Below are 72,089 nucleotides of genomic sequence, written 5' to 3'. Positions count from 1 at the left end.
CAATTTGTGCAGAGGCAATTCGACGTGGGAAACAAGTCAAAGTGGTTGAACCTGAGACTGAACCACTTCTTGAAACGAAAGAAGCAGAAGACAACCTCAGTGAACCAGAAAGGATGGCAAACCGAACCATTCGTCAACTAATCGCTGCTCCTAATGAGCAAACACTATTATACATCAACTATTCAACCGGAGAAACCCCGTTCGAGTTGAAGTCAGACCTAATTCACCTTTGCCCACTTTTTGAGGCTTAAAGAACGAAAATCCACACACTCACTTGAGGGAATTCCACATGGTCTGCTCAAGCATGAAACCTCAGGGAGTAACCGAAGATAAAATCAAACTTCAGGCCTTTCCTTTTTCTTTAGTTGATACAGCAAGAGAATGATTATTTTACTTACCCCCCGATTCTATTACAACGTGGGATGACTTATCTCGTGTATTTCTTGACAGATTCTTTCCAGCATCGCGAGCAGCTGAACTTAGTAGAGACATAGTGGGAATTCGCCAATTGGAGAGTGAGTCGCTCTATGACTATTGGGAGCGGTACAAAAAACTGTGTGCAAGTTGTCCTCAACACGGTTTGATCGAACAATCACTTCTTTAGTATTTCTACGAGGGTTTGCTCCCTATAGAAATGAAGATGATTGATGCTGCTAGTGGAGGGGCGCTTGTCAATATGACTCCTCAAAGGGCAAGAGAACTGATATCCACTATGGCGGTAAATTCTCAACAGTATCAGCCAAATTCGGAACTCAAAACACGGGTTAATGGGGTAAACGTTTCATCCTTAGAAGATAAATTGGATAAGCTTACTAACATTGTTCAATCCTTGCTTTCAGAAAAGAAGAATCTAACCCAATTGTGTGGAATTTGTACTACGTCTGAACATCCGACGGATTTGTGCCCAATTCTTAACGACAATTCAACGGCACATGTTGATGCTGTCGGAGGTTTTCTGGGACCTCCACAAAGACGCTATGATCCTTTCTCCAACACTTACAATCCCGGGTGGTGTAACACCCCCAAACCGTCACCGGAACAAGTTTACGAGGCATTACCGGACATATCACACAATTTACACATAATTTAAAAATAAGCAACCAATATATTAAAGTAAATCATAATTCATATAAAATTTTACTAATTGATTTCATTCATTCATTTTTACTTTATAAAAAATTCGGCAGCATTTCAGCTTATTTTTACATTAAACCCCCTGCAAAATTTCAAATATAACCAACCCAATTCCAGTATTTCAACCAAGGCATTTATATATTCAAATATACCAAAATACCATTAATCAAAGTGCACCCAAAATGAACATAACACATAATGTTTCCATTCTAAACTAAACATTTCCAACTCAAGCCATATCACATAGCTTGATCAAACCCCAAAATTCATAACAAAAAAAATTTAACTATACATGCCATATTTACATTATTTACATAAGGTCCAAAGGTACCGAAAATTGCTTGGATAGTGTGATAGCAAATCTCCGACCCAGTCCAAAATCGAGCTAGCTTCCGAAGTCTATAGAACATAAGAAAATAAATGAAGTAAGCATTAAGCTTAGTAAGCCGTATAATATAGAATTAAACTTGCCAATTTAACATTTAAGCATTTTAAACCATTAAATTCAACTCATTTGTCCACAAAGTCTATTAACATCACCATCCACGAGTTAGTCATATAGCTAAATCTATCATGTCGTCCATATAATTCATATATTCATAAAACAAATAATTCATGTAAATCATATAGCATTTATATCAATTCCATCCTAATCGTGTAACATGTAATTCATCCAAATAATTATATAACTTATTCATATGATCAGTAACAGTAATTATGCCCGTTGAACCTATTAGAACATCGAGGGATACACGGGTGATACACTATAAGTGTATTTATCAAAAATTCGTCAATTCATTGTCATTTTCGCTCTTTCGAGCCATGATCGGTAAGCTCATTACGAGCTGATAAACGGTAAGCTCTATCGAGCTGAAACGGTAAGCTCCGTAGAGCTGAAACGGTAAGCTCATACAAGCTGTGGTGAGTCCGCAACAAATGCAGGAGCTCGACCAAACGGTAACCCTAGTGACAAGTCACTCGTATCCGACGATTTTCTAAAGTTCAAACGGGCTCAGTATTATCCAATTTCATCAATTAAAAAATGAAAAAATCAATAGCTCAATTTCTCAATTCATATGCGTATTTATATATTTAATATAATTAAATACATACATTTAAATACTCAAAATTTAATATTCAATGCCTATTATTATACCAAATCTATATAACGTATCTAGTATTTGTAACATTTCATTTGCATTCATGTAAACAGTAATATAATAGCATATCGGTAATTTAAAATTCAAGTGGATCATTCATTCAGCTTACATACATTCATTTTTGGACAATTACAAATATTTAATAATTCAATTCTAGCTACACGAACTTACCTCGTATTTGCTCGAATACTTTCATCTACCCGTCTAACTTTTGTTTCCCCCGATCAAGTTCCGGTATTTGTTTATCTTGATCTATATAAATTCAAATTTAACTCATTTATTCACCAAATCAATCAATTCAATCCATATAAATATATTTTGGCATTTTTACAAAATAGCCTTCATATTTTCATTTATTTCACATTTCTAATATAATATTTCTATTTTTTTATTAAATCCCTAAAGCTCATTTTTGTCAAAATTTACTTTATAAAACTTGTATATGTTTCAACTCCCATCAATAATCTAGTATAATACTTCAAAATATACCAAGATTCAACAATGGCACATTTCAAAATCATCAAAATTTTCAGAAATTAAGGTACGGGCTAGCTAGAATACAAAACAACGATCTCAAAAACGTAAAAATCATCAAAAACCGAGCAAAGAACATACCTTAATCAACAACCAAAAGTGCTGAACCCTACTTTGCTCATAAGCTTTCTTTTCCTTTGTTATTTCGGCAGTATAGAAGAATGGATCATTAATTTTTCATGTTTTGTTTTATTATAAAAAAAACTTATTAACATAATGACTATATTAACCTTAATAGTTAAAAATTACAAAACACCTAATGGCGGTCTATTTTTGACCATGCAATATTCTAATGATTAAATTACCACATAAGGACTCTATATAATAAAAGTCATAACAAATAGGTACCTTTACATATAACATTCTAATTTTTGCATTTGACGCGATTAAATCATTTTAATTAAATTAAGTATTTAAACGGTAAAATTTCTTAATAAAATTTTTATATTATAATTTCATCATGCTGTAAAACTTATTAAAATAGTAAAATAAATATTTTGATTCGGTTAAGTGGTCTCGAAACCACTGTTCCGAATAGACTCAGAAACTGGCTGTTACAGGTGGAATGATCATCCTAACTTGAATTACGGAGCTAATCCCCCATATAACCCGTCATACCAACCGAGACCTCTGCAACCACCACAACAACAACCCAAGCCGAGCACACCTTTAGAAGCTGTTGTGGAAAGACTTTGTCGTCGATACTGCAAAATATCAACAGAGAACAGACGCATCAATACAAGAGTTAACTAATCAAGTTAGTAAACTCTCGATGGCAGTTAATCGTTTGGAATCTCAAGGCAAATTACCTTCCCAGACAGAGCCAAATCTTCGGCAGAATGCAAGTACAATAACTCTTCGTAGCGAAAAAGTTCTGGAAACAGTTCTAGACAAAAGTTATGGGCAAGAAAAGGAACGGGAAAGTAGATCTCTGATCCAAAAGCCAGAGCGGAATTAAAAATTCAGAAACCAGTCGTGATGCCACCTCCTTTTCTAGGGAGGCTCGCAAAGGGTAAGAAAGAAAATGAGGAAAATGAAATCCTCGAAACATTCAGGAAGGTAGAGGTAAATATCCCTTTGCTTGACTCTATCAAACAAATCCCTCGTTATGCAAAATTCTTCAAGGAATTGTGTACTAGCAAGAGGAGGTTAATACATAACGAAATAGTAAATGTAGGAGAAAATGTCTCCGCAGTACTACAAAAAAAAGTTTCGCCCAAATACAAGGACCAAAGTATGTTTGCTATTTCCTGTGAGATAAGTATTGTAGGCATTAAGAAAGCCATGTGTGATTTAGGGGCTTCCATTAATGTTATGCCTTATTCTAATTATAAGTTGATTAACGCGGGTCCATTAAAAGAGACAGAAGTAATAATCTAGTTGGCGGATAGGTCAGTCGTCTATCCCAAAGGGTTGCTTGAAGACGTCCTTGTTAAAGTTAACGAATTAGTTTTCCCTGCAGATTTCTACATTATTAATATGGAGGACGATAACTCAACTAATTCATCTGACATTTTGCTTTGAAGGCCTTTCTTAAGTACCGCAAGCGCAAAAGTTGACATTCGAAGCGGAACACTGACAATGGAGTTTGATGGCGAAATCGTGAAATTCAATGTCTACGAAGCTATGGGTCATCCTAACTCACTATTAAATATTTCTAGTATTGATAGTATAGATTGTTTAACTCAATCTTATTTCGAATATCATGACTATGATGAGTTGGAAACTATCCTTTACAGAAGCATTGACATGTATATTTTAAATCATCTCGAGGAATTAGCAATTATAGAAGAACTGTTGCGAGAAATTGTCAAACACTTAGAGATGCAACCATCGTTGACGAACCGAGGTAACCAATTTGAACTATTACCTTCCCAAACTAAAATGTTATCATCAGTTTTGCAGCCACCAACCTTGGAGCTTAAAACATTACCGGACCACCTTAAGTACGTCTTTTTGGGAGAGAAAGACACCTTACCGGTGATAGTGTCAAACAAACTAACCAAAGACGAGGAGAAAAGTCTAGTTCGAGTTCTGAGAGATTATAAAGAAGCTATTGGTTGGATGATAGCCGATATAAAAGGGCTAAGTCCATCCACTTGTATGCACAGAATTTCTATCGAAGATAACACGAAACCAAATAGAGATGCTCAAAGTCGCCTTAATCCACCCATGATGGAGGTAGTAAAGAAGGAGATCCAGAAATTGTTAGATGCTGGAATGATATACCCAATTTTTGACAGTGATTGGGTTAGCCTGATTCAAGTCGTGCCCAAGAAAATTGGCGTGACAGTGGTGAAAAACTCGTCAGGAGAGCTGATCCCTACCCGAGTCCAGAATAGATGGAGGGTTTACATCGATTACAGGAAGTTGAATTTAGCTACCCAAAAAGACCATTTTCCACTTCCCTTCATCGATTAAATGCTCGAGCGATTAGCTGGTAAGACCCGAAAAGACCATTTTTCACTTCCCTTCATCAATTAAATACTCAGGATTTTTCCAAATTCCAGGGGCTCCTGAGGATCAAGACAAAACAACTTTCACATGCCCCTTTGGAACGTTCGCGTATAGACGAATACCGTTTGGACTCTGTAATGCTCCGGCCACTTTTCAAATATGCATGGTGAGCATATTCTCTGATTATGTCGATAAAATCATTGAAGTTTTCATGGATGACTTCATGATGTACGGTAACTCTTTTAACGAATGTCTCGATAATCTTGCTAAGATATTACAAAGATGCCTAGAATTCAATCTTGTTTTAAATTATGAAAAATGCCACTTTATGGTTGACAAAGGATTAATTTTAGGTCATATAGTTTCCTCGGAAGGAATTAAGGTCGATAAGGCAAAAACAGATATTATTAACTCATTACCTTACCCCACATCTGTGAGGGAAGTTCGTTCGTTTCTTGGCCATGCAGGATTTTACAGACGATTCATGAAAGACTTCTCAAAAATCGCACAACAGCTTTGCAGTCTATAACAAAAATATAAAGAATTTGAATTTGACCAGACTTGTAAAGACGCATTTGACATGCTGAAGCAAAAATTGGTCTCCGCTCCTATAGTGCAACCACCAAATTGGAACTTCTCGTTCGAAATCATGTGTGATGCAAGTGACCGAAGTGTGGGAGCTGTTCTTGGCCAAAGAGTAGGGAAAGAGCCTCATGTTATCTACTATGCTTCGAAGACTTTGGATGCTGCCCAAAGCAATTACACAACCATTGAGAAAGAATTATTAGCTGTTGTATTTGCTTTAGACAAATTTAGATCTTACCTGTTGAGAACTAAAGTGATTATCATGCAGCTTTAAAATATTTAATAGGGAAGAAGGAGACAAAACCTTGACTGGTTAGGTGGATTCTGCTCCTACAAGAGTTCGATTTTGAAATCCGGGATAAAAAGAGATGCGAAAACTTAGTAGTTGACCATCTGAGTCGATTATCGATTTCGGTAGATGACACACCATTGAAAGATAACTTTTCAGATGAAAACCTGTTTTCAGCAAATGCGATTCATCCTTGGTACGCAGACATAGTAAATTATATCGTTATAGGTACTGTTCCTTCGGAATTACCAAGGTCTAAAAAAGATAAGATAAAGAAAGATGCTCGGTATTACATTTGGGACGATCCTTACCTTTGGAAGCATTGCTCCGATCAGGTAATTCAACGGTGTGTAGCAGAAACAGAGGTACAGTCTATCTTAACTTTTTGTCATTCTTATGCATGTGGGGGACACTTTGGACCAAAACGCACTGCACATAAAATTCTCGAATGTGGACTATTTTGGCCAAACATATTTTGTGATGCATTTTTATTCTGCAAAACCTGTGAAAGGTGCCAAAAATTTGGCAACCTTAGACGTCTAAATGAGATGCCCCTTACCCCTATTCATATTTGCGAAATTTTCGATGTGTGGGACATTTATTTTATGGGTCCTTTCATTTCTTCTTTCGATAATTTAAGTGGATAGAAGCGAAGGCCACTCACAATGACAATGCTAATACCGTAGTTGACTTTCTTAAAAGTTTTATTTTTTCCAGGTATGGCACTCCACGAGCATTAATCAGTGACAGAGAAACTCATTTTTGCAATAAGCTCGTAAGTGCACTTATGGAGAAATATGGAGTGACTCAACGAATTGCCACTGCTTACCATCCACAAACAAACAGGCAAGCTGAAGTGTCGAATCGAGAAATCAAGTTCATTCTGGAAAATACTATTAAACCTAACAGAAAGGATTGGAGTTTGAGACTAAATGACGCACTTTGGGCTTACAGGACAGCTTACAAGGGACCAATAGGTATGTCACCTTACCGACTAGTTTTCGGTAAACTGTGCCATCTCCCGGTCGAATTAGAGCACAAAGCATTTTGGACAGTTAAGCAGTGTAATATGAAGATGGAGTCTGCAGAAAGGTCTCAGAAGTTGGACATCCAGGAACTCAAGGAAATTAGAAACGATGCATATGAAAATGCTCGAGTTTATAAAGAAAAGACGAAGGCGTTTCATAACAAGCTAATCACTAGGAAGCAGTTTTCAATAGAACAAAAAGTTCTCCTATATGACTCCACCTTAAAAATTTTCGCTGGTAAGCTTCGATCCAAATGGATAGGTCCATTCATTATAACTAATTTATTCTCGAATGGTGCAGTGGAAATTCAAAGCGAAGAATCCCAGAAGTGCTTTAAGGTGAATGGTCAAAGACTGAAACCCTTTTACGAGAATTTTCAAACGCACACAGTTGAGGAGATTATTCTCGAGGAGCCCAGAACTTGAATAATAGGTCGTCGAGTTAATGACGTTAAACAAAGCGTTGTTGGGAGGCAACCCAAATTTTTTCTTTTATGCAAATAAAATTTTTGGAAAGTAAAACGGAAAGTGAAAATGCATGTCGAGGATCGGTTCTATCTAAGGAAAAACTTGGTACTTAAGAATGTCCATTGTGACTCACCTCTCTTTCCTGGGAACTTACCTGGTGCATTTATCACGATTATTTTACTAAATCTCATAATCTTTTTTTTTAATAATTTAAGCATAGCATTAGATAAGCTATAAATTCGAGAAATAAAAATTACACATTTTTTTTTATTTTTTTTTATTTTTCTTCCTTCTATTTTATTTTATTTTGCAGACAGACCTTGTCAGCCCACAAAATTTCTTCAATTTCAACCAAGGACCCACCATTTAACACCGTGGACACACTTACGAGGCCACCCTCCATGACGTTGAATTACATGGGGAGTTTCTTTTTCTATCTTTTTCCTACTTATCTTTACTTTTTATTCTTTAAATTACATTGGGACAATGTAAAATAAGTAGGAGGGAGGGAAACATAAATTGGTTCAAATTTGCTTATCCGTTATCATTTTTTTTGCATGTTTCTCGTGGAAGGTAAATAATTTCCTTGGTAAATTGGGATGGTCCACTTATGGTTTGACATACTTAGCTATTTAGATCTTTATGTATTAAATTTTCAATAGCCTTGACTTAAAGCAAAAAAAAAAGGAATAATAATACTCCTCTGATATGAACATTAAGAGTGAAATTTGGGGTTGTACACTGGACCGAGTAACCGGAATATGGTGCTTAGGTTGTCATCACATCTCACGTAAAAAGGTTCATGTGGCTATCCAATTTCTTTGCACTCACTCCGCTAACAAGCTATCACGAGTAGGGCGAAATAACCTGCTTAGTGACATCCGAATCGAGTAACCGGAACATGGTGCTTGGATTGTCATCATGTCTCGCGTCAAAAAATTCGAAAATGTCCTAAGTACAAAAATAATAATATGAGGGGTAAGTCCTTATTTCTTAGGCTAGGTTATTTGAGATGATAATATGTAAGGACTAAATTCTTAAATTGTGCAAACCATGGGGGGTCAAGTCCTATTATGGAGGAAATTTTTTCTTTTGCAGATACATACAAAATGCTCGAGGACTAGCATGAACTAAGTAGGGGATTTGATTAAATGCTAAAAATACATATTTTATGTAATTTAATTGGTCAATTTATGAGAATGCACCACTGATTTTTCCATTTTATATTGAATTTTATACAGGGGTGTAATTTGGGGTCAAAAGACAAAAAGGAGAAGCAATTGGGCTAGATTGAAGAAAGGAGCAAAGAAGGCGGGCCAAAGCAGAATTTTTCCAAGATGTAATTAGCTGAAATTTTATGTTGACTTAGTGGGAGATTATGTAGGGATTTTTATATCATGGAATATTTTATTTCATTGATTTTCTATGGCTAGTGGCTCTTAATTTAGCAAAGCCACTAGTATAAATAGGGGGCTACTTTGTTCATTTAATCATCAAGTCTTTCATCAAGTTTTCAATCAAGCTTTCATCTTTTGAATTCAATCTTTTCTTTCCTTTTTGCAAATTTATTTGCTGACATTGATTCCTTATATTTTTCCATTTATTAGTTTCCAGCTTTAGAAATACTGCACCCAAACCTTGCGTCACCCACATCCATCCACTTACATTTCTTTTTCATTTTTCCAACTCTCTCCAAATATGCCCAACTCCAATGTGCCCCAAACCTTAGTTAACTAAACCCCTTTCAACTTTAGGTCGGTGTTAACCCCGTTAAAGACCCGTGAGTTACGAACCCGAGCAATTTAACTCCTGATTTTCAGTATTTATTATTTCTTCGGATTAAGAGTATGACTTCGTCAACTCACAAAGTCAAATCAACACTAAGTCAAAAAAGGCGTTGTTCGAATGAGTGTGGTTAGACGTACAGTTGGAACTCTGAAAGGATCGATTGTCTAATCGGTTTTCCATGAACACATTGTCGTGCCAAGTGGGGATTGCTGTTTGGTTCCGTCAAGGGAAGTAGTAACCGGATTTAAATGTCCCACGCGGTTGAGGGCATTGGTTCGAGCTAGGCTCTTCTAGAACGCAAAGCTGCTGGAGTTCTAAATCACGAACGTTTCGTAGGTTGTTCGATCGGTAAGGGTTAGTTATTGGACATTCCATAACTAATTTACACAAGGAAGAGTTGGTGTCCGAGGCGTCCTTGGTAGCTATAACTAGCTTATTGGAAAAGAGGAGTTCATCTAATTTCGAGGATCAGTTCAAAGACGGAAAAACCCGTGCCTGAAGCTAAGCTAAGTTTAATTAATTTTTCTTCAGATTTATTTAACTGTTTTTATTATTTTATTTTCAGCTTTTACTTTTTACGCATTTTATTTATTTATTTTAGGTTTCAAATTTCATCCCCCGAACTTCTTGGGCACGACAACTGCCCCGACATAAATCTGGTCAAGAGAGGAACAATTTGCAGTAAACCCAGTCTCTGAGGGATCGACCCTACTCTCTATACTACTTAAATTTGCAAATTAGGCGTAGGATTATATTGGTGGAATTGACGACCATCAGTAATTAAATCGGTCGATACATTCAGTTCAATTAGCATTTCATTAAAAATTAAAAAGAAATGGTTCAACTATTTTTTTTAGTTCAATAAATTTATACTGATTCAAGAATCAATCAACTTAATCTCTTGTTCTAAATCGATAATTTAACCAAATTTCAAAAACCAAATTTGGTACTTTTTACTTCTGAATTGCATTGTGTATACATTGATCAACAAGTATTTAACGTGACATGAAGAAGCGGATCTTTTGGGGTCTAGGGGACCTTGGTCCCCAAAAATTTTGATTTTTTTTTATTTTTCTCTTAAAATTTTTAAAAACTTTAATTAGGTCCCTAAATTTTTTAAAAAATTTCATTTTTCCTTAACTTTTTAAAAAATTTTAATTAGGCCCTCAAAATTTTTAAAAATTCTTATTATACCTTTTAATTTTTAAAGAATTTAATTAAGCTCTCTTAAAATTTTTGAAAATTTTATTAATCTCACAAAATTTTAATTAGACCCCAATTTTTTTAAAAAATCTCATTAAACTCCTACAAATTTTAAAAATTTTACTAAGCCCCCAAAACTTAATCCCAAGATTTGCCACTCATGAAATGTCAAGAAAATTAACAGATTTGAACCTAGAAATATATACTTTGCAAGCAAAAAAACAAAAAAAAAATAGCAAAGGTTTTTACCTGTTTTGGCCAAATCAACTAAATTTTATTATGGTGGTGAATTGTAAAATGAAGATATAGTACAATTATCAAATTACACCAACACGTTAAGAAATGGTAATAGAACGTTGAGAAAGTTTTACTTAAATATTATCTCGGTTTAAATAGGATTAGTCTCGACTGTAAAATGAATGAGGGCACCATGTCTGCACAAAAAAATTTAGCATATTTGTATAAATATTACATTAAAATTCAAGGATAAAACTTGACATTAACCCAATTCAAATTTATTTATCACATGTCTAAAAACTGGTTTCGTAAAGGTATTAATAAAAAATTGAAAATAATAAATAAAACCCCACTATTATTATAATAAAAATAAAAATAAAAAAACAAAAATCTTGAATGGAAAAATCCGCCAACCCAAATTCATGCATCTGATTTCCCTATATAAACCCACTTCCCATTTGCCAAACAAAGATTCAGACTCCTAACTTCTCACATTTCTTCTCTTTTTTTCTTTAACTCATTCTTTTTTTTTCCCTTAAACAAAACAAAACCAACCCCAAATCCCTCAATCACTTACTCAAGATTTAACAGGTTTCGTTATGGAGATGCATCCGAGTAGCAACGAGACCGATTTAGCAATGTTGGACTCAATTCGGCGACATTTACTCGGCGAGTCATCAGACTTCCGACTCGATGCTTCCGTTGAGTGCACCACTACCACGGCTCCCCCCGTGTTTTGCAGAAGCTCAAGCTTCAACCGCTTGTACCCATGTTTGACTGAAACCTGGGGTGACCTCCCTCTTAAAGAAAACGATTCTGAAGATATGCTCGTTTTTGAGTTCCTCCGAGATGCTTTAACCGTAGGCTGGGCGCCCTCCGAAAACTCTTCTATCAAATTTCCGCCGATTAAACCGGAGCCGCAGGAGATTTTAGTTGAGGCTCCAGCTGCGAACACGGTTGTTCCCGCGGTGGTTCCGACCAAAGCGAGGCATTACAGAGGAGTTAGGCAAAGGCCGTGGGGGAAGTTCGCAGCTGAGATAAGGGACCCGGCTAAAAACGGGGCTCGGGTTTGGTTAGGTACTTTTGAAACAGCTGAGGATGCGGCTTTGGCTTATGATAAAGCAGCTTATAGGATGCGCGGGTCCAAGGCTTTGTTGAATTTCCCATTGAGGGTGAATTCCGGGAAACCTGACCCAGTGAGGGTAACGTCAAAGAGAGCATCACCCGAGCCCTCCAATTCTTCATCATCCGGCTCAGAGCAGGGGTCACCGAAAAGGAGGAGAAAGGTGGCTCCCTCAGCTCCGGTTGTGGGTGAAGCCTGGTTAGATATGAGTTCAGCAGCTGCAGTTAAGTATGAAATTGGATCATGTACTAATAGCAATCAACTATTAATCAGCTAATGGATTAATGTAAGAAGCAGGGAAAATGAGGGTCTGAAATATTTGTAAACTTGTGTTGGCTTTGTGCATACAAAGAAATTGTTATTATTTCATAGTTGTTTCGCTAAATGAGAAAATTTTATTCTTTAATAAAAAATGATGTAAGCAATATGGTTGAAAATGGACATTCCAATGCAAAAAGAAACTGTAAAAACCTAGTTTTGATGTAGGAAGAAGCATACAATCAAAATGTAGATGTAGGCGTTGGTACCTCGGCCATTTGAAGATGACAAATCCAGACCAGCTTGGCGTTCGGCCTATAATAAAAGGTTAGCTGCTCTTCTTTCTAACATCTGTTTATTTTGCCAATATTCTAGAACATATATGGCGTCAAGCTGAAGGAACAAGGACGCACGTCCACGAACGTTGCGCAGTTAGAAAAGGACAGTTGACTTTTGGGCAAAGATGGAATAGCATTATCCTCTATCCAAACACTAATTGCTTTTTTGACCTTATACATTCAAACTGTTTGACTTTTCAAACTTTTCTTTCGACTTCTAACCACCTGGATTCTTTGTTCATAATGAGAAAAATGTTTTCACATTGAGTTTCGAAAGGAGATATGTTTGAGAGTCTAGGTGGGAATTTGATTGGTTGTTGTTTTCTATTGATTTTCTACAACTACAAAATTCATTTGGATTTCATGAAAACAGCTTATGGGAAAGGAATACTCCTACATGGGATTTAATTTAGATGAAATTGGATCAAAGCTAAAATAAAGATTTAATGTTGAAGCATTTGTTTAATCCTAAAAAGCTTTCTTCCTTGCATCCAAAGGAACGAGACATAAATCCACTGCAACTACGTTAAGTAGTAATTCCAAATATCATAATTTGATGGGTGGAACTGTGTTTGGAATGTCTATTTGAGTCATAGGTAATTATTATTAATTACTAATTATGCAGATAATTACATTCAAATTTAATTTTTAAAAATTATTTTTATACACATTATAAAGATTATATTATAAAGCATTAACACCCTAAGAAAAGGCGTTTGAGTTATATTCAGTTACTCTTAAATAAAAAAGAAGTTATCTCTTTTGTAATCTTTAATCTTTTATTAATAGTTTCATTCGGTAATCTTTCTTTCATCCCTCCATCCTGTAATTGTATCAGAGTACAAAATTAGATTTGTTTAAGAGAAATTAAATATAACTTGAATGCCTTTTTTTTAAGTTCTTACTCTTCCTTTTACAGTAGAGATTCATAGCTTAAATTGATTTTATTTGAATTCCGTACAGTTTTTTGATAAGGATGACATTTTTTCTTTGGTTCAATATGACTGTCCAGAATTAATTCATATCCGAACCAGATTTACTTCTGATGTATAGCAAAGAAAAAGAATAATTTAAGGTTTAAAAAGATTTGGAAACGAAATTAAATATTTGAGGAGGAGAAATTAATAAAAGAAAATTAATTTTCTAAAATATTGCCATTTAGAGTCAATTACAGTCATCCAACTTTTCTAAAATTTCATTTTCAACACCAAAAATAAAGCTTTATTAATTTTTTTATTTTAATCACCACCGTTATTTTGTACTTGATTTTTTCACATAAAATTTAATTATTCAACTATGAAAATGAAACTTAATTTTTCTCCGTAACTCATGCTTTTACTAAAAAACTTACATTTCTCCCTCAAATTGAAAAAAATAAAACTCAATTCTAAAAGGAGACTAATAAAATGAATTAACTAGTTTCGTATAATAAGATATAATTATATTTTAAAAATAAAATATCAATTATAAAATTAAAATGTATAGAAATAACATTTTAAACTAAAATAAATGAATAACATGCTTGAAAAACCATAGGAAAATTAAATTTAAGAGAGCATAATTGAAATGCTCCAATTAGACTTAATTGGATAACACCTACCAAATACAATGATTACCTAAAAAATATCACACATATAACTTATAAACAATTACACCCAACTAAGTAAATTTCCAACACACTATTGAAGTTTAGTTGATGAACCAAATTCGATTATATTCTCAAATTATTACTTTTGATGTATACAAGGATGCAAACACTGGAGATAAAAATTTTGAATGACCAAACCATGCCAACGGTAGTGAAACCGACTTATACAACCACACGAGTCTCATACAAGCACAATTGTCCTAAAGTAAAGCACATCCACAATACGATTGTTTGCTATGTCAAGGTGACTGAATTTGAAAGAAATTGAGTACAACACTTGCCAATTAAATTGCACCTGCCACCTTCTTAGTAAGTGCAATGACATTGAAATTGAGTGACTCTGGATTTTTCTGGATCATTCCCTTGATCACTTTGGCTGCATCCTGTTGAAAAATAAAAGCATGCCAGTTAGGCCTATTCATAACACTGAAACACTCTTATAATACCAAAACACTTTGAGCAACTCAGATTATGCACAAACAAACACAAAAGATAGACACTGGCAAATTCACAGTGGAGGGAGTTTTGAGGTGAAATGTATAAGGTGAAATGTATAAGCTGAAGTTGAAGCTTCAAACTAAAACCTTATCTACCAATTGGAACTCCCTTTAGTCCAAAAGTGGAACGAGATAAAGATGAGCTAGCTTCTTGCACATTTAACTTTACTCAATGCACGACGGTCAAATACAAACATATAAGGGGAAAACAAACCCCAATGCAAACAGCAAACTACTTTCTTTTCTTAAAAATTCAATGTGCCGTAAAATTCTTTTGTGAAAATCTTAAGGGTAGATTTAAATTTTAATACCAACACGAACCTGCAACAAGGTACTTCGTGAGGATGCACCATGGGATATTGGTCCTGACTTCCTTCCATCAAGTTCATAAAGCTGCCCTACATTGATGAGACAAAAAATAATGATAAGATCAAGGCACCAAATACAACCACATTTAAGATATTCCAAAAGAAACTCTGATCAAGCAATAGAAATTGTCGTTTCTCTTTATATTTGGTTCTTTATATTAGAAATGAGAGGGGGGTATGTACCATCAACACATGTAAAGCAGATAAAGTGAGTATCCACATCGTCAGAAGCCTGTCAAAAAAGATAGTAAGATTGCCATATTGTACAGATTTGTATCTAGCCAAACTTCACAACTTGTAATTTTACACTGAATAAGTCAAGTATAAAAAGATATGACTTGTTATAAATTTACCTCTGTATCACCAGCTGTAGCTGCCACAGTGTGAGCAACTTCCATCTCTCCATCTTTCTCAAGAAATGCAGCACGCTGTAGATGCATAGAACAATTTGAATTCAGCAATCAGAAATCACAAAAACATGCAGGCAAAAGCAGATACACTGTGCATGCAGAGAGGCAGAGAGAAGTAGAACCTCCAATGGATCCATGGTTGCAGTAGATTTAAAAAACCTATCTAAAAAGGATACCTCTTCTGAAAAAGACAAGGCAAAAAATAGTTATTCCATGTATTCTACAAATAGACAAATAACTACCTAATACCCTTAAGTTCAGCAATCAAAGGAAGCATTGATGCTAAAACTGCAAACTTTGTACAAGATCACAATGAAATACAATTCCTCATTTTAAGAAGAAAAAAGTGATAAATCAAAAAGCCTACTCATAGATGATGGACAGATGATGTCTTGATTATCATCCAACAATGATTTCAGTAAGATGACAGCATGCAAGTGTAAAAATTATCAAACATCACTAAGCACGCTTGTGAGCATCTTAAAATGAGCATTGTAGATGGTGAACATTAGACCCAACTTACGTAGCTTGATTTCTGAAGTAATATTTCCAACACTGTGAAGAAGCCCAATCGTTCCACAAGCATTTCCCACAGTTTGTTTCATGAAATAAACCTCACTGCTAACATCCTACAGCCAAAAAAAAAGCAGAAAAAAATCTAATTGGATCATGCATAATTCTGAAACATGACAGAAATTTTATGTACAACATCTATTCTTTTATATTTAGAGAAGTCAAAAGAGGGAATGGAATTTTGAGCTTAAAATTTTGCATTCTTTTAAGAAAGCTTTTCTATTTCTCTTTTTGACTTCGGCTCCTTGACCATTGTACTTTTCAATGAGGTCCATCATCCAAGGGTGTAGTTAGTCTCACCCATCAAGTAATTTACAATTGCAAATACTATCCACACAAAATATAGAACCGTGTGATCAGCAAGAAGCATCTATTGTACTTGAGTGACCTTTTATACCAAGGGTTCATAATATCTAGCAATTGTAAGGAAGAACTACAAGTTCGCACAATTTAATTACAATTATTTTATGCTCCAAATATTTCTGAATTCCAACCCATCTTGACAACAATTTGATACAAAACACAAAGGCTTTACTTAGTAAAATGGAAAGAAAACTAGAAAGGTGAAAAATTAAAGGGGGAGAGAAGTAGAAAGAGAGAAAAATATATTTTTACTTTCCATTAGTGTACTTGGTAGGAAAGATAGAATTTTCTTTCATTCATTATTTGTAAAATTGAAAATGCAAAGAAATAAAATGAAAATTAAAAAAGAAAGTATAATGTTACAAATGTGAATGCTTAATTTACATCTCTCTCATCTTCTCTCCTCTTATTGTTCCAATTTGGTATAACTTATTTTTTATACATTATGATGAAAAACGGTATCTTTCCTATTTTCTTTCCTCGCATTTTTCTTTTCTACCAAGCACACTCAAAATTTATTTTCCTTCTACTTTTCCACTCTCTTCATTTCATCTTCCACTTATGCACTAAACTAAGAACACCCAAAGAGCTACAACAGGATATTAGATTATAAAAAAACAGCATTGTACTTACTCTTTTCTCATTATCTTGCTGCAATCTCTCTTCTTCAGTCTGAAAACATTGAACCGTAGAAACAGACAAAAACAACGTATTGTAATTAAGTGTAAATGTAAAACTGAACTTAGAAGAAATGGGCCGCCAACTAAAGCTGGAAAGAAACAATTAATTTCAGATAAAATCACCTGAGAAGTTATTGGATAAAGAAAAAGCACAGCAAGAACAGGCTGTGGAACCATTTCTAGGAGTTCATCATCCAAGCCATAAACATCGCAGCACTCTGCCTCACTCTCTGGAAGACCCAGACCCCAAAGAAACTGCAGAAATTCATATTATAATTTTCCAACGAATTTAAACAAAAATATAACTATCCGCACGGACTCATAACAATCCGATCCTTTAAAAGTTTTCTCTATAATTTAAAGAGACTACAAGAAACATAAATTAATTTTTTTTTTTAAAAAGAAAACTGAAACCCTAACTCTCTATTTGATTGCCGCAAATCTAGAAAGGAAAAATTCCATGAAGACCGCTTTTTAATGTTTTGTTTATCTTATTTCCCAATCATTTCCCGTAACCAAACATCACAGAAAAAAATGAAAAATGAAAAAGAACCTGGTTCATGACATCGGGGTTAGCTTCAAGAGGAAGCCATCTCTTAGCTGCAGGACTTTCGTCTGGAGTTGCCATTCTTTTAGTGGTTTTTAGCGGGCTTTTTTTTTTAATGTAATTCTTTTCTTTTAATTTAAGAAAGGGTTTGAGATTGGAGATGAGATCGAAGAGTCAGTGTAAGTTGAGTCGGTTTCTTTTCTTCTCTTTGCTTTATATATAGGTTTTGGGCTTTCCGGCTAACTCATTCATTGAAGTCACAATGAAAATTGTCTAATTATGAATTTCAGCCTTGACTTTTCAAAAACTGAGAAACAGTCCCCCTACTTTAATTTATCAGAATTTGTTCATTCTACCTCAGAAATGTTTGATAAATACATAAATTTATATTGTTGATTTTTGCTAAAGCCTTGAATGTAAATGGTTGAATTATTGATTTTTTTAGTTTACAAAATTAAATTGAAGTATAAATATAAGTATATGTTGGAACGATTATAAAATGCAAGATCAACTTATTTCAATACAAACACACTAAGAATTGAAATAATCTAGACTAGAATTGATTAACTAAACTAAAACCCACACATAACAATAGCATATGGTAAGACTTAAAGACCCGTAAATATAATTGCGCATCAAACTTGAGTACTCAAGATTCAAAACCTCCGCCTTTACTATCTATGCTAAAATCTCATTTACTCGAAATACCTCGAATGAAAAAGCTTTAAGCATGCTATCTGATTGTATCATCTTCTTGTAAAGCATTGTGATTAAATTTATAAAAAATTAAAGTAAGGGGATGTAATTCTGAATTAAACCCAATAAAAAACATAAAATTTGCTTTTACCTCGCACTGTAAAACTGAAGCACCGCTATATACGGTAATAGGAAGTGGCAAATACAAATACATAGAAAACAGTCCTCTTGTACTCGACTGGATGAAAACATAAAGGACTTGGTCTCTTTATTGCCCCATCTTCTAGCAACTCCAAACAGTAGTTGCTCACTTTTCTTTTCCTTTTCCCACTGAAATAATAAGCAAAATGAAAAAATAATAATGAAAAAACTCGACTTAAAATTCTGTTACTGCTGAAGAAATGATTATACAACATCGTTTTTTTCCTTGACAACGAACAAGGTTTCTGCAATGTGCCTTTTTCATAAGGTCACACCCTGTTAATCCATCGTTCAAGTCGAAGCTGCTTCAATGGGGGTCCGCGGGGTGGCTTGCTTTTCTGAGGACAACGCCATTTTCCCATTATCTCCATTGCCTTAGCCTCACACTGTTGCTCAACTTTTACTTTGGTTGTTTCAGCCAACACCTTTCTTTTCGTCACCCCATAATCCTTTTCACCACCTGTTGTTTTTCTTGAACCCTGTAAAACAATCTCTCCTGCTCCTCTCAGACAATTTTCATCATTTGCTCTTATAAACTTGTTCTTCTTTGTTGTGATGAAACCATTTTCTTTGTCATTGCTTCCATGTGTTGGTTTGACCTCACCAAAATCCTGTAATACTAACTTGACATGATAAATAGCGCCATAACTATATTCTACAATCTCACTCATAGGGTCTTAGAACCATTTGATATGTTTATTTAACAAAATTCAAGGGATCAGACTCGCCAAAGGAGAAAGAACTAAAAGTGAAAGTACCTTACTAGTGGACTTGTTTTCTTGCTCATCATGTCTGATGGGGCTATTACATTCCTCAAATCCATTTGAGAAAATCTTCTTACCAACAACCACCTCATCTCTACATCCTGTTTTTGTTGTTGTCTTGAAATTATCTCGTTTCTGTCTCTTGCTGTCTTCAACAACAAATTTATCCCGACTTGGTTCTGTGTTTTTAGAAAGACTGTCTTCAAATTCATCATTTGTATCCAATACAGGTGACTCACACACATAGTCCGGGAACCAATTTCCAATATCTAGAGGTTCTGACACAAGAAACACAAACAAATATTATCACATAACTTATTTCATATGTACTTTCTTTTCCTAAAATTTTTCTAGCAAGCCAAACAGCAATAACTTTCTGAAAATTGAAGAATACTAGAAGTTTATACTGACCAGAAGAGAAAGGGTGTGATTCATTCTTCCTTTCTACTAATGAACTACTGCATTTGATCACTTTAATTGAGCAAATCTTGTCAGAGGTATTTTGTTGAAATTTATCTGAATCCGCAAAATCATTGATGCATTCTTCATTGACAAGTTCATCTTCCCCACATTCGTTTTTACTAGAAACATCTCTTTTGAAACCATCATTGGTGTCCAACAAAGGAGACTCGTACACATAGCTTGAACACCATTTTCTGATATCAGGAGGCTCTGAAAGAACATGAACAATTTTCACTTCCTTTACATGTTTAAATTAAGCATTGTATTAATTCCGTTCCCTAAAATATTTTCATCCACAAAACACATTTTGCACTGTAAAATATCAAAAAGAAAAGTGACACTGAAACATACCAGAAAGGACTGAAAGGGAATGTAATGAATCCTGAACCCATAAAAAAGGGGGGGAGGGGGACTGTTAAATATGAGCAACTGTGAACTCTATACAAACTCAAATGTAAAATAAATATACTATTCAAGAAAATCCCAGTTGCCCAAATGCAGATGTAAAATTAAATGAAAAAAAAGTTACCTCCTTAGAGTTAAAGTTGTCATGTTCATCAGCTTTTCTAATTTCTGCAGCAGACCCATCAAAGTTTTCTTCATTTTCTCTATTAATTTTTCCTACACCCAAATCATATTTGTCGCTTTCCCTTTCTTCTGAAAAAAATCCTCCGAAATTCTCGCATGTATCCAAGACAAAAGATTCATACTTGTAAGAAGAAAACCAGTTCCTTATGTCAGGAGGTTCTGATCCAAAAGGGAAAAAAGAGTTATTTTTTATTTCTCGTTCTTTGAGTGAAACTAAAGCTTAAAATTTTCAAAATTGAAGCTTGAGGATAAGAAATACTAACCAGAAGGAGTGGAGCATGAGGAACCTGAAATCTAAGGTAACAAATAAATAATTAATGAATCAGAAAATTGAATTTCACAGCAAGAAAGAGAGAAATTTGTTGCTACAAGAACATTTTGCTATATTTTCTTATGAATCAAACAGCAAACTGGACAATTTTGAATGGTTGAAGATAACATTCATCCATACCTCAGAATTGAGATCCTCCATTGAAACTCGCTCTCCTTCTCTGTTTCTGGAGAAGAAGCAACACCTAAGTGAAGGGTCATCACTTTTTTCTGGGGATTATTAAAGGGTTTGCTTTTCTTTCTTTTTAGTATTTAAATTTCCCGGGATTTTGCTTGGCGCCTTTGCTTTTTCGTTTGTGCGCCTTTAAATATTTAATTTGTGTTGACGTGTCAGTATTTTTAAGATCTATGATAAACATAAATTTTAAAAAATAAAATATAAATTAATTTAAATAACTATAATTTTTTTCACATCCCAAATGGGTTTCCAAATTCATTCCAAATGTGTTTTGATAATTTTATATTTTAATTTTAATTAAATATCAATTTTAAATTATCAAAATAATTTAACCAGAAATTTTATGGGTCAATTTGGGTTGTGGGTAGACTAGTTGAGTATGAATATTTGTCCAAATTATCAATAATTTAACCAGAAATTTTAATGTACAAGACTAATTTGGAGCAATTTTTAGTATTAGAACTAAAATGAACTTTACATTATAGTATAGGAGCTCTTGATAGACTTTAACCAATATGTGCATTTATCTATTTTATGATTTAATAAATATTTTATTTATTTAATATAAGTATTTTTATTAAAATATATTAAATATGATTAAAATAATTTCAAATTGTAGTTAATATTTGTAAAATGATATTTTCTTATAATACCTTCTACTTATAACACCTCCCTAACCTTTAAATCAAAGAGAAAATCTACTTAAGCACACTTGAAACCACGTTTGCCTCATTGTTGGAATAGCAATGGAACCAACTAGACCTGTCCATGGGCCAGGCCGAGCCCGGAAAAAAATTTCGGCCCGACTCTTAGGCTCGGCCTACTGCCCAAATATGGGCCTAAAATTTTGCCCAGCCCACAGGAAAAATAATAAGCCCGCCCGACCCGCCCGATTTTTAATAAACACAAAAAATATTTTAAAATAAAAATAAAATATTTTTAAAGTATTTTAAAATTAAAATTAAAATTAAAATATATATTTATTATATTGGTAGGGCCTGCTCAAAGCCAAAAAGTTGAGCCGAGCCGGCCCATTTTTAAACGGACCTCGTTTTTTGCCCAAGCCCATATTTCGAGCCTACATTTTACCCGAACCTCCCATATTTCAAAGGTGGGCCGTCAAGTAGGGCCGCCCCGACCCATGAACAGTCTAGAACCAACTAAGCTAAGGCTCAATTGATCGTATAATATTAAAAATTATATCTATATGATTCCTAAAAGAATTACACTTAATAATGACATTATACATATTTTCTTGTCCGTGTACTATTTTATATCGTTGAATGAAACAAAATCATAAAACAAAATATTTTTATAAGTTAGAGAAGTTACCTCATTAATAATGTCAATTCGAGTTTATTATGTACATTAATAAATGTTTGATTTTCATGATTGGTCAAGAAATGCAAGCAAACTCAAGGTTTGAAGAAGATGAAATGAAAAGAAGCAAACGATAAAAAAGAGAAATAGGCTACTTATTTTATTGATAAACTCTAATATCTCCCAATATGAGGCAAGCTAGTATTTATTAAATGTTTAGTTAGAAGGTCCAAGATTTATCAAATACTAACAATAATACTCATTGATACTCTTGGTCTATTCCAATAGTGAATAAGAATTACAACATATTTTAACAACTACAACTAACACATTTGACATGTGTTGATAACTCTTATCTAATATGACTTACAATTTAGTATTTCACACTATATATCAACTTTAATATTCATCGGACTTACCAAGATATTCAAATGTTTTGAAGCCGGTTTTAATCTTCTTAAGTAGTCACTTGTGTGCCCTATAAACCTACATACGACATATACCTGCAAGAAATAAGCAATGTATATACCGTATGAACTACCAAGAATAAGAAATGGATGACCTATTATATTGTTGAACCCCAACTTATCTTCAAGTCTACAAAATGGCAATGTGGATAAAGGTTTGGCTTGGTCAAAATATTAGCAATTTGCTCACATGTTGGTACTTTAGAAACAACCAGGTTACTTGGTGCGACTTTCTCTCGGATAAATAATGTCTTCAACATGCTTAAACTTTGAATGCATGATAGGATTAGAAAATATTGAGACAAGACTTGAGTTTTCACACCATAGTATTGATTTTTCATCTAAAAAAACATTCAACTAACTTAAAAGTGACTAAATCCACATAATATCAGCACCAACATAGGTAATGCTTTGATATCCAGCCTCAATAATGGACCGAGCAACATGTCGCTTCTTTGAACACAAGTGAATTGGAATTCCCCCAAAGAAAATACAATAATCAGTTGTTGATTGCTTGTTATCAAGATTTGATCCCTATTTAGCATATGCAAATCTATAGTGGAAAGTTATTATGCTAGTTGGAATACTATGCCACAATAAATGGTACCCTTGAGGTACCCCAAAATACATTTCAATATTTTGAAATGAATATGAAAAGAACTTTGCATAAACTAGCAAATTCTATTTACAACAAATTCTATTTTAAGCCTTATAATCACAATGTATTGAAGTGCCCCTACTATACTCCGATATTATGTTACATTACAAACAAGACTTTCATTAGCAATAGTAAGATTACTATTCATAGGTGTTGGAAATGCATTTTCTCCATCCATCCCACATTTCTTTGAAAGGTCAAGTAGATACTTCTTTTGGTTAAAAAACAACACCATCATTGCTATATTGAATTTTGATGCCCAAGAAAAAAATGTAACTTGCCTAAATCTTTCATAGAGAAGCCAGGATGTAGTCAATTCCAACATCATTATCATCGATAATGATAATATCATCTATGTAAACAAGAAGAGAAATGTCTGATACCTTTGTAATTCGAACACATGGAGAAGAATTGGACTTTGTTAAGTTGAAACCAATAAAGACCAAATAATCTTTTAATTTTTCAAACCATGTACACTTCTTCATTAAGATCTATTGAAAACAAATTGGCGAGTTGCGCATCCTTAACTTGTCTCGACATTTGGTACAAATAGGATACGTTACTGGAAAATATATGTAACGAAAATCTCATGAATATTTAGGAAATCAAATTTTTAAAGTACAATTTAATAAAATCTTAAAATTAGATAAAGTCAATTTGAAGGTTTTAAAATAGTCTATCTTTGAATAATTTAGAATCATTTCATGGTTGATCAGAAGTGTCTAGGGTCAAGAATGAGCTACAGGGAACTCAAAATAGCCAAAACAATGCAGTGGGAACTAATTAGGAGCAAGTTACCTAAACCTCATGTTCCGATACCTTGTGCAATGTATTATTGCATAGGACTTATGTTTCGATACGTTGCCTTGGAACTGTAGCTTGTTAACTACTACCTTCAAAAGTTTTGATACATAAAGCATGAATTATGGAACCTGGACCCTTAGAACTAAATTACAACACAAATCACCTCAAAACCACTCCGAAACATCATCAAATCATACCCATGAGTTCCAAGACAATTTGAACCATTACCAAGACTTCCCTAACTCAATTTATAACTAAATAAATATGTTCAATTATTACAATGTTCCAAAAACTTAATTGAAGACTCTAAAGTGTCATAGACTTGCCAAAAAAATGTAGTGGGCACTAATTAGGGGCAAGGTACCTAAACCCTATGTTTTGATACCTTGGGTAAGGTATCGATGCATAGGTTATATGTTTCGATACTTTGCCTTGGAATTGTAGCTTTTTAGCTACTAACTTCAAAAGTTTTGATACATAAAGTATGAATTCTGGAATGTGGATCCCTAGGACTAAATTTACACCTCAAAACCACTCCTAAACATCATCAAATTATACCCATGAGTTCCAAGACAATTTGAACCATTATTAAGACTTCCCTAACTCAATTTATAACTAAATAAACATGTTCAATCATTATAATGTTCCAAAACTTAAATGAAGACTCTAAAGTGTCAAAATCAAGCTTACAAGCCTAAATCGAATAAAATTCAATCTATGTTCATGACATGCTATACGAGACAATAGTCAAAACACAAATACATACTATTCAAGCTTTAGTCAAGTGAATTTGATCTCCCGAAGCAATCACAACTTCACAAAGATCCACAATCAAGCTATGCGCAAAAAACAACGACGCACTAAGCATAAATGCTTAGTAAGTACATAATAAAGATTCTCAACTTACCTTGGATCATATGAGGGGTAATCCATTTTAAAAGTCTTTATACATTCATTATCGGTATACAACATGAACATAACTTTTAAGGATATAGTTCCAACACTCATTATATGCAATTTAAGAATCAACTTTCTTTTAAACAAAGTTAGTATATATGTTTCATTCTTTATTTTTCACAATTACATGTGGCTTAATGATTCAACATTAGTTTATATTCAAGGGAGACTGCAAATTAGTTCATTTTAACCTCTTGGATTCACTGCTTGACTCATGTTTAGTTCAATATTTTTAACACTTAAGTTTCCACACCTTTTAGATCATATAACCTTTAGTAAGACAAAATTTGTATACACGGGATGCCGATCAATCATCTCAAAACATTATTCTAGAAGTGCATCCATTAGAACACCCTAAAATTGGATCCATAATGCACATAAGTGCTACGCTTGAAGGCATATTCTAACCATTATCTTCTAACACATGTGCACTAACCAATCCCTATATCATACTAATTTTATCCTAATGACTTCACTAAGTTTACAAAGGCAAAGCTTACATTATGAGTCAATTCTAATTTATCACATCTATATACACATATACACAATTTCACATATAATATCACATGCAAGTATTCATTTGTGCACATATGGATACCATTGCCACTTAATACTTTTTAATGCAATATTGACATATCATATTTATATGTAAGAATTGATGAGAATTAATCACTTTTTAAATTCAAGATTCATGCTTCCATACTCTTATGTTCATTAAATGATTCTCAATACTAATCTCTATGCTTTAGCCCACGTTAGTTCATATATAATCACATATTATAAAACACACTTGTAAAGGCTCAATAAGCCCTTTGCCATTTCTTTGTTTCATTTTTCCATTACATTTAAGGTTTCATATCACATTTCATTATTCCATCCATTGTTATTACACTAGTCATTGCATTTTAATTCACTTTTCACACTTGCACACATTGTCATTTTAATGCCATAGCTTATTCATTTATCCACTTGTAAATTAATATCATTAAATTTGCCACTTATCATGGTTTAACTGATTTCTTCTCAACACGTATCATAGCTTATTAGAATCTTGATATTCACACTTTAGCCCAAGACCACAACATGTTCTTACTTTGTCGCTGCTTTTACTTCAATTAAAATAGTTTCACTTTGTTGTAATTATTAGTATTATTCACTAGTATAGCATTTAACCAATTAAATAACTAAGATTATCAGTATTTAGCCAAATAATGTAAGGATTGTTCTTTGAGTAATTTTATTACTTTGAATGAACAAAATTACCAAACTTCTATATTTTTACTAATCTAAGATTTCCTATTATTGCTCAGAGTACTATTTCTCTCTTATCTAGATGTTTATTCGTAAACACATAACATAAATAATATGAAAATCACGCTCATGTAGAAATCAAGCCAAACAACCTTGAATAATCATGATTAAGATGACAAAATGCACTTTCTTACCATTGTTCTTGACTTTCTCTCACTAGATCAAGTTTTCTCTCACTAGCTGATGAAAACCCTAGGTTAAAATAGATGGTTTAATGGAGGAATCAAGCTTGGATGAAGTTTTCCTACTTTTTTTGTGAAAAATTAAAGATTTGGCATGGATTGTGGAGGAAATGAAAGGGAGAACCTAAGAGAATAACTTCTTTTCTCTTCTTATGTTAGCCATACACGGGGGAAAATATGGGAGTTTCTCCCTTCTTTCTTTCATTTTAAAAGGTATAATTGTTAAAAATACCCTCAATGTTTATGAGTTTTGGGGTTTGAGCCCTAAACCTTTTTTTTTTGGATTGACATTTTTAACTTTACAATTTTTTAAAAATTGGCCCAATTTTAACGGTAAACGTGAGTTGATCGTAAATCAAACCACAGGTCAATAAAGTAGCATATGTGGCATGCCACATAAACACGAGGTCATAAAGATGTCATCTATAAAAACAAAATTATTTAACAAAATTCTTTACTCCTAAGAATAATGCTTAGAAAAAGACAACTACAGTGTGAAAACCCAATCATTTTCCATTAAAATTTAAGGCTTTAAACATCTCTCTTGAAATATTTATCCCACCATTCCCCCTTCAAACCCGAAGTAACTTTTTATATTCACTATTCAATTCATCTTCAACAATTGCTATTACTCTTAACTATAAATTATCAAAACTAATTCAGTTGCTCCTACTATTTAACAACCACCATAAAGAAACCCCCCGAAATTTGCATTTATATTTGTACAAATTAGGTCAAAAGTTAAATCTATCTATAAAAGGGGAAAATAGAAACGAACCAGTAAGGAACAGATTTACACTGAGAACAAAAGGTGATGGTAGGGGCAAAGCAAACAACAAACTAGAACTTGGAATAGTAATCGTACTCCATGCGGCTTGAGCTTCCACATAGGTGGTTTCATAAAAGACCATCTCGAGTAACCTCGTAACTTTCTCTTTTCTCGTCGTCGTATTCCTTAATTTATGTCAGATTATCAAAAAGACAATAAGCAGGAACACTAAAACGAAGATGTCAAACCCTAGAGAACCAGGAACCAATATTTCTTACCCAATAACTTTTATTCCTCTTTTTGAAATGTTTGTTGTGAGATCGACGATGAAGAGTGGGAGGGAAAGGAGTGGTGGCGGGGGTTGGGATGGTGAGGAGTGAGAGGGAAGGTGGAGATGGTAAGGGTTGGACACAACTGCGATAGTAGCTAGAGGGGATGTAACACCCCAAACCAGCCTAGACGTTGTGGCCAAATCTCGGAAGTCACATTAAAACTATTGAAAACATTTACTTGTTGAAAACAATTAGGTTTCAATTGTTTTTACGAAAACTCTAAATTTTAAATACCAAGTAATTTATTATTTGAAAAGCACTTATTAAAACTCAAGTATTTGAAAAGTATCATTATTATATCGAAATCTCGTCTTTAATCATAAAACTAAGAATTTGTAATATTTTAATTATTTCTTAAAAATAATTTTGGTAAAATATTTCATAGCGAACTTTGAAAATACTTAGAGAAATCACAAAGTTCGTTTAAAATCAAGTAAAAATCATAATTAATTCAAATAAACTCAATAATTCAAAATACTTGTAAATTCGTCAAGAATGCATGCATGGCAATTTAGAGTTATAAAGTAAAGGAACAACCCAATAAAAAGTTCAATAACCAAAGTCCAAAATAACATCCCAAATAATTTCTAATCCATGTATTAAAGTTCCATCTGAGAACCTCCTTTGAATGCCATATCCAAGCCCTAAGCCTGTGAATCACTTAAAAGGTTATGAAACTAAAGGGGTGAGCTTTTAAAGTCTAGTGTGAGCCTTATAACAAGTTAAATAACAATAAGTTAAAGAACAATAAGCACATAATTATCATACAACATAATAAATTTTATGCACATGATCATGGAAGTGCAATTTTTGTAAAACAATTATGCAAATTTTTATAAAATATCCTACCCATCACCGCTACACTCAAAAAAGAGTTCCCCAGAACTTGTCTGTCCAATCACTCCAATATATGTGGTCGAAGCCACCAATATTTGCAAACAAGTTGTCATGTAGGTTGTGGATAAACCACCAAATTCTTAAACAAGTTGCTATGTAGGTTGTGGATAAATCACCAATTTTGTAGACAAGCTGTCATATAGGTTGTGGATGAAGCCACCAATTCTTTCTCCTTACAAAGTCCCACCCTATGCATGTGTTATGGGCACAACGAACATATAAATATACATATTTTTCATTTCAAGACATCACTTGTCACATTGGGCATGTTGAAACATGCAAATCGAATTTCTCAATGTAATAGCCCGATTTTGACCCTAATCGGAACAGTAGTTTCAGGACCAATAAATCTGAGTTCGAAAAATATTTTAATATTATTTTCTGTGTTAATTATGTGTGAAATTATATGTGTGAAAGTTTCGTGAAATAATTTTATTGTTTGTGTGCTTAATTTGAGAAAATGGCTTAATCGCATAAAATAAAAATTTAGGGGTTAAATTTTTAAGTACTTAATTGTTGTTGTTTTTCTAAAATGAGGGATTTATAAGGCAATAATGCCAATATGCATATAGTGGGCGGCAAAGGACTAATATGTCCTTATTATATATGTTATTTATATTATTAAATAAAGGTTATTAAAGTAAAATAATAATTAATATAATTATATGATTAATATAACAAAAATAAGCCATATTCTCTCCATCTTTTTGATCGAAACTAGGAATGAAATAGAAAGGTTTTTAAGCTTTGATAATTTTGGCACTTGCAAGCTTGATTAAGGTATGGGTTTTGTTCGGTTTTTGATGATTTTTATATTTTTGAGATCGTTGATTCAAATGCTTCAAAACCCATGTCTTAATTTTGTGAATTGTTGATGATTTTGAAATGTGCCATTAATGAATGCTTGAGTTTTGTGATATTAGTTGATGAAATATGACATATATGTGTTAGATTAACATGTTTTGTCTTTAAATTTTTGGTGAATTTGAGTAAATAGGGCTAAATTGTGAAAATAAATTTTTGAGGGACTAAAATATGAAATAAAGAAAATATATGGATTTGTATGGGCTAGGGTGATATTCGGCCTAAGCATAGTATGTGTAAATTTTGTGTATTTTGTGTTTTATGCAATAAAGACTAAATTGCAAAAAGTGTAAACTGTCAGGGAAAAATGGTAATTTTCCCATTTATGTATTTTTGGACTAAATTGAATGATTTGATAAATAAAAGGGTTAAATTTGAATATGTTTAGATCAAGAACCAAAGAAAACGAAATTAGATCGGGGGAAGTCGAAAGTAATCGAGTAGTCAACTGTGTCTGTCAATATTCGAGGTAAGTCGATAAATTTGGTTAAATTCATTAGTATATAGTAGATAGGTGATAAATGGAATTATTGAATGTATTAATGGTCTTAGCCGATTATATTTGTTGAAATAGGTAAGTTATTTGAGTTCGATTTAATTAATAATTAATGTCTATAATCCCGTATGAACCCTAGAAATACATGGGATTTTCTGATAAGTGTTTTCGTGTAAAACCACGTCTGGGACGTTGGCATCGACTTGTGTTTTCGTGTAAGACCACGTCTGGGACGTTGGCATCGACTTGTGTTTTCGTGTAAGACCCTGTCCGAGACAGTGGCATCGATCTGTGATTACATGTAAGACCACGTCTGGAACGTTGGCGTTGTACGAACCTTTTGACTATTCGCGTATCCTATTTAATTTCGACCGGTTCAATGGGAAATGTTAGACGAAGACGGTTATGTAATTGAAATATATGTGCAGGTATGTATTAGTTAAAGAAATATATGGAAATAAGGTAAGTTATTTATTTGGAATTATATATCTTATGTGAATATAAGTTTTGAATTATTATGTTGGTATGTATAGATGTAATTCGGATTTTGGTTGATAATTATGTTGTTAAAGGTAAAAGTTTTATAAGCATTTTTACAATGACACAATCCGTTTTATAAATTATATATGTGATTAAAGTGTGGTTATGTAATATATAATATTCTTGTGTAATAAATTATGTGCCTTTAATCTTTACTAGTTAAAATATTTCTTATGCTGTTGACTTACTAAGCTTTAAATAGCTTACTGTGTGTGTTTGTATTTGTTTATCTTTGTCTTATATATTTTGAAGTCGTTATGAGCTCGGGGATCGTCAGTAAAGCCTATCACATTATTGACTAATTACGGTATTCTATAAGCTGAAATTTATTTTGGGACTATGGCATGTATAGACTAGATTAGAAGTTGTTTAATTCTACTGTGTATATATTAAAGCCATGCGAAAATGGATTAATTAGCTTGTTATGTTCGGTTTTGAGTGAATTATGGTTTAGGCATATTTTGATTATGGTTTAGTATTTTATGGATAGAATTATATATGTGAATGTTATGTGTGGTTTGTTTGGATTAGTAGTAAAGTTGATAGAATAAAGGAAGGTTTATATGGTCAAGTGTGTATTGATTTAGGATTATGGTTGGATATGAAATTGAAAATGGTATGTTTAATTATTGGGAGTTGGTTTTAAATGATAGTATGTGTATATGTTTGTTAGAATAATGAGATTTTCGATAATTATAAATTTGATATTTGTTTAATGGCTTATAATAACATGGTATGAATTGAATGATCTATATATATAAAATGGCTTAATTTTCTTGTCTATGTTTAGTTTTTGTTGAATCATGGCTTAAGTATATTTTAAAAATCATTTAATTCTAAATGGACAGTATTTATAAGGTAATATATATATATATATAGATGTATTCGGTGATGCCTTGTTTATGAGTTTCGGCAGTAAAACATATGGTGTAAGTATGCTTGATAAATGTATTATAACAAATAATGATAAGTTGATTATTATTAGATTAAATAATTGGCACATATGTATAAGTGATATATGTATTGGGTTATGATTAGTCTTGGTTGTGAGATAAGCTAAATATTGAGTATAAGTAATTATTATTATATTAAGTTGAATGTGGATGCATGGATTAGTTGCTTTAAGTGTGCATTATTAGTATAGTGTGAATATTTTTTATATGGTATATATGTTTGGTTTTGGTACATAGGTAAAAAGTTATGTTTAGTTTTAAAGTTTGTATTTAAAATAATTATAATGAAATAGTTAATTATATACATTCGACAATGGCATGAATAATTAATTATATGCATGTTGAACTTATTTTTTTAAAAGTGACCTTAGTTTGATTACCAATGAGTTAGAAATTATTAAGTCACTAATTAAAAATTTTGGTTGGTAATAGAAGGTTTATATCATATATATATATATTTACATGTATATTCGGCCCTTTAAGTAGTCATTAAATTCAGCTATTATATGTTTGTGTTTTAATTATATGAACTATTAAAGTTGTTAAATCATGACTTGGTTAAACAACATATTTGATTATATTACTTAAGTAAAATAGATTTAATCATATCATTATACAAATTTGTTAAGGAGCCAATTAATTCACAAGTGATGACCGAATAAGCTCATGTTAACCTTATATAATTTTGAAATAAGGTTGGTTAATCATGCCTAGGATATTTGAATTTGGTTGTGATTTTAAATGCTCATTAGTTACTTAGTTACTTGGCTCATGATGTATTGATAATAAAATAATTATTTTCAGCCATGTTATAAAAACAAACTTTTATATTTTGTTTTTATTTTATTTTGGTGTTAAAGAGTTGTAATGATTGTTTAAAATTCTAGTACGTTTTGAAATGACTTGTAACCCTAATCCGGCGACGTGTATGGGTTAAGGTGTTACACTCAATATATAATATCATGTAGGGCATGTTTAACATGCGTTTCACATATTGTTTCAAGATATCGAAATATCACAATTTATTTGTCATGAAAAATTAATTATGCCATAATATGGCATAACATGAGAATGAGAATAACATATTTTTCAAACAGTGATAATCATAACCACACAACATATCTTTGATAATCTAGTTGGTTTGGGTCATTTGATATAATACAAACCGACGGGTTTAAATCTTCCTTTTGGAATACTTCAAATATTTGCATAAAACACGATCCAAATAATAATATTTGTTTGAACATTAAAATTAATGTATATTTATTTTTAATTAGATTAGGCCTACACTTGATAGTAGATTTGATGTGAAACACCACTCTAAAGAATACCTGCACTCGGATCTTAACCAATGGAATACCGATATGTTATCAAAGTAACCTTACATTAAGAATCGCCTTTTTAAACATTTTATGATATTACTCACTTAAACTAAATCGTCCATTTCAAACTTTGTAAATACTTGTTCATAACGGTGATTTTGTTTCTGAAATTAGGATCTTTCCGAGAAGGTATTAATCAGCCTTTCATCAAAAGTAGAATATGATGTGTTAATACTTGAAGGAAAATACACTAAAATCCCTTATACACATTCGGCCTAAAGGAGAAAGTAGGGAAGAAATGGTGGTTTTCATTCCATTACCATACTTACTCTAACTCGATTGAATCAGAAGGATTGGTGGATCACCGGAATCTTGAGTCAGAAATGAAATTGAATCTAGAGAAACTGATCACTTGAAAAAGTGAGTCAAAAGTATATGATATCAAAATAATTTAAGAACAATTGAAAATAAATTAAAATATTAAGGTTTTGTTTACTATAGAGAGTGGTAGAGATCGAAAAATGGTGAAGAAAGGAGGAAGGATCACTAATTGCCAGTGGAGGCATGACGCGACGACGATTCAGTGAGAACCCGAAAAAGGAGGAAAAGGGAGAAGAGTGTTACGACACTTGAAAAAAGGAAGAGAGAAATAATAATGAATGTTGAGGAGTGAAGAGAAAAAGAATATTTTATCTATGGTGGTGTAAGGTGGTAGCCACAGTGGTGAATGGTGGTGCAAAGGCAGCGTTGGAGCAAACAAATAGGAGGAGCGATGGCAAAGGGGAGGTTTGGTGATGGTTCGGGTGGCAAAAAAATGGTGGAGGAGAGGAGGAAAATAGGGCAAAAGTGATGGTAGATGGCTAAAGCAAAAGAAAAATGGAGAGAAAATGGAGGAGCAAAGGAGAGGAACAACAATATGGAGAGGAAAAAAAAAGATGAAACACAAAAGGTGTATTACACCTTGTCTAGGTACATTGAATCGACAAACAAGGTAAGGGAGGAGGAAAAGGCATGTTGAGGGGACAAATGAGCAAAAAGGGGATTATGAGAGTGAAAAGGGGGCTTAATGAGGAAGGTTGACTCACACACAAGGAAAGAAATCTTCCCTTGCATGGTAACAAAGGTGGACGACAATGAAGGGTTTTCCCTCTCATTAATTTCTATTTGACAAATGTGCCAATGTCGTCTAAAAAAAATTCGGGTGTGACCACTCTCAGTTCATTAACCAAATTTCTACTAATCCGATTTTTGGGATGTGACAAGGAAAGGGAGAAAGAAGAGAAGAACAAATAAGATTGAAACAAAATGAAAAAAAAAAGAATTTTGTTAAACAAATTTGTTTTTATAGATGGCTCATCTATGACCTTGTGCTTATGTGGCATGCCACATAGGCTACTTCATTGACTTGCGCTTTGATTAACGGTCAACTCACATTTATCGTTAAAATTGAGTTAATTTCTAAAAAAATAGTAACATTAAAGGTGTTAATCTACAAAAAAAGGTTAAGGGCTCAAACCCAAAAACCCATAAACGTTGAGGGTATTTTCAACAATTATACCTTTTAAAAATCCCCAAGACTTGGTCAACCTGAAGGGTTAAAGTCTAGGGTTAAAATCCCATTAAAATTAAATGTGTGGTCCTTATTTAATCTCTTCCAATTAATCACATCCAATGACTCATATTCATCCAAAATATAAATGGTCTCATCAAAGTAATATTTCCAATATAAAATTTATGATAAATAACCAAAATGCCCTTTTATGAAAACTTACTTTGAGCCAAAATTTACCTATAATCACATTTTCTTTACAACAAATAAACATGATCAAACTCAAATCTCATAAATTACATTAAAACCATTAATGTAAGCCTGTGTTTGGAAAAATTACTCTTATACCCTTTTCTCGTAAAAGAAAATACAATTCAAATCTCTTTTGATTTAGTCCAAAAGTGATTTTTATCATGCTAGATAATCATTTTTGCCTCATATATTCTCAATTTGATCAATTTGCATTTTAGTCTTCTAGCTTTTCAAAATATCACAATTTGGTCTTCTTTGCATAATCTCACATTCAAATTTTTTATACATTGGTATCCATATCCAATATCAATTTAATTCCTTAATAATTCTCTTATCTAATTCATTTCCATATTTTCTTGGAAATTCATTGAATTTGATTACGCAATTGTATCATCAGGTCTTCTTTGCATATTCTCTTCTTTACGAAAATGGGCATAACTTGGGCTACATACATTGAAATCAAATGGTTCAAAAAGTGCCTTGAAGAGGACTCAAAGATCTATGATATAGGCACACAAATCACTCAAAATGGTGGTCAGAAGGTCATCAAAAGTCAATTTACACCTATGAAACCCAATAATTAATCTTGAACTTCTCATAGAGAACTGCAATGCTTTACAAAGGTGACCATATCTTGACCTATAGACCTATAAATCTGGTGATTCAAAAATCGTTTTGAAGAGAACTCAAAGTTTAATGGTTTAGGCACAAGAATCACCCAAAAAGCTAGTCGAAGCATCTCAAAAAGTCCAGTCAAAGTTAATCCTACAAAATCTTACAAGATTGGTTTTATTTTCTCATGTAACTTTAATATTTGCTTTTAACCGATTGGATCTTCTCCACTATTCTATAACTCACAGATCACATGATGTGTGGGAATTTAGGGTGATTTGACAAACAATGCAAGTTCAAGGGATAAAAGAGGTAAAAAAAATTAAATAGAAGGCTAAAATGACTTTTTTGTAAAATTAGAGGGCCAAATAAGTCAATATGCCTAATTATTTAGGTACCCACTTGTGAAAAAAATAAAAAAATAGGTACCAATTTGAGAAAAATGGTATAGCTTAGATATTAATTTGGGGCAAAATACCAAAAAAAGCCAATTTTTTTAAAATTTACCGAAATGGGCCCAGAATTTTATTATTTATCGAAATGGGCCCTTTTCCCCGAAATCGCGTCCACGTCGGTAGCGATGTTAGAAGTGCGATGCCGAAATCGGTGACTCGTCGGTAGCGCTTTGTTGACGTGGACACAAATCGCGCTTGAGGATGCGATTTGTTGCCATGTCGACAAAGCACCGACGTGGGCGCGATTTCGGCACGCACTCGACATCGCTACCGACGTGGACGCGATTTCGCCGTGTCTCCCACGTTAGGGTTTTTAAGGTTTTTGGAGAAAAAAAGTAAATAAATAAGGGATTAAGGTTAACGGTTTAGTAATTAAATTAATTAAAATTTATTCAAAATTGGATTACATTTCGTGTTTATGGGTTTTTAAGATAAAATTAAAGTAGGATATTTATCAGACGGATTTTTGAAGTCGCGCCCACGTGTACGCGCTTTTGCTATAGTAGGTCCTGGAAAAATAATTTCGACTTGACGTTTCTGAGCAAATAGTTTAAAAACGCTTCAAGCAGGATGTTTTGTGAGAAGAATTTGTGAAATCGCGCCCTCGTGGACGCGCTTTTACTGCAGTTGGTCTTGGAAGAAATAATTTTGAGTTGACATTTTTGAGCAAATAGTTTAAAAAACGCTCCAAGCATGATGCTTTATAAGAAGAATTTGTGAAGTCACGCCCACGTGGACGCGTTTTTGCTACAGTAGGTCCTGAAAAAATAATTTTGAGTTGACGTTTTTGAGCAAATAGTATAAAATAAAGCTGCAAGCAGAATGCTATTTGAGAAGAATTTGTGAAATCGTGCCCTCGTGGACGCGCTTTTGCTACAGTTGGTCCTAGAAAAATAATTTCAACTTGACGTTTCTGAGCAAATAGTATAAAATCGCTTCTAATAGGATGCTTTATGAGAAGAATTTGTGAAATCGCACCCATGTGGACGCGCTTTTGCTACAGTAACATGTTTGGGCTGAGGCTATTAATGAGGCAAAAAATGTTTTGAGATTGCATAAGTCACAGCAGAAACAATTTAGAGAGGCTAAGAAGGTTAGAGTTTCAAATATGAGTGAACGTATTAGTGCTGTTATTTACTACGATGTTGAGGTTTGTCACATCGAGAATGGTGTTGTTTTTTTGTCGGAGAATACGGTGCGACTGGTTTTTAACCAGAACATAGATTTGACAGAACTTCGTAAAAGAATTAAGCGTAAAATTTTCGGAACGACGCCAATGAAAGTTCTGTCTATTACGTATCGATTCTGTTCCTCTGTTGATCCGGTGACATATGACTCGTTCGACATAAAAGGTGCTCGTAGCTTGGAGGCAATGGTACAGACTTATCTTGCTAGTGGAGCCTCTTATATTGAGTTATATGTAGAATTTACATCGCCAAATAATGTACTTGCGACCGGTGTTCGAGATGTATACACGACCCCTGGTCGACATTCGGTTAGCGGGTTAGAAAACACGAAACAGCCTATGTTTGGTAGCAGTGTTGAATGCACATCCCCCGCAAGACATTCTGTCAGTGGATGGGACATGTACGTCGGTGGCTCGATGTTTGATGCTGGAAATACGTACTGGTGAACAACATCAAGTTCTAGTGGTTGGCAATCTACATCCAATTGGGAACGTTATGAAATGCCCAGAAGAAGGGATGATGTACTCCCTACGACGTCAACCGGGGATGGGACCTCATACGCTGCAGATGATTGTAGGCTAAAAGAGGACTCTGATGTGGATACACCTCGAGAGCCCGGGCCCAATGGTGCAAAAGTTGGCTTATTTTCTGAATCGGAGCCTATTCCAACAGAACCTGAAGATGCTGAAAGAAGTTCAGATGAAGAAGAAAATCTACGATACAGAGCATACTCACCTCCAACCCATATGCATAATGTCGATCTATTTGCAAATGATGCGTTAGAGTTTCCAGATCTACCACACCGGTTGTGTGATCGTACAGGTTCAGGGCTAGATTCGGGTGAATTTGAAGTTGGTAATCAGTTTACCAACAAGGATAGTTTTATTGGTGCTTTGAAACAACATAGCATCAAAAACGGTGTTAACTACCATGTCGTTAAATTCAAATCTGAAGTTTAAGGTGAAGTGTGCGGTGCAAGATGACACATGTTCATGGAAAATCTACACTTCGTTAAGGAAAAGGACAGGGTTGTGGGAGATTAAAAAGTACAAAGGTCCACATACATGTGCTGCAGGTACAATATTGACGGTATCTGAATAATACTTTTATTATGTAATGTTGCATTATTTAATGTACTCCGTTTATAGGTGTTTCACAAGATCATTCGAAGATGGATTCAGCTATGTTAGCTAGCTTGATACTGCCCACGGTAAAAGTAGATCCCAGGATTTCAGTGCCGGTGTTAATTGCCAATATCCGTAGCCAAATAGGGTACACGCCCTCTTACCGCAAGGCTTGGATAGCTAAGCAAAAGGCGTTGGAGAAGATGCATAGTGGGTGGGACGCCTCATATAATGAAATATGGCTGTGGTGTCAAGTGCTAGAGAGATACGTCCTAGGTGCCATCATAGACCTTGAAATGGAACATGCGTACTACAACGGCCGATTGCTACGTGGATGCCAAGTGTTCAAACGTCTGTTTTGGACCTTTAAGCAATGCCAAGATGCATTTCCGTACTGAAAGCCATTGGTACAAATTGACGGTACCTTTATGTTTGGTAGGTATACTCATCGGCTATTGCTTGCAGTGGCACAGGATGACGGTGGGAGAATTCTTCCAATTGCATTTGTAATAACACTGCGGGAGTCGTCTAATGACTGAGATTTATTTCTCTCTAAGTTAAGGAGGCATGTGTGCCCCCAACTTGATATTTGTGTTATTTTAGATCAGGGCGCCGGTATACTAGCTACAATTGATCGACAGGGAAGCTTATGGCAGTGCACACACCATCGATATTGCCTAAGACACATTGCTTCCAACTACTATAGACAATATCCATCTAAGAGCGAACGACGACAAGTGACCAACATTTGTATTTAATCTATATCTGTGTTATTTCGTTTCTTAATTTGAATTAGTTTTATTGGTAAAAGTGGTATGTAATATTCACTATAAATAAAGACCGTTTTTACGAGATGTTGGCAACTTTATGTTTAATTAACGGAGAAGGGGCGGACTACCTTGTAACATACATTTCGAACAGTGGGCACAAGCATACGACGGCGGCCTACGATATGGCCATATGACGTCAAACCTGGCTGAATGCATAAATTCTGTTCTTAAAAGAACGCGTCATCTACCGATAACATCGGTTGTGCGAGAGACATATTTTCGTTTGGCGGTGATATTTCCAAAGCGAGCAGCAATGTATGCAGGCCAGATGCAGGGAGGACATGTATGGTGCAGTAAGGTAGTTCAAGAAATTAACAAGGCCAAGGCGCGGGCAAACACCATACACACAGTATGTCACGATCGAGACAACTTATGGTTTCGGGTGACAGAGTTTGACAGACCGCACCAAGGTGTTGTTGGCGGGCAATATCGTGTACACTTACGAAATAGGACTTGCGACTGTGGGATGTTGATGCACTTCGTTATCCATGCGCTCATGTTATTGCAGCTTGTCAGAATTTCCGTTTGGATCCGATGAGTTATGTGGACGAAGTGTACAAATTAGAAAACATGTACAACGTCTAGTGACACGTTTTCCCACCGTCCCAGATGAACGTAAATGGCCGTCCGTATCTCTTGCTCTTTTTAATCTATTACCGGATAGAGAATTGCATCGTAAACCAAAGGGTCAACCTTGCTCGACTAGAATACGTAACAATATGGATATCCGAGAAATAGCCAGTCAACATAAGTTGTGCGGATGGTATAGAAATCCAGGCCATACAAGTCGATCATGCCCTAATCGCAATAGTTGAATGTAATTTTAAAAAAATTATATTTTTTCAATTATTAACTGATAATTGTATTAATTGTTAGTAAAATTATCAAATTATATCAAATTATTAATTGTTAGTACCAGTCAAAATATTTTTCCAAATCTAACATTATGTGAATATAAAATTATTAACTGATAATTGTATTAATGTTAGTACAATTATCAAATTATATTTAAGTTAAGGGTTAGGGTTTTAAGTTAAGAGTTTAGGGTTTTAAAGTTAAAGGTCTAGGGTTTTAAAGTTAAGGGTTTAGGGTTTTTAGGTTAAGGGTTAGGGTTTTAGGTTAAGGGTTTAAGATTTTTAATTTAAGGGTTAGGGTTTTTAAGTTAAGTGTTTAGGGTTTTTAAGTTAAGAGTTTAGGGTTTTTAAGTTAAGGTTTAGGGCTTTTAGGTTAAGGTTTAGGGTTTTAGGTTTAGGGTTTTTAAGTTAAGGGTTATGGTTTTTAAGTTAAGGGTTTAGGGTTTTAAAGTTATGTGTTTAGGGTTTTAAAGTTAAAGTTTAGGGTTTTTAGGTTAAGGGTTTAGGGTTTTTAATTTAAGGGTTAGGGATTTTAAGTTAAGGGTTTAGGGTTTTAAAGTTAAGGGTTTATGGTTTTAAAGTTAAGGGTTAGGGTTTTTAGGTTAAGGGTTAAGGTTTTTAGGTTAAGGGTTTAGTGTTTTTAATTTAAGGGTTAGGATTTTTAAGTTAATGGTTTAGGGTTTTTAAGTTAAGGGTTTAGGGTTTTAAATTTAAGTGTTAGGGTTTTTAGGTTAAGGGGTTAGGGGTTTTAAGTTAAGGGTTAAGGTTTTTAGGTTAAGGGTTTAAGGTTTGTCAATTAAATTATGCATTTAATTATAATTTATAAATTTATAAATTTTTAATAAGTTAGGGGTTTAGGATTTTTAAGTAATAACTTAAAAAAATTTCTATTTTATTACATCAAAAAATATCAAAATATTCAAAATATTTGTACAAATAAATTTAAATACAAAAATCAATGTACGTTCATGAGATTGATTGCCACATGGCGGCCATTCGTGATTCTGTATTTGGATTCCTCCTTTGTCCAGCTTCTGGCGGCGGTTGTGGTTCTTTCGGCAGGGATTCTGGTTCTTCCAGTAAGGCATCTGGTTGTCGGAATTAGGACGATGAGCCACATTCATAGAATTGTGAATGTAGAGGTGTTTGCATCACCAACGGCGACGGTGTTTGAAACTCATACGGCCCCTCTTGCGATCCCTTGTGCGTCGCTGGCCTATACATCGGCGGTCCACTCGGCGTAACAGGAAATGGAGCTGAACCGGGCCATTGGCTCCAACCTGCCATAAGACTCGAAAAAGGAAACATATAAGGGTTAGGATATATAAAAGGGCTAGGAAACACACCTGGCATCATTTGAAAAGGCGGTTGCGTGGGTATCATCGGTTGAACTGCTGGGTCGGGTGACTGCGTCGGTGCTCTCGTTGGGCCGGGTGAATGTCTGGGCGTCGTTGAAGGGCCAGCGTCGTCGTCCTGTCGTCTTGGATTTAAAGGACCGCGTCTTTCCCTTTGGACACGTAATTGCTGCTGCCTCTCCTCTGGCGATAGTAAATACGGCTTGCCATGGATCCTAAACTATGGCATGTATTCCGACACGCACGCTAACTCCAGAACGATGATCCGTTCCATACTAGGTATATAGTCATACCGATTTTCCCACATTTGGATGTACTCGGACCAAAATCTCGGCCAATCCGTATTCAATTGCCGAAGGTCAATTTCGTGGTGATATTCAAACACCTCAGGTTCCACGGGAATCGGTTGTCTACATCCAAATTGTCGTCACACCCTGTATGGTGTCCATTGAAACTATATGAACATGATAGAAATATTAGTTATATACATAATACTAAATACTAAATACTAAATACCAATCGACTAGTGAATGATGAAAATATCAATTTTATTTAATACTTACATATGCTTCCGACTGTTGGTCTAATAGAAGCCGTATATCTTCAAGAGAGGTAGGTAATCGAGCATGACTTGCCGGATGGTTCCATCTAATTAAATAAATTTTTAACTTACTTTTATTTTTAAAAATCTACATAATAATTGTAAAATCTAATATAAAATTTACCTCGTTATCAGTGGGAATGTATATGGGTGGTCCACTCGAGGACGTAGAAATGGAAAGCGAAACCGTGCCCATGACTGCAGTAAGGACAAGCAACCTCTAATTTTTTACTTTCCTTGGTCGCGTCGCCCCGCACATCTCCCTATATAACGTTGCCAAGACGGCAGACCCCAACTCAATTCACCAGCTGCTCTACAATCAACGAGTTTCAACAGCCATCTTAAATGTACACGGCTCCGTGACAAGTCAGGCATGAGATAACCTCAAATTAACTGAAGAATGTATGCCCGAGCATATCAGATTCTTTCTATTTCGGTTGAATCTTCATCCGGATCTGAGAATGTGTCTCGTAACCAGCCCATCTCGATCTTATCTCCCTCCATTTTCTCCGGAATAGGGCCCAAAAGCTCGTAGCACACCGCAAGCCAATCGCTAGATTGGGCAGACCCGGTGACTAGTTACCCGTCCACCGGCAATCCCAATTGCAGACTGACATCTTCCAAAGTGATAGTGCACTCTCCACATGGAAGATGGAATGTGTGCGTCTCGGGTCTCCACCTCTCGATCAACGTACTGATTAGTTTCGGGTCCACCTTGCATCCCCAGTCTATTGTCGCCACGTGCCAAAAACCCGCTGCCCCCAGGTAGTTCTCTACCAACGGTGATGGAGGAGCATGCATATTTCGGATATTGCATTCCAATATCCGATCTATAGACTTTTATAACAAATAATAAATTAATAATTATCTAAAAATGCATAAATAAAAAATTCTTAAATAATATTTAAAAATTAAATTTAACGCTTACCATTTTCATTTGTTCCACCGATATGTGATGCTTATCAAGACGAGTCAATTCTCCGGCCATTGCTGAAATCGTACAAATTTTTACAGTTTAAAATTTTTTTTTAAAAATAAAAAATTTTTAAAATTATTTAAAAATAGGGATTTAAGAGAAATTTAAGAGGAACTTGAGAGCAAATTGAAAATAAATATGGATTTGAAAGAAATTTTGAAGGAATTTGAGAGCAAATTGAGAGGAAATTTAGAAGAAATTGAGAGGAAATTTGAGATAGGATTAGTTTGTGAAAAAAAAATGGGTGGGGGTATTTATAGTTTTTTTTTTGACCGTTGGGGGAGGCAACAGTCAATTTTTTGACCGTTGTCTTGTTCATCTTGTGATGCAAATCATGACCCACGTCAGCGATTCTTGGCGTGGACACAAATCGCGTTCTCTGAAGCGCGATTTGTTGCCATGTCGACAAAACACCGACGTGGCGCGATTTGTCGGCACGCACTCGACATCGCTACCGACGTGGACGCGATTTCGGGGAAAAGGGTCCATTTTGGTAAATAATAAAATACCGGGCCCATTTCGGTAAATTTAAAAAAAATTAGGCTTTTTTTAGTAAATTGCCCACTAATTTGTGTGTTATTTGTTTTTTTTAAATAGACTTATTGATTTGACTAATGGTTTGATTAGGTGATTGAGAAAAGAAAAATAATTTAAATATCAGTTGTGACCAAAATAAAATTTAGATACCAAAATAAAAAATGATATAATTTAAATATCAATTTATAAATTAATCCAAAACAGATATAACATTTTCAAGATGTCTAACAATATATAATAAAATGTATTTACAAGAAACAATAGTTAAAGAAATCAAATTCAAAGCCGCTGTTTATTAAAAATTTCAAAGGAACTTATATCAACAATTGCAATTATAATTTAATTATTACGACAAATTCAATTCAAACTAATTAATCAGAAGAAATCTGAAGTAAAACCCAAACATGATTTAAATATAATTGGACCTAAACTTAAACACTTAAAATTTAAGGATAAATCTCAGAATTATATATGAATTATAGTTTAATGTGCAATTGTATACATGAATTTTGATTTGTACAATTTTATATATGAAATTTTTATTTGATCCAATTCTTGTATATTATTAACACAATTATTGATATCATATCATTTTATATTTATATATTGCATACATAAATAATTATATTTATCCAATATAAAAATAAATTCAAAATTAAAGTTTCAAATATAGATTTGAACCACAATTAGAGTTTTACATGTATAATTGCACCAAATTAAAGTTCATATATCCAATACCACATTAAATCAAAATTCATATATAATTTTAAGATTTATCCCTAAAACTCAATCTTTATCAAAAAATCCTAAAATTTAAACTTCAAAAATAAAAACTATACATGGTTTTCACCAAAGAAATGAAAATTCTATGGTAAATGGAAAGTTTTCTATACATGGAAAATCTATTATGGCAACCAATTTATTGAAAAATTCTGTATATGGAAATAAAAATGATGCCAGCTGGATAATACCATATTTCAAAATAAATATATTAAAAAAACATATTTGAGATGTTTTTATCTAATTTCGAACAAAAGCCACCAAAATTTTGATTTCCTTCCATAAAATTAAAAGTTTTGCCAGGTGTACACTAATTTAAGAGAAAATGTCTTAAATGCCCTTTCTTAGATTTTATTTTTCTTACAGTGAAAGTGAAATTTTTAACAAGGTTAAATATTTGTTACATGCTTTTACTTTTATTAATAATTTATTTAATATTTTAAAATTTATTTAATTTATTATAAATTTATTTAATTTTTAATTTAACATTAATTTAATTTAATTATTTAATTTATTTTAAAAAATATCAACTCTACTTATGAGATTAAAAAATTAATGGTAAAGTAAGATAGTTTATTTTTAAAAGAAAATTTTATATTTATTTACATGGGACGGACGATACTTTCTATAAAATCGGCCAACCCTAATTGTAAATTTTAAAAATCTAATGAGATTAAGTGGGATAAATCCTCTCTCTTTTTTCTTAAAGACGGCGATATTTCCTATAAAAATTGGCGAATCTACTTTTAAAGACATTAGATTTTTCTTTTGGAATTTCTCTCATCACTTGGCAAAAGTGAAACACTTTGCAATACATAGTTGCATGCAGTTTAACATTATTGCCTCGTGTTGTTCTTCACTGAACAAGTAGCTACACAAGTTTCGGCTTATAAGTGATAATCTTTCCAAACCCTAAATCAATTTTGCCTTCGAAGAGGTATATCACCTGAAATTTGAATCTTACAATTTTATTGCTTTTCTGTTTGATTTTAATTAACATTTATTTTGATTTTTTCTTTGTTTTTTTGATAAATTTCACTTGTCATTAAAGATGTTTGAAAGAAAATTACAGATCGTTCATTTAACCGATACAGATATCTGAAGAAACCGCGTATGAGTCAAGTTTTCTAGCAAGAAAAGGATCCATTTCAAAAAAAATAGAAGGTATATTCTTTCAAGCTTTTGCAATTAAATTAAGATTTATTATTACTTTGTTTAACTCAACAAGTTAAAAGGAAAATAATATTTATGACTAAATTTTTGGTCCCAAAAATTGTAGTGAAATGGAAGGATTTAGAACGGTCGGTGTTCCAATCCTAAAATTAACAACAGAACACTTATAATTTTCTTTAAAAGCTTGGTTTTTTTAATAATTTGATTTTTTGTAATAATTTTAAATCTTGAATTTTTCTTATGTTGGGCAATCTTAATTTTTCCCTCTATCTAATAAATCCTAAAACAAAACAAATAAAAAAAAATAATAATAACATAGTAATTTCATGTCAAACATAAATTTGGGTCTACAATTATATCATGATGTGTTTAATATTCTTAGATCTAATTATCATTTTCCAAAAAATGTAATGAAACAAAATCTTTTAGCTTAAGTTAATTAGATTGCTTTGATATAACTTCTTTTGGAAATAAAATGTGTCAAATAATTTTAAAATGTGATTAGTTGGTTTTCTTCCTAATTACCATAAAATGTATTGGTAAAAAATGAATTCAAACATTACATATATATAGGAGAAATCGTTATATTCTTTGATAATTTTTATACGATTAATATTTTAACCATCTGATTGTTGAATTTGTGAATATATATATATTTGTACTTGTCTAAAATTTTGAATTATTATATAGGTAAAATATGTGGTTGCTTGCATAAATCTGAAACCCTAAAATATAAAAATCAGAATAGAAGTATTCTTATATATGTAATAAAAAACTTAAAGCAGTAGAAAAAAATGGTTTTCACTTGCTGTAATATTGCAAATTGAGTGAAAATGGTAGCCGTTTTATACACTTATCATTTTGTTCATCTTTACTAGCCAAAGAGAAATGAGATTTGTTGATGGACCCTATAAATTTATCTCATCATTGTGAAAACAAAAATTGAAATGGAAACAAATCAAGCAATAATTCTAACATGAGACCTAGTTGAAATAATTTGATTCTTTGTTTGCATGGAAAATCTTATTGTTGCTAAATTTGAGTAAAGTTTTCTTCATTTTTTTTTCAGATTCAGAAGACAAGTAATCACTGCAAAGATCATGGCATATAATTTTAGGAACAGGAACTTATTAAATACCAGGGGTGCTTATTTGGGATCAAGTGGTTCGGATAGTGAAAGCCAAGATGATTCGGACCCTGATTTTTTGACACCCTCTAGGACTCCTAGGAGGTCAACCCAGAACAATACTGCAAGAGCTGGTGGTGCAAGTTCTATCAGGAATTTAAGTGGGAAGCGAGCAAGGGGCAATGGGGAAGAACATAGGCGAGGACTGAGAGAGAGACATAGGAGGAGGAGGAAGAGATTTTCCCAGGTGCCTCAAGCACAAATAAGCAGGAGAACAGTGTTGTCTTGGTTGATAGGGTCGGGTGTAATTGAAGAAAAGGAAGTAGTTTGGTATGTTGCTGCACAGTCAGGGAATATACTTGGAGAAGGCAAAGTGAATAGGGAAGGCATTTTATGTAGCTGTTGTTCTGGTCAGCTAACAGTGGAGGAATTTGAGGTTCATTCAGGGCGTAAAACCAGGAAGCCTTATCAACATATATACTTGGCAGGGTCTCAGGTTTCCTTGTTGGATTGCCAAATAGAAGCATGGGAAGATAAGGAAGAGGAAGAAAGGCGTACATTCAATAACATCCAGCCTGCATCCAATGTTGACAGAAATGATGATGCCTGTATGGTCTGTGCTGATGGTGGGGATTTGATTTGCTGCGAAAGATGTCCCTCAACATTTCATCCCAGGTGTATTTTCATGGAGGTAATTCAAAACAAACTCTTTTAATGGTCTCTCTCTAGATACATACGTATTGGTGTTTGGTTTTATGTTTTTTTTTTTGGAAATGGAAAATGCAGATTATTCCCCAAGGTGATTGGCTATGTCCATACTGTATCTGCAAATACTGTGGCAATGGCAATGGCCCTTTGATGCAGTGTAGCCAATGTGAAAAAAAATGTAAGTAGTACTTAATTTAACCCAAACTCTATGGAAGGATTTCAACCATTGCTCTTTGTTTACAGATCATTTCAGGTGTGGAGGAGAAACGTTGGATCTGATGAATCCTCCAGTTGCCTTCTGTGGAAGTAGTTGCAGAAAGGTACCCACCATCCCCCGTCATTTTCTCAAGTGATTAACATTGAAAGAAAAAAAATGATTGACTATGAAGTTGTACAATAGATATATGAAGGGTTACATAATTTGCTGGGATCACAAAATGAGCTCCACGATGGCCTTACTTGGACTCTGCTCCAACGCACAGATGAGCCATTCACTGGTTCCTATGGAGAAGAGGAGTACAAGAGAATACAGTGCAACTCCAAGATTGCTGTGGCGTGGCTGGTAATGAACGAGTGTTTCCTGTCTACCGTTGACCGCCATACAAGAGCCAATATCGTCCAAAGCATTGTGTACAATCGAGGGTAATCATTTGTTGCAACTCTTTAAACTAGTTCTCAACTTACCAACATAAATAAAATAGGATTAATAGTTTTAATCTTTCTCGTTTCCAGGTCCTACGTGACCCGAATTAACTACAGTGGATTTTATACTGCTATCCTAGAAAAGAATGATGAAATCATCAGTGTGGCATCAATAAGGTCTTTTTTATTTTATTTTATTTTTCTAAAAGTATTACTTGACCCCAATTCCCATATTAACTTCAACTGGTTTCCAGGGTGCATGGAAAAAGGTTGGCAGAGATGCCTTTCATTGGAACCCGTGGGGAATATAGGCGGCTAGGGATGGCTTACGTACTGGAAAACTGTATTGAATCGGTAATTAAAATCAAACTGTTTATTATTTTTTTACGTAATTATAAAATGAATGGAAAGGCCTGGTGACAATGGATGTTTTCAGACACTTTGCTCATTAAAAGTGGAGAAGCTGGTGATTCCATCGGTGAGTCAACTGACGGGCATGTGGATGGACAAGTATTTTTTCTCCAGGGTGCAAGAGGAGCGTTTGGTGAAGGAGCTCTCCCTCTACAACACCGTCATGTTCCCTAGCTCTGTAGTAAGGCTCCACAAGAACTTGGCAATGCTCCCTGATTTGAACTTATCTCCTCAAGAAAACGAGGGCCATTTCTAAGTGACTTGATGTGGCCTGCTTCAGTCTCAACTATACATGTGTTTTTTTTCTTATACAGACATTATATGTTATCCCTTATTTTTGAATTCCAGTATTTTGTATAAGGGTTGCAGTTTTCACATTATTTATGGTCTTACTCTTCTCAGATTTCTTGGCTCCATCTTTTTTGAAAAACAAAAATTTATTGTTTTATTATATTTACTTTCTGTTCAAACCACATGATCTGCACACCAACTTTTATTATAATTACTTCCATTGAATTTGACTAAGGGCTAGTTTGGATGGGCGGTGTGTTTACCTCCGGTGAGGTTAAAAACAGCGGTGGCGGTGAGATTAGTTACTGTAGCGGTGAGATTGGGTACTGTAGCGGTGAGATTAGAAACAATGGTGGAGTGTGTGTTTGGATTCAAACGCAGCTGTAGCGGTGAGGTGAGAATGAAAAATGACTATTAAGGACATCAGATTAGAATTGATATATAATAGAATGAAAAATCTGCAAGAACCATTGGTTCACGTTTATTGCTTAAAAATCTATCTACAATACAATTTCTTCATGTTTCTGTCAAATAAAATTAACAAATGCTAATTTTTTTTATCTATTTTAGAATGATTTGACAAAAACTATAAATTAAAATACTCAAATAAATTTTCTTCTAAAGTTGGAGGACTAAAAGGTTATTATGCGAAAAGAATAATAATAAAAGCGAAAAACGTGTAATTCACGAGAATTTGACTCGGAGCCACCGAGGGAGAAAAAAAGGAAGAAAAGCTCTTAAGAGGGTAGTTCCTTACGGAGATCCAAATGAGCCACATTATAGGAAGAATGCATTTGATGCGAGGAGAAGATGGTAGGGTAAAATGCACATTCTCTTAAGAAGGTTTTCTCTTCTTTTATGTTTTGGTTTTCATGTTGAGTTTCGTTTAGATCTTCCATTTCATTAATGTAAGTTGAAATGACCCTTATTTGCATCATATGTAATTTGTTAGATCCTCATGCTCTTGAGTTTGCCGCAAATCCAGTGGTTCTATGTTCTACCTTCACGCTCTTGAGTTTGCAGCAAATTTTTTGGGTTCATTTTTCTATTTCTCGGTATCTTTAGTTATATTTCGCATGTTCTATCTTTCTTGGAATTGGTAATTATATGTTTGCGATGAAATTGCGAGCACTTGTATCGATTGGGAAGGATGATGGAAGGCTATTTTGGTGCATTATAATGTCAAGCGCACTTTGAAAGCCTCTAATCTGCTGCTATTTGCTCCGGTGAAAATCAGTGATCGGTGTGGTTGAAAGCAACCTCATCTGACCGATACCCTCAACCAAACACAAATGCAGTGAGTTTGGCACCATCTTTTTCTTTCAAACGTGCCTCACTGCCTCACTGCCTCAATCCAAAGGAGCACTAAAACCTCTATCTATTTTCTTAATTCATTCCTTTTTTTTATGCCAGACTTCTTTAATTAGCTTGTGACCTTTTAAAAAACCCATAACGTCGATATTGGATTTTCCTACAAAAATTCAAAATACAACTCATATTTCACAAGCCTATCTCTCACTTTCAAAATCTTATCTACTACATAAGTTTACCCTAAATGGAAAGTGATGTTATCTAAGTAACACCAAAACAATTGAGAGCCCAAAGGATTCATGGTTTGAAGATATGCTTTACCTTCATCGAGAGCCTAACGGGTTCACGAAGCAGCCCAATTGTCTTGTTCCCAAATGTATGGGGGAGCTTTATTGTAAATAAAAGAGTCCTGCTCCCAAACGAATGTAGGAGGTTTATGAAAGATAATAAAGTGACCCTACTCTGAGACGCAGGAAAGAGGCTTACGAAAAGTAATAAAATGACCCTACTCTCAAATGCAGAAGGGAGGCTTATTGAAGGTAGTAAAGTGACTTTGCTCCTAGATGCATTGAGGGAAACTTACGAAAAATAATAAAGTGGCCTTGCTTCCAAACGCATGGGAGGAGGCTTACGGAAGGTAATAAAGTGACATTGCTCCTAGACACATGGGGAGGCTTAAGAAAGGTAATAAGTGGCTCTACTCCTAGACACATGGGTGAGACTTATGAAAAGTAACCACTGGTTGATCGTACTATCGTGGCTCTCACAACCCAAAATTACGTGGAGAGTAAGATCCTCCCATGTCAAATCACAACTGATAATGCACTTAATCGACATGTCTTTATTATTTATTTTAATTAGTTTTGGGCATGAATTTTATCTAATTTTTTACTTGATCGATCAAATTTCATGTGGGTACAATTATTGCACGAAAAATTTGACATAAAAACTCGAGTTCACGCACAAGACAAATATTTTAAGATTATTTTACTATTTATATTAAGACTTATTCTATTTTTAAGCTTGCCTCTTTTTATTTTAAGGTTTTATTAATTTAGGTTATTATTGTATAAATATATATAATAGGTTTTAGAAAAGGGGGCACATAACAGCCACCCCTCCCTTTAGGTTTTATTTTATATATATATAGTTTTAGGTTTCAAAAGAAACAAGGACGCATATGCGCATTCTACAGCCACCAAACTCGAAATTTCTTTTTATTTTTCTTTAATAAACTTTGTTTGGATTATTTTTATTTTACAATTGTTTAATTTTATGGATTAGTTTGGTCTAGCTTTAGGTTATTTTTTATCTGATTTTTAGGACCATGAAACTCGAAATTGTACCCCAAGGCTCGAAATCGTCATCTCATAAAGTTGTATTGACACCAAGTCAAAAATAATTCATCGATGCTTATAGTTGGAAGAACCCATACGATCGTCTGTCACATTCGGTTTACCAAAGAACACATTGGCGTGTCCAATTAAGTGGTTGATTGGATTTGTAAAGGGAAATAACAATTGGATTTAAACAACTCGCGTGGTTGAGGCTGTTGGTTCGAGTTGGACCCTTTGAGTTCTCAAGGTTATTCGAGAGTTAAATCGCGGACGTGTGTTTTGTGGTTCTTTGTTCTTTGTTGGGTAAAGGTTGGTTGTTGGGCATTCCCACAATTAATTTATACAGAAGGGTTGGTGGTCTGAGGCGTCCTCGACCACTATAATTGATCAGTTATCAAGGAGAAGACTTGTTATCAAGGATCGGTTTGAAATCAGACCAAAAATCGAGCCTGAAGCTAGAATATTATTTCATCAGTTTATTCAATCGAATTTTGTTTCTATCTATTTTTACATTGTGGGCACGATAATTGCCCGCCTGACAACCTAGTTAAATCGAAACGACAATTTTAGATATCCCAGTCTATGGAATCGACCTTACTCCCTACATTGCTATTTATTTACTGTTTAGGAGTAGGAATTTATTTTTGGTGGATTCGACACCCGTGAACAATCGTCGACCGAGTTTACTAGGTTCAGACTTACGTGATGAAAATCATGTTGAACCACTACCGTCGACCAAGTCTACTTTGTCCAGATTTATGTGATGAAAGTAGAGTTACAGATATAACATGTAAAATTATAGATATGACATAAGTGCATATGGTGGACGTAAGTATCTGTGGAATTCTGTCACATGTTCCCTTTGTCTAACAATATGCACTATATGAATATACACATATGCAAGGGGTATAACCACTTGTGGGAACCCCTCTCGGGTTCCTTTTCTCAAATATATAAATATATAGACTTGCAAGTACAAGAAAGTATAGATAAACATTGAGTGTTTACCATTTGTGTGGTGTACTGTTCAGGGATGTGAGAATAGAAACCTCGGGTGATAATCGCCCGTAAGGTGTAATTGTCTCATCAATCCAGGGAGAATCAAATATATATAAAAATATCCCATGAATTAGACATAAATATACCAAATCCATCAATAGGATCAACAGCAGAGATGATAACAAACCTCTCTTGCACGGATCTAATAGATATTCATAAAAAATAAAAGCAAAAAAAAGAAGAATTCTTCATCCTCAAAATCAAAGAACAACGCTGCATATACTCAAATGGGTTCATCCACATAACTTAAATGGATGGAGGGGATGGAAACTATATATGGGCTAAGAAAAATGTAGGGTCAACAACGAAAGGAGATACCACAAAACACAAAAAAAAATAAATTAGGGTTTCTAGAAGATTAGGAATGTTAGGAATAAAATAACAATCACGATAACAAACAATTCCTAGTTTCTTTTGAAACAAAAAACAACAAAGAGAGAGATTAGTTATAAATGTTTAGTTAATTTTTAGGTGATGCTCATTGGCCAATGGGTAAAATAATATATAGACCGAGTCAAAAGAAACTGGTTAAAGCCATGAAAATTGATTTTTTTTTGCTCAAAAGTTCTAGGGCTTGGCGGTGGAGGACTTGAGGCTGCCAAAATTTTGGGTTGGCAAATCCAAAAATCGATCCACTAAATGAATGGAACTTTTCAGAGATGATGATTTTTGAACAAATGTCCTCAAGTCATTTTGTCAAACAGGTGTATAGCCTAGTTGTGTGTTTGATCCACGGTAACTGCATCATTATTGATACATGGTATCAAGGAAGATGGAGAAAGAAGAGTGGGGGTGATGTCAAAGAAGACGGGTTCATCTATTCTAAGGCTGAGAGTTGGAAAAGTAGAAGATCTCGGGATGAATGCTTAATAATATTACGGTTTGGAGGGTTCAATTGGATCCAAATTGAGGTAGGGATATAACATTTACAAATCACAAATACAATATATCATTGTAAGGAAAAAAAAACACTAGAACTAAGAGAATAAACATTATGTAATTCAAGAAACAAAAAAAAAAATCCAAAATTGCAGCAACCAAGCATCTTATAATTGATTGCAAAATGCATTTATCAGCAATAGTCATTGCGCCAAATTTCAAGGCCATTGCCTACCAATTAAACGTAAGTTGACATTAAAAAATAACCCATGATAATCTTATCAGATAATTTTAGACTTCCTTTCCAAACAAGAGATATTTCTTCTGTTAGATGAATTCGAGCGGTATTCTTAAGGGTTCGCTTCATAATTTGCAACGATAGCCTTTCTCCAAAGGGAGTTTTTCTCATTGGAAAAATTCCACCACAATATACTTAAAGAGTAAAGAATTTTTAATGCTCAAGTTAGCAATGTCAAGTCCTTCAAATATTTTAACCGTGTGCCTTTTTCCAATTTACATTCGTTGTCTTCTTCTGACTATCACATCCACCCTAGATGAAGCTTTTCTTCATCATATAAATCTTATTAATCACAATTTTAGGCTTACCAAAGTGTGACATATAATAAATTGGTATGACCGAAAGGACGGAGTTGATGTGTAACACATTGATAAGTTATAAAAGTAACATATTTTTTTCCCATTCTTAATGCATTTTTGGATGATTAATTGCGTAAATTAGTGAATTTGATGCTTTTAAATTCATGTTTCTATACTTAGGAGAGCACCTGGGAGTGAAAGCAGCGAAAAACGAGCCAAAACCGGATAAATAGAGCTGTTTCCAGGTTCCACATGGCCTGAGCACTTCCACATGGGCTGGCCACACGCCTTTGTGCCAGCCCATGTCGATAACGCACCCTGCTTCCCAATTACTCGGAAAAACCCAATTTTTAGGCTTTCTAAGCATTCTAAAGTCTATAAATATCAATTAGAAGAGGACTTAAAAGGAGAGACAGAGAAGACTGAAGAAAAGACTCGAAGAACACCATCCGAGTCATCTCGGAAGCGGATCTCCTTCAAGATTGAAGATCTCCATTTAATTTCTTTAGAATTTTATCTGGGTTCTTTATGTCTTGTTATTATCTTAACTTTGAGATGTTTCTATTTAGTATGATGAACTAAATTCCCTAGATACCTAGGGAAGATGAAACCTATGATGAATCTTATTATTTGATTTTTGATTTACATGATAAATACTTGATTCTTGTTCTCAATTATGTATGCTTATTTCATGTTTTAGTAATCTAAGGATATTAATTCATGTTTAATGTGCTTATTTCAGTGGAGCAAAAGTCTCTTTTTAAGAGTAGATCTAGCATAATTGAGTGGAGTTGTATGCAATCCTAGAAATAGGACGACATAAATCTACCAGATTAGAATCAAATCTAATAGGGGAATGTAACACCCCAAATCCGGTCTAAACGTTATGACCGAATCTGGCGATGTCACATTGTAACACCCCTTACCCGTATTTGATGCCGGAATAGGGTACGAGGCATTACTAGAACACATACACTTATAAACATGTTAAACCGAGTTATAAAATTTCATTCAAATTTAAACTCTTCAAATTTTTAACATGCTTTTATAAATCTTCACGTTATAACTTCAAAATATTATATTTGTAACAAATAGGGCTTCTGAGACCCAATACATACTCATGCAATTCAATACTTTATTTCCATTTCATTTAATTCACGATTCTCATGTTCACGATTCAATTCAATTTCTCAATCCAATATACATTTCAATACCACAATAATTCATTTAATTCACATCATATCATTTGCAATTTCCATTTAATTCACGTACAATTCAATTTCATTAAGTTCAATACTAATACATATTTATCGTTTAACTTAACGTCCCCTTTTTGCATCGTTTTATACTTCAAGCATGAACCTAGTATTTCATTTCCTTTCCACTCCCGTTTCCTATGCATATCACACAAGATATAAACATTACACTCGAACATAGTCGCAAGCTAGTCTTTTTGAAGACTAACCATATGATAAACCATTTTAATTACCACCCTTTTATGATCACAAGCATATTTCCATCTAGACATTTACCATCTCAATGCATAATTTTATAAATTTAATGTGGCGTAATCCAGCCACAACTTGGCCAAAGTCTAAGCATACACACCAAACATGCTAGCCAAACAAACATATAGTATAAGCATTATAAGTATGGATAAGCACCACATTTATTTATGTATCAAACTTATCAACATGAGTTAATTCATAAACCATTTCTGACATTGCTACATACCAAATCATATACCAAGTATACCACATACACATACTATGAAACTTTATTTTCTCACATGAACTTTAACTATAACTAATAATGCACAATTATAAACATCATTTCTTTTCAATCGTTTATTGATTATAATCGAGCATATGGCCAATTATACACAAATAATTCATATGTTCTTCCAATTTTCCTCCTCCTCCTCTCCATTCCACATCCTTAATGTGTATAACACACTTAAACAACATTAACTACAATTTCACTATTCACTCACATGTATATTCAAAGCTGTCTATTCGAGTCAGAGTCACTAAATTATTTTTACCTGGAGCTACAGAACTCCAAATTAAGATCCGTAAATTTTTCCCGAAACTAGATTCACATATATTATTACCATAAAATTTTCAGAATTTTTGGTTTACCCAAATAGTACAGTTTATTATTTAAAGTTCCATTATTTCACTGCTCGACAGTTCTGACCTCTCTTCACTAAAAATTAATTATCTCATTGTACAGAATTCGAATATTGTTTCCGTTTGTTTCTATTGAAAATAGATTCATTGATTCTAAAAAAATAAACTTTATCCCATAATTATTTTTGTACAATTTTTGACAATTTTCCAAAGTCAGAACAGGGGATTCCGAACTCATTCTGACTCTGTCTAACTAAACTTCAAATATCTCAAAATATATAACTCTTTTCTTGCTCTGTTTATTTTATGTGAAAATAGACTCAGTCAGCTTCAATTTCATATATTATTCAGCCTTTAATTCAATCTCCACCATTTTTGGTGATTTTTCAAAGTCACACAACTTCTTTGTCTAAACTGCTTTTCTCGCTAAATGTACTCTTTCATAATTTCACTTTTTCACTTTCAATCACAATTCAATTCAAAATTCACTTTTCCATTTCTAAGTCGATATTCAATTCAATTCCACACCTATATTCATTATTCAATTACACTTAGTCAATTTCCGAATGAACACTTCAGAATAATAATAGATACTCGGTGGATTCAGCACATAGCAACCACCTTACTAATCAATGATGTTCGGTTCACATAGTAGCCTGCACATAGTACTACACATGTGACCATTACCATCTGATACACGTAGTAGCCTGCACATAGTACTACACACGTGATCGAAACTATCCGGTACGCATAGTAGCCTGCATATAGTACTACACATGCGACCTATCATTCCGATACACGTAGTACTACACACGTGACCATCACTTTCACTTTTATTTAGTGGCCTACACACAATCCGTGCCACACATGTGATCATTTCTGTCACTTCATTCGTATCCCTTTTTATTCCAAAGGTTCATTCGGGAATTTTTCACTTTTTCTCACTTTTCTTTTTATCGATCAATTTCAATTTCTCGTCTTTCTTGATTTATAACAATACATTTAACTTATATATCCTTCACACTATTCATTCCAGTCCAAAAATCATACTTTGGCAAAATTACGCTTTTGCCGTTAAAGTTTCACAAAATTATGATTTTGCCCCTAGGCTCGTAAAATAATTTTTATTCAATTTCCTTGCATTTTAGGCCTAGCTGAACCATTTTCATAACTATAGCAGTCCACAATACTCACTTATTCACACACTTGTGACATATTTTATAACTTTTACAAATTAATCCTTTTAGGCATTTTCATCGAAAATTACTTAGTACAAATCGTTTATCACACTCCAAACATTCATATTCTTCCATAAAACATCAAAATACATGCATATCATTCATGGGAAAAATTTTAAACACAAACCCTAGTTCAAAACAATGGTAAAAATAGGTAAATCTTGTTACGAGGATTTCAAAAACGTAAAAATCGTTAAAAACGGGGATAGAACGGGCTTACAATCAAGCTTGGAAGCTTGAAAAACCCTACCCATGGTTTCTCCATGCAATTTTCGGCCTAGGGGTTGAAGATGGATAAAAATTGGCTTTTAATTTTGTTTTTAATTCATTTTAATAACTAAATGACCAAAATGCCCTTAATGAAAAACTTTGGAAACATGCCTAACCATACCCATTTTTGTCAACCAACTTAACCAATGGTCTAATTACCATATAAAGACCTCCAATTTAAAATTTCATAACAATTGGACACCTCTAACATATAGAACTCAACTTTTGTACTTTTTACAATTTAGTATTGTTCGATAGGTGCGCTTGCCTTAGTCGTATTTTTAGTTAGTTTAGTGACCATCACACCCCAAAATTTTTGGTATAATATTTAACAGTGTTAGAAGATTGGAAACAACAAAATTTCGAAAAAAAATAGACATTGAGTTAGATAAAGAAGTTTTATGAAACGAAACTTGATACTAAAGATAGAAATCAGTGAAAAGTATTGTGGATACGAGAATATGGTGAAGACGATTAAATTGTAAATTTTAAAAAGTTTGAGGACTAAAATCAAATTTTACCAAAATAAGAAATGAGTTTATACTAGAATGAAATTTGAAAATGTTTTAAAAATGATTTGAAACTTATGGGTAACATATATTGATTTTTTGGATTGCTTTGAAATATTTTCGGACAAAATTTGAAGTCCCCTACACCTAGGTATCTTTACTTTGCAAGTCAATAGCTAAAATGATATAGTACTATGGCCAAGTATAGATGCATAAGGACCATGTGATGTTATATTACTAGGGCCAGGTACAAATACATAAGGACTATGTACCAATACATGATGCCCTGCATCCACAAAAGTGTGTTTTTAAACTCCAAAATTGATTCAAAAATTCATGGCCTCTTTCATGGGCACGACTTGAGCCAAGAAATATTAGAAAAATGTTTTTAAATCCTTTATGTGGTTGACATTTGTTTTATGGGATTTTTATGTAAAGTTTTTCAAATTTTTATTGTACATCTTATGATTGTTTTAGGCTTTTGAAGCTAATTTTATGCCTCAAATATCTTCAAACACTCCTTAGATGATTCAAAATTATTTCAACATGTTCCTCACTCCATTTATATGTTGTATAGAAATCTTTGCTAAAACATTTTTTAAAGACATAGTATTGTTAAAGATCCAACTATCATGTACCTTATGTTGTTATTCATAAGCTCTTTCAAAAAGCACTTTTACAAGGTCTAGGATAATTTTCTACCCTAGGATTTTGATTCTTGTGTTAATGTACAACTAAAAAGAAAATTGTTAAGATAAAAGCTAAATGAGTTCAAATGATGAGGTTAAATGTAGCACCCTAAACCCGACCTAAACATTATAGTTGAATCTGGCATGTCACATCGAAATGTCTTTCGAAAATTAGACTTGTTGGCAAAAATTCACTTCTAGGTTTAAAAACCCCTTTATTATTATTTAACAAATCATCTAGTCAAAATGTTTGCCTTATTATCTGCTATTGTTATAAAATGTTGATCTAAAATCGCAGAAGCTTTTGAAAAATCTAATGTTTAAATTTCGTGTCTTTGAAAACAGTAATTATTTTGAGAATTCGTCTTCTCCTAAACTAGCAGTTTAAAATAAGTAACCAAAAGCCCAGTTAAAAATTTAAACAAACATAAATGGCCTTATTACATAAACAAAACCCAACACAAACTTTAAATTTAAATAAAAGCAAGTGTAGAACAGCTGTAGTTGTGTGGCCACCTCCGAGTCCCTCGCAGCGCCAAATCGCCTATGGCTGAGGATTACCTGTACAGTTAAAAAGAAAGGGTGAGTTTACGAAAACTCAGTGTGTAAACCCCTATCAGTGAGTTAGTATACAACATGTAGTAATAGTCTAGGCCTAAGCCCTATTCAGTAACATTACAGTGTGGGTCTTATCCCATTACAATATCAGTACAGTGCAATAATACATCCCATCCCAATCCAGCCAACCCACCACTCCGTACCACCAACACACCATGTGGGGATAAAATCGACCCACCCAACCAGCACACCAATATCGTAGCAAAGCTACCAGTAATAAAAGTATCGTAACAAAGTCGCTAGTATGATGATCGCAAAGAAAGTCGCCGATAATAGTATCGCGATGAAGTCGCCGAGAATAAAGATACTTCCTCCATAACAGTATCCCAACCCCATGCAGTATGTCATGTCATAAATCATACGTGTATGCAGAATGTCATACTCAGTAACAGTCATATACAAATCATGAACACATCAGTCAACCTACCTCTAAGGGTATAATGGTCATTTTCATATATTAGGGGTAAAATAATCATTTTACCCTTTAGGGGTATTTTGGTCATTTTACCTATTTTGGGGTCTCAGTGCAAATATCGACCTCTCGAAGGGTCCATAGCTGCCTCGAGCGACTAAGGTAACCTAAATGGTCATAACAGTATAAATGGGCCCAAGGCCCATTACTCGGCCCAAGTGGGCCTACACGCTCGTGTGGCCCGTTTAGCCAATATTTCACCACGGCTATGAGATCTACATAGTCCAGTCCAGTATTTGTCACAAATCGTGGATTTTATCTGTGTGTGGCCCACGAGCCCATTAAGCCTACAAGACCCATTTCGGCCCAACATGGTCCATTACGGCCTAAGCCCAAAATGCTCATAGAGACTTCTACAGTCTATTGCCCATGGTTTGTAGGTTTGGCTTACCACACGAGCGATCGCACGCTCGTATGGTCTCAAATGCTATATTTTCAGCTACAGTTACAGTAGGGTGTTTACACACCTGATTGTGAAAATGCACTAAGATCCACGAGCACCAAAGCCTATATTCATACAAGGCTTTCCATTAGTCGCTGAACAATAGGGTTAATCTCCCCCTTTTACACCCTTAACCAAAACTAAAATTAACACTTGCCTCGATTGTCAAATGTGGCTTAGCCCATTTATACCACTGACGAAGGTTGACTACAATCTCTTTGACAGGTATCTGCATTACAAACATATTTTATTAAACAGGATTGTTTATTCATGTGGTTTAAATCCGCACATGATAACTTACAGAACCGCAGAAAGCACTCAGCCTACACTTTAAAATGCTAACCTATATACTTACCTTTGATCGAGTGACGAAAGGAAGGTTTCGACGACTTTAATATCACTTGGAACTCCTTCACTCCTCAAGGAATTTAAACCGTCAGAGAATAGTTGTTAAGCCGAAAAAAATTGAAGAGATGAAAAGGGAGAGAAAAGTAATATTCGACAAACAGTTAACCAAAAATGGGTAGAGGAAGAAGAGCAAATTAGAAGAAAGATGCAACACGAAACTACTCAACACTATTCAATCAAGGTTTAGAAAAGTAGATGAGAGAAAAGAAACAACAAAGAGAAGAGGGGAAGAGAAAAGAGGATTCGACAGAGCAGAGAACCAAAGAGCTATTCGGTCAAAACAAAAAAGGGAATTAAAGGGAAGAGTAGAAAAAGAAAACGAACAAACCCGAGAGGTACTCAAAGTCTTAGCAAAACTTCAGCACCAAAAGCAAAAAGGTGAAAGAAAGTTGACCGAAACTGAAACAGACAGAGAGAAAACAACCAAAAACCCCAAAACCGGTTATCTTAGTGCCTAGTGACCAAATTTGGCACAAACACTACTTATCACCCCAACCTCCACGATTTTCTCCTAAAATCACTCTACCACATCACAATCCCACTATTCTCTCCATGATTCACTCCCCCAACAACCCCATTCAAATTCTACTCAAACTCCCCCTTAGCTGTGTTTCAGTCCAACTCCACTACCTACACAACTCAAGTAGCAAAATAAATACTCATTTGCACAACCTAAGACTTGAACCTTAGACCTCACAGTTACACAACACGCCACCTTGCCACTAGACCACAAGCTCTTTTTGTGTCATAAAACAAGCACTATTATTTGTAAGGCCTATATGCTAGTGTCCAGATTTATTTAAGAGCAAAACTAAAAATTCTGCAGAAGCCAAGACTTGAACTCGGGCTTCTCAAACACTCCCATACACACCCAAATCACTTAGCCATTAATGCAAACAAGCAATTCGTGTCATATCATGCAAAAAATTAAAGACTTAAATTTTGGGGGGGTTACAACTCTACCCCCTTAACAAAATTTCGGCCTTAAAATTTATCTGGTTAGAATAGATGAGGGTATTACCGACGCATCGTCTCCTCAGGTTCCCACGTGGCTTCTTCTAAATTATGATCACGCCAAAGCACTTTGACTAGTGGAATAGATTTCTTCCTCAGTACTTTAACCCCACGGTCCAATATTTGCACTGGCTCCTCCTTGAAGGTCAGATCTGGCCTAACCTCGATCTCCTCGACTAGTACTATATTTGTAGGATCAAAATGATAACGCCTCAGCATGGAGATGTGGAACACATCGTGAATCCAGTTTAATTATAGAGGGAACTTAAGTTGATAGGTGACCAGTCCCACACGCTTCAGTATACGGTAAGGCCTAATGAACCTAAGGATAAACTTACCCTTCCACCCAAACCTCAGTAACCTTTTCCATGAGGAGACCTTCAGAAATATGAAGTCCCCCACAAAATACTCAATCTCTCGGCGTTTAAGATCCGCGTAAGCCTTCTGCCTATTAGATGCTTCCTTCAATCGGTCTCGAATCAGTTTTACCTTCTCTTTGGTATCAGAAACCAACTTTGGCTCCAGAACTTGCCGCTCGCCTAGCTCAGTCCAACAGGTAGGAGTACGACACCTACAACCATATAACGCCTCGTACGGTGCCATTTGAATACTAGACTGCTAGCTATTATTATACGCGAACTCTGCTAGCGGCAAATAGTCTTCCCAGCTGCGTCAGAAATCCATTACACAACTTCTTAACATGTCTTCCAGTATCTGAATCACCCTCTCTGACTGACCATCTGTCTGAGCGATGGAGACTGGAACTGCTCCAAGCAGGAGCTTAATACCAAATTCAACTTCGCGGCTCGGAGGCAACTTAGGGAGCTCATCAGAAAATACATCAGAAAAATCTTTTAACTGTTCTGGTATATCCAACAGAAGGACCCTCAGAATCAGGTACACCAATATAGGCTAGAAACGCCTCACAACCATTGCGAACCAGTTTTTCGGCCCTTAATGCAGAGATCACATTAGACAGAAAGTTCCTTCACTCCCTAATCACAGCCACCTCCTCATCCTCAGTAGTCTTCAACACCATACGTTTAGCAGCACAATCCAAACTTGCACAGTGTTTTACCAACCAATCCATCCCCAAGATTAGGTCGAATTCACCAAACGATAGTTCCATCAAATCCACTTGAAATATAACTCATTGAACTTCTAGGGGCACATCTCTGAACAACTTGTCTACCATTACTGACTGTCCCAGTGGACTTAACACAGTCATCTCATTACCAGTACTCTCACACATGATACTCAAGGTGCCAGACACAGTGCATGCAATGTATGAATGCGTAGAAACTATATCAATCAGAACAGTGTAAGGTACATTATGAATTAGGAATGTATCGGTTATAACATCTGGAGCGTCCCCATCCTCTCGGTGACGAGCAGCATAGACCAGTGCTGGCTGCCTCACCTTAATGTTACCAGCACCTCTGTCTGGCGCTCTACGACCTCGTCCCACACCATTTCCACCTTTGGCCTGCCCACGACTTCTCAGTGGCTACTGATCACCTCTTGCTGGCTGAACATAACCCTGACCTGCAACTTGCATCTAAACAGGCCTCTAAGGAAAATTCTTGACTTGATGCTCCATAAACCCACATCTGAAACATGCCCCAATCTTCTTCCAGCACTCACCCAAGTGATGTCTCCCACAATCAGCACAAGGCTGTGGTCTTGCAACTGGAACCCCAGCTCGAACTGACCCATCAAACCTGACCTTCTTTTTAGGCCTTCTAGAAGAACTTGAGGGCTCTGAATCTCTCTTATATCTGCCCCTATCCTTCTCATGGTTCTAGCGCTCAGAGCGCTTCACGTCCTCAGTGATTTCCGCCTTTTATACTAGGGCAACAAAATCTCGCTCCCTCTGCGGAACAATAAAGACTCGTAACTTATTTCGGAGGCCATCCTTGAATCGCACACAGCGTTCATATTCAGTCGCCACTATACCATGAGCATAGCGACTCAGTCGCAAGAACTCTGCCTCATATTCTGCCACAGTTTTATTTCCTTGGGTTAAGCTCAGAAATTTCGTTTTTCAAGAGTCCACATAACTCGCACCTTCTTCCGCCTTAAAGAAATCCCACGTTAACCGGTCGGCCTGAGTATTCTCTCACGGTAAGCCACCATTGATAGGCCTCGTCTCGTAGTAAGGACACTGCATCTTTTAGTTTTTACTCAGGAGTGGAGTCGAGGTCATCTATTATTCTTTCTGTGGCTTCCAACCAATATTCAGCTCCGTTCGACCGACCGAAGATTTCTGCTCCGTTCAACCGAAGTCTTTCTAAAATCAACCCATGGCCCACAGCACCAGTATTGGTTTCTGCGACCCTTTTCCAGAATGCGGAGCATAGCTTGGGATAGTGCATCATCCCTAGCCGCTCGATCGTATAATCCCGTCTCAGTCACCGATGAAGCTGCTGCCTCCCTAGCCTCAACATTAGGCATGTGTCCTGATGCCAAAGACTCAACCCTTGCATTTCCTCGGCCTCTACCGCGGCCTGTGTACCCCTTCCGCGAGTTCCTCTAGTACTCATATCAAATAACGTACTATATGTTTACAAAGTTTTATATGTTATTTTGTAATTCCAGTAATTATTAACAGATGTCTTATGAAAAGCAGTAATCAGAGTTTTGTTTTTGTAAATCAAGGTTTCCCTACAGTTTCAATTTACTTTCACTAAAGAGTTTCACTACAGTCCTACTATCTATAATAGTCTCTCAATATATTTCAGGTCAAGCAGTCTACAGTATAAAGAAAACTTACGGATTCGGCACTAGAAACTCGATTGTTCCACACTTGTAAACTTTCCAAAACACTTCAAGAATAGTTTTTTAGAAATTCCAAATATTTTCAAAACCCATTCCATAGTCGAGTTTTACAACTTGGATCTGATACCACTAAATGTAACACTCCAAACCTGGCCTAGACGTTATGGTCGAATCTGACGTATCACATCGAAGTGTCTTTCAAAAATTAGACTTGTTGGTAAAAATTCGCTTCTAGGTTTAAAAACCCCTTTATTATTGTTTAACAAATCATTTAGTCAAAACGTTTGCCTTATTATCTGCTATTGTTATAAAAGGTTGATCTAAAATCGCGGAAGCTTTTGAAAAATCTAATGTTTAAATTTCGTGTCTTTGAAAATAATAATTATTTTGAGAATTCGTCTTCTCCTAAACTAGCAGTTTAAAATAAGTAAGCAAAAGCCCAGTTAAAAATTTAAACAAACATAAATGGCCTTATTACATAAACAAAACCCAACACAAACTTTAAATTTAAATAAAATCAAGGGTATAACAGCTTTGATCAGTGACGAAAGAAAGGTTTCGAGGAATTTAATATCACTTGGAACTCCTTCACTCCTTGAGGAAGAGATGAGGAGGGAGAGAAAAGCAATATTCGACAAACAGTTGACAAAAAAAGGTAGAGAAAGAAGAGCAAATCAGAAGAAGGATACAACACAAAACTACTCAACACTATTCGGTCAAGGTTTGGGAAAGTAGACAAAAGAAAAGAAACGACAAAGAAAAGAGGGGAAGAGAAAAGATGATTCGGCAGAGGAGAGAACCAAAGAGCTATTCGACCAAAACAAAAAAGGGAATTAAAGGGAATAGTAGAAAAAGAAAACGAACACACCCGAGGGTACTCAAAGTCTTAGCAAAACTTCGGCACCAAAAGCAAAAAGGTGAAAGAAAGTTGACCGAAACCGAAACAGATAGAGAGAAAACAACCAAAAACCCCAAAACCGGTTATCTTAATGCTTAGTGACCAAATTCGGCACAAACACTACTTATCACCCCAACCTCTATGATTTTCTCCTAAAATCACTCTACCACATCACAATCCCACTATTCTCTCCATGATTCACTCCCCCAACAACCCCATTCAAATTCTACTCAAACTCCCCATTAGCTGTGTTTCAGTCCAACTCCACTACCTACACAACTCAAGCAGCAAAATAAATACTCCTTTGCACAACCTAAGACTTGAACCTCAGACCTTACAGTTACACAACACGCAACCTTGCCACTAGACCACAAGTTCTTTTTGTGTCATAAAACAAAGCACTATTATTTATAAGGCCTATATGCCAGTGTCCAGATTCATTTAAGAGAAAACTAAAAATTCTGTAGAAGCTAAGACTTGAACCCAGGCTTCTCAAACACTCCCATACACACCCAAATCACTTAGCCATTAACACAAACAAGCAATTTATGTCATATCATGCAAAGAAATTAAAGACTTAAATTTTTTGGGGTGTTACATTAAAAGTTAGCATTATAAGAATATTAGGGTTGAGAATAAAAATCGGTGCGAGTGTCTTGCCTAAATGCATTACAACAGTCTTAGGGTGATCTGTCGTGATTTGATGTGTCAAATTAGGCTCTTTTGAGTACTTAATGAACTTGTTTTCAAGTAGTTTACAAATATTTTTAATGCTTTTTATCGATTCTTAGATTTTAGTATTAATGATAGCTTTTCTTATATTTGACCTCTTTTGAGACCTAAGTTGGCAAAACTATGTCATTTGGAGTCTAAGATTGATCCGAGTTTGTGTAAGAAGACAATGACAATCAAACCTTGAGGAAACTTACATCTAACGTGGGTGTCGTAACATTGATGCCAAGATGTTGCGACACCGAATCCTTTAACCTTGAGGATGTAAAAACTTCAACACAAATCAACATGAAGCCTACTATTGAGAGAGTTGTGACACATAGGGTAGGATGTTGCGACACCGACCCAAAATTACGACACCGAGCTTTCAAGGTCATGATAGCCCTAAAGTTGTTGAAGTGAAGAAATTAGAGTCATCGTGTTACGACATTGACTGGGCGATAATGTCATGACATCGACTAAGTGATGTCGCAACACCAAGATCCCACAATCCAAAATTGTACAACTGTTGAGGGTGTCGCGCCACCAAAGAATAGGTGTCGCTATTTGAAAAAAATCTGGGTTGAAAAAAAATTTCTTTCACAGCAGAAAATTAAAATTTTGAAAACCGACTCGATTTGTGATATTTACAGCAATAAACCCTAACTTAATTCATGCATGTGTTTTTAGCTTAGCGAATGTTTGTTGTTCTTGAATTTCAACCAAACGATCTTCTTCGCTATTCTCGTACCACGAAATGCTTCAAGTGTGGGCTTGAACCAATTGAATTGAAACATTGAACTAGAAAAAGTTTTCTCTTTTATTTGGGGTGAAAACGAAAATTCTCTTCTTTAATAGAAACCGGTAGAATTTTTATTTTGGAAAAATATATATAATAGTTGAGAATAAATTCTCTCTATTTTTCGGCAGAGTAACAATTTCACAAAGTTGTGTTTTATGCCCTACCGATTTTATCTATTTATAAGAAGAGAAGGTAGAACCTTTATTGAGTTGTAGTGGTTTACTTCAAATAGAAAAAAATCTTCCTGCTCAGAATAAACTTTAATATTCTATATTAAACAATTTTCTCATTCATACTTTACCCCTGGTAAAATTTTGATGATTGTACCCCTGATAAAATTTTGACAATTATACCCGTGGTAAAATTTTAAGAAAATATGTTTAATATTTCACAACTCATTATGTTCACTGTGAACGAATGATTAATTTTCAATTTCGGACTTCAAAACAACTCAAAAACATAAACTCATTCTTTCAATGATTTTTAAGTAATCTATATGAATTGCAAATGAATCAATTCCATTTTCATTTCAATTTCCATTTTGAAACCTACATTCATTTTCAAATGATTCCATTTTTTTCAATTCAGAAAAAAACCATAATCATTCTAGAATGTTTCTCATTTCTCTTTTCCTATTCATTCCGTTCATTTCTATTCAAACGCACAATTCATTTATGTTTTTAACAAGCTAGCAGAAGATCAATTAGACATATGTAATGACTGCTCAAATGATTTATAATTAAGCTCCAACTTTTCACCTATTAATTATAAACTCATTTAGTCATGAAGTCATTACATTATAGTCTTGTGACTAAGCTCTCCCTAACGAAATACCATTACGGAAGCAATTACTCAGTGTTCGTCCCATGACATTGTCAAAATTATGTTATCCTTGTAATAGGCCAATTTTGGCTCGGGCCCAAGACCAAAAAATAAACAGAAATAAACCAAAAATAATAAGTTCAAAAATTTATAGCCCAAATTACAGCAGGCCCATGTGGCCCAAACCCCAAATCAACCCTAGCCCAAGAACCTTAACTAGTTTCAATAAAATAAAAACCCTAAGTTCCCCAGCAGCCGCTGCCCTTACCCACGTCAGCACCTCCGTACCCACCACGACACATTTGCCCAGTTGCACCTGCAAAAGAAAACAAAAAGAAAAGGACAACAATAGTAGAGAAACAATGTATGGCAGAACATAAAAAGAAAAAGAAAAATATTGTAAATTCGGCTATAAAAAAGCCACAACATCTCCTTGTCATTTTCTACACACAGCAATCGAAATAGAATAAAAAAAGTGATTTTTTCAGTTTCAAGAGCATATACATAAAAAGAAAACAAAAAACCTTACCTGTTGTTTCGTCGGGGTGTCGTCGCTAGGGCCACCGTCGGTTTTCAAGGCCGTCGGATCCTTTGGGATTTGGCCAAAGGCCGTGACGACGAACGGTGGAAGTCAAAAGGTTTTCCTCCTTTTAGAGTTTTTTTTTATTTTGAGGATTTTGGGCTTTAAATCGATTTTATGCCAAAAAAAGGGGGTCAAAATGGGTTCGGGGCAATTTTCGGCCACCGTGGTCGGTGCGGCGGTGACTAGCCAGACCAACGGCCAGAGCCCTAGGGGGTGAGAGAGAGTTGAGAGAGTTTTAAGCTTTTTTTTTCTAAAACAAAGGGGTTAAATGATTTTTTTTCCAAAAAAATTGATTTAAATAGGCCTCCAAAATGACGCCGTTTTGGGTAGGCCTCTCAGGCACTAAAACAACGTCGTTTTGAGGCCAGACCCGCGCACTGACCCGACCCGCCTGGGAGGATCAGCGTGTTTTTGAAAATGGCATAATTGCGCATTCGGTTATTTCACTTTTTTAGGATTCTCAATCTAATCCTATTTTCATCTTTTTTTTCTTTTTAAATTTACCCTTATAATTTGAGTTTTGTTTTATTTTGGTCCCCCATTAAACGATGCTCTAATGGGGTTGGGAATATTTTCCATTCGGCCCCTTGCTCTATTTTGCGCATTACATTTTAGCCTTTTTTATTTTTAATTTTCAATTTGTCCTTTTAATTTCATTGAAATTACGATTAACTCCTCTGTTTATTTTAATTCTTTTATTTATCTATTCACTTATTTACTTATCTATTATTCCTTCGTTTTTTAATATATAAAATTTGTTTTCCTTTTGAAACATTTTTTATTTTACGCCATTATTATTATTTCATTATCATAATTATTATTAACGTTATTATTTATCGTGTTTTGATTCTTTATATTAGATTTATAATATTATTTTATTTATTTATCTATTTATTATCTCTTTTCTTTTTTGTGCACTTGTTTTTCAGTATTATTCTTATTATCATCATCATTAATATTATTTATTTTTCCTTATTATCATTTAATTAATATAGAATTAGTAGTTATAATATGATTATTGCCATTGCTTATTTATTGTCTCATTATTAAAGGCATATCGTCAGTTCGATTATTCGCATTATCATTCTATTGTTATTCCAATCATCTCGCGAGCCGTGTTTAAACATTCTTTCTTTACACTATAATCCAAATAAAATAAATATGCATAGTTTTAAACACTACGTGGGTATTTATTTAAAAAATTTTGAAAATAAAGGCAATATTCTGTGTTTAGAGCTTCGAGAAATCGTACCCTAACTTACGGGGTTTCGATTCTCTCGTTGAATTAAAATAAACGAATATCCTATTAAAATTAAAATACATAAGATTTATAAAAAAAAAGGAAGTTCATTCTCAAAGGTTAAAGGTGTTGTGTCCTAACTTACGGGATGCGACATTTTGTTACCGCAAGATGAGACAGTCTTTAACATTCGTTTCGATTTATTCCAGCAAATTTTTTAAAATAAAATAATATTAATACAAAGAGGGATCGTATTTTAAACTCTTTTCAAGTTTTTAATTTTCAACATTAAGATATTAATTAATCAACTAGATACCAATTTTGGGCGTTGCGAGGGTGCTAATATTTCCTCGTGCGTAATCGACTCCCGTACTCATTTCTCGAAGTTTCTAGACAAAAAAAATCATTGTTTTAATAAATTAAACCCCTTATGAAAAAGATTAAATTTCAAGGTGACCTGATCACACCTCATAAAAAAAGAGATTGGTGGCGACTCCCATCTTCGTTTTATAAATAAAAAGTCGACCTTTTCAAAAAAATGGTTTCGACAGCTTGGCGACTCCACTGGGGAAAAAATAAGAGAGTTAAGCCACAAGTTGATTAGTTCTTGTATTTTTGTCGAAAATTGATAATTTGGGTTAAATTTACGATCCTTTCATTGCATTTCATTTTTATGGTCTGCATCATTTTGATATGTTTGCTTTATTGGTTCAAGTATTTTAATCTTCACATATTGCATCGCATAATCAGTCGATTTTACCCTTTAAGTGGGAGTGAGAAACTATTCCTTCGTGAGGTGTTCGCCTCCGTATAGGATAGTGGATCACTTTCAGGATACATCTGTACCTATGTCTTCATGAGATTTTCATCTCCGTATAGCCATAAGGAAATGTATTCCCCTTAACTGAATTCGGACCGTATGAGCCTATAATGGGTGAGGATTGAGGAATCTGCCAGTTCAGGTACCCTTTCTTTAGAACCAAAGCGCATATAGTGAGCCCTAAGAGCCTACCCTAGGTAGAATCACACCAAACCCCTAGTGGTCATCCAAATAGATGCTCTTTTTGTTATTCATGTTTTTGTACTAGCATGTTTTCTTGTGTTTTGATTATGATTGCATTGCATTTTCATCATAGAAAAGAGGTGTTGATTCACGTTCAGTTGTTAAATAGAGAGCTTGTCATGGAAAATAGATTTCTTGATAAAGTGGGAGACAATGCGATCGTCCGAATATGGTCCGAGAAAACATAACAAGGGAAGGGTGATAGTCTGATGAATGAGTACACAACTTTACTTCGTTTCCCGAGGATTCAAGCTGAAAAATATTATTCGAGAGCCGCTAATGTCCTAACTTTCTTAAAGAAGCTAACAAGCCTCACAAGGATGAGTGAACAATGGGTCGCGGTTTAGATCAAGCTAAAAGGAGATAGAGGAGGCACCCATTTTGAAGTGTTCGCGAGATTCGGTCTTAACATACGGATATGAGGAAAAAGATTGATGTCTTTACTTTGAGTATTAGGGCAAGGTCGTATATGTAAATATCCATTTTTTGTAAAGAGATTTATTTTCTAGTAAAGTTGTTCTAATAGAATTAAATCAAAATCAATGCCTCTTATTGCATTTGTCGAAACCATTTTTTGAAAACAAAAAAAAGTTGTCGACTTTAAAACGAAAATTGGAGTCACCACCGATCCTTTATTGGGGTGTGATCGGCTCACATTAAAACGATTTTGATCTGTGAAATTTGAGAAAATAGGTTCGGGAGTCGGTTACGCACGAGGAAGGGTTAGCACCCTCGTAACGCCCAAAATTGATATCGAATTGATTAATTAAGGTCTTAATGCCGAACATCGAAAATTTGTGAAGACTTTAAAAATACGACCCTCCCTTTTTATTGATGTTAATTTTATAAAAGATGCTTGGATAAATCAAAGCGGATGCTAAAGACCTTCTTGTCTAAGAGTAATAAAATGTCACACCCAATACGTTAGGACACGACATTTTTAGTCCTCGAGAATAACCTTGTCTTTTGATTTTCAAAACTCGTGCGGTGAAGTTCAAAAAGGATGTTCAATTGCTTTAGGTCAGATGAAAAATCGAAGCCCAATACATTAGGGCACAATTTCTCAAAATTCCAAACATTGAATATCGTTTTTATATTTTCTTTTGAAAATTTTCGTCTCGAGAAATTAATATGTCATGTCCAATACATTAGGACACAACGTATCAAATTCCCAAGAATGAACTTTTTATTTATACATTTTGATTAGCGAATATTCTCGATTATTTAGATTCAACGAGGAAAATTGGAACCCAATACGTTAGGACACAATTCTCTCGAGGATTCCAAATTTTAGTATTGCGTTATTTTATGGATAAATCGATTTTAATGCTTAGAATAGAATATAGCCATTTTAATAAAACGCAATAAGACAATATGTATAGCGAAAGAAAAATTCGTAAGCTAAGTGTAAGCTAATGAACAACAAAGAAACCTTAAATATAAATGAGCAACACAATACATACAAGAGCAATAATCTCACATCATATATTATGCTAACATTCAAAGGCTAATGAATCTAAAGTCAATCAAAGCACCAAATTATAAATTAACACACATGAAATTGTACAAGTTTTTTTAAAAAAATCCAAGAAATATGAAAGAAGGAAATTATAGTTAAAATAAATTTGAAATAGATAATATATACATTATATTATATATATAAAAACTAAACAATACTAATAATAGTATATCATGGTTTTAAAAGGTAATAATATATGAAATTTTAGAAGAAACTTAAAAATAATGAATAGCATGAAATATTGTATATATATAAAAAAAGGTAAATATATAAGCAAATATCATAATAATAATATTGCTATTACTAATAATAATAATAATAGTAATAATAACATTGATGTCAAATTAGTTAATATATTTTTCTTTAAAAAGCACGTATACGAAAAGGATTAAAGCAAGTGTTTGGGGAAAATTTGAAAATAAATAAAATAAAAGAGAACCGATTTGAAGTTTGTTTG

At 34.3% G+C, this 72,089-nt stretch overlaps 4 protein-coding genes across 5 annotated transcripts; 2 read left to right on the top strand and 2 right to left on the bottom strand.

The window, feature by feature from the left end:
* The first annotated feature begins 11,254 nt into the window (after positions 1–11,254).
* Positions 11,255–12,374, top strand: LOC105792033 (ethylene-responsive transcription factor 2). Its single transcript, XM_012620393.2, has one exon. It carries the CDS (start codon positions 11,482–11,484, stop codon positions 12,280–12,282), a length of 801 nt encoding a protein of 266 aa, XP_012475847.1. The 5' UTR covers positions 11,255–11,481; the 3' UTR covers positions 12,283–12,374.
* A 1,915-nt stretch (positions 12,375–14,289) lies between these two features.
* On the bottom strand, positions 14,290–17,893 carry LOC105792032 (ubiquitin carboxyl-terminal hydrolase 3). The gene is made up of 9 exons (XM_012620392.2): positions 17,694–17,893; positions 17,264–17,395; positions 17,094–17,132; positions 16,048–16,153; positions 15,647–15,705; positions 15,468–15,542; positions 15,298–15,346; positions 15,068–15,144; positions 14,290–14,632 (listed from the first exon to the last, which is right to left on the bottom strand). Exons 1-9 carry the CDS (start codon positions 17,766–17,768, stop codon positions 14,534–14,536), a joined length of 711 nt encoding a protein of 236 aa, XP_012475846.1. The 5' UTR covers positions 17,769–17,893; the 3' UTR covers positions 14,290–14,533.
* A 650-nt stretch (positions 17,894–18,543) lies between these two features.
* LOC105792031 (uncharacterized) lies at positions 18,544–20,968 on the bottom strand. Its single transcript, XM_012620391.2, has 7 exons — positions 20,850–20,968; positions 20,662–20,692; positions 20,340–20,557; positions 20,162–20,192; positions 19,760–20,020; positions 19,343–19,626; positions 18,544–19,195 (listed from the first exon to the last, which is right to left on the bottom strand). The coding sequence occupies exons 1-7, from the start codon at positions 20,868–20,870 to the stop codon at positions 18,854–18,856; spliced, it is 1,188 nt and encodes a 395-aa protein (XP_012475845.1). The 5' UTR covers positions 20,871–20,968; the 3' UTR covers positions 18,544–18,853.
* Positions 20,969–46,159: 25,191 nt separating this feature from the next.
* On the top strand, positions 46,160–48,356 carry LOC105792029 (increased DNA methylation 1). Of its 2 annotated transcripts, XR_008188196.1 has the most exons (6): positions 46,160–46,880; positions 46,976–47,217; positions 47,298–47,539; positions 47,630–47,716; positions 47,794–47,893; positions 47,976–48,356. XR_008188196.1 is itself a non-coding variant. In XM_052620348.1 (5 exons), the coding sequence occupies exons 1-5, from the start codon at positions 47,176–47,178 to the stop codon at positions 48,204–48,206; spliced, it is 702 nt and encodes a 233-aa protein (XP_052476308.1). In that variant the 5' UTR covers positions 47,046–47,175; the 3' UTR covers positions 48,207–48,356. The 2 variants fall into 2 exon arrangements, 1 of the variants encoding a protein (XP_052476308.1); XM_052620348.1 differs by lacking the exon at positions 46,160–46,880 and having other exon boundaries at positions 47,046–47,217.
* Positions 48,357–72,089: the final 23,733 nt, after the last annotated feature.

Source organism: Gossypium raimondii, chromosome 8 (genome assembly GCF_025698545.1).
Source record: "Gossypium raimondii isolate GPD5lz chromosome 8, ASM2569854v1, whole genome shotgun sequence".
In the NCBI taxonomy this organism is placed as follows: Eukaryota; Viridiplantae; Streptophyta; class Magnoliopsida; order Malvales; family Malvaceae; genus Gossypium; species Gossypium raimondii.
This window is presented reverse-complemented; position numbering and strand designations above follow the sequence as displayed.

Coding starts and splice junctions, on each gene's coding strand:
- LOC105792033 (XM_012620393.2), top strand. CDS start 11,482: ATGGAGATGCATCCGAGTAGCAACGAGACCGATTTAGCAATGTTGGAC.
- LOC105792032 (XM_012620392.2), bottom strand. CDS start 17,768: ATGGCAACTCCAGACGAAAGTCCTGCAGCTAAGAGATGGCTTCCTCTT. Junction 16,154..17,093: donor AGCAAGATAATGAGAAAAGA/GTAAGTACAATG, acceptor TTTTGGCTGTAG/GATGTTAGCAGTGAGGTTTA. Junction 15,347..15,467: donor CTACAGCTGGTGATACAGAG/GTAAATTTATAA, acceptor CTTTTTTGACAG/GCTTCTGACGATGTGGATAC.
- LOC105792031 (XM_012620391.2), bottom strand. CDS start 20,870: ATGGAGGATCTCAATTCTGAG. Junction 20,693..20,849: donor TGGAGGATCTCAATTCTGAG/GTATGGATGAAT, acceptor TTGTTACCTTAG/ATTTCAGGTTCCTCATGCTC. Junction 19,627..19,759: donor ATCACACCCTTTCTCTTCTG/GTCAGTATAAAC, acceptor TTCTTGTGTCAG/AACCTCTAGATATTGGAAAT.
- LOC105792029 (XM_052620348.1), top strand. CDS start 47,176: ATGAATCCTCCAGTTGCCTTCTGTGGAAGTAGTTGCAGAAAG. Junction 47,717..47,793: donor ATCAGTGTGGCATCAATAAG/GTCTTTTTTATT, acceptor ACTGGTTTCCAG/GGTGCATGGAAAAAGGTTGG. Junction 47,894..47,975: donor TGGAAAACTGTATTGAATCG/GTAATTAAAATC, acceptor GGATGTTTTCAG/ACACTTTGCTCATTAAAAGT.